This window comes from Callorhinchus milii, unplaced genomic scaffold, assembly GCF_018977255.1.
Source record: "Callorhinchus milii isolate IMCB2004 unplaced genomic scaffold, IMCB_Cmil_1.0 Scaffold22, whole genome shotgun sequence".
NCBI lineage: Eukaryota > Metazoa > Chordata > Chondrichthyes > Chimaeriformes > Callorhinchidae > Callorhinchus > Callorhinchus milii.
The window spans coordinates 903,985-974,992 of record NW_024704763.1 but is presented as its reverse complement, the minus strand read 5'-3'; the positions used below and the strand labels follow the sequence as shown (position 1 = coordinate 974,992).

The 71,008-nt window shown below is 51.2% G+C and overlaps 3 protein-coding genes across 5 annotated transcripts; all 3 read right to left on the bottom strand.

The window, feature by feature from the left end:
• Positions 1-13,243: 13,243 nt before the first annotated feature.
• On the bottom strand, positions 13,244-15,523 carry LOC103188364 (interferon-stimulated gene 20 kDa protein). Its single transcript, XM_042343132.1, has 3 exons — positions 15,153-15,523; positions 13,697-13,897; positions 13,244-13,279 (listed from the first exon to the last, which is right to left on the bottom strand). Exons 1-3 carry the CDS (start codon positions 15,381-15,383, stop codon positions 13,244-13,246), a joined length of 468 nt encoding a protein of 155 aa, XP_042199066.1. The 5' UTR covers positions 15,384-15,523.
• Positions 15,524-18,905: 3,382 nt separating this feature from the next.
• Positions 18,906-23,237, bottom strand: LOC103188365 (apoptosis-enhancing nuclease). The gene is made up of 4 exons (XM_042343032.1): positions 23,145-23,237; positions 21,423-22,168; positions 20,250-20,450; positions 18,906-19,919 (listed from the first exon to the last, which is right to left on the bottom strand). Exons 2-4 carry the CDS (start codon positions 22,128-22,130, stop codon positions 19,731-19,733), a joined length of 1,098 nt encoding a protein of 365 aa, XP_042198966.1. The 5' UTR covers positions 22,131-22,168; positions 23,145-23,237; the 3' UTR covers positions 18,906-19,730.
• A 2,359-nt stretch (positions 23,238-25,596) lies between these two features.
• Positions 25,597-63,056, bottom strand: LOC103188366 (A-kinase anchor protein 13). 3 transcript variants are annotated; one of them, XM_042343028.1, is made up of 30 exons: positions 62,997-63,056; positions 56,646-56,772; positions 53,627-54,372; positions 53,127-53,177; positions 52,013-52,075; positions 51,400-51,592; positions 51,039-51,126; positions 43,833-43,872; positions 43,521-43,656; positions 41,094-41,244; positions 37,510-37,577; positions 37,108-37,168; positions 36,512-36,641; positions 35,484-35,599; positions 35,017-35,163; positions 34,175-34,425; positions 33,683-33,808; positions 33,383-33,500; positions 32,776-33,024; positions 32,498-32,574; positions 31,842-32,023; positions 31,599-31,681; positions 31,219-31,410; positions 30,905-31,057; positions 30,258-30,328; positions 29,296-29,337; positions 28,885-28,935; positions 28,184-28,657; positions 27,398-27,692; positions 25,597-26,914 (listed from the first exon to the last, which is right to left on the bottom strand). In XM_042343028.1, exons 2-30 carry the CDS (start codon positions 56,736-56,738, stop codon positions 26,793-26,795), a joined length of 4,569 nt encoding a protein of 1,522 aa, XP_042198962.1. In that variant the 5' UTR covers positions 56,739-56,772; positions 62,997-63,056; the 3' UTR covers positions 25,597-26,792. The 3 variants fall into 3 exon arrangements, with proteins under 3 accessions (XP_042198962.1, XP_042198963.1, XP_042198964.1); XM_042343029.1 differs by lacking the exon at positions 52,013-52,075; XM_042343030.1 differs by lacking the exons at positions 52,013-52,075; positions 53,127-53,177.
• Positions 63,057-71,008: the final 7,952 nt, after the last annotated feature.

The following is a 71,008-nucleotide window of genomic DNA, read 5'->3' as shown; positions in this document are numbered from 1 at the left end:
ACTCTGCCTTTGGGAGAGAAGGAAATTTCTAACCCAACCTGCCTGAAAATGGCTTCAATGTGACAACAGCACATTAAGTGTACAGTATTTAACAATAACAGCACCGGCTCTAAGCTATGGGAACACTCACAGGGATCTGAGTCAAATGGTGTTAAATATTCAAACACAAATGTTATGATCCCAAAACCGTTTCTTCAACCCATCCAACGCCAGGAATGTTTTGACTGCATTTTAACATTGCCTTTCAGAAAGCACAGCTGTTTTTTATTTTGCTATTCAGTGACTGCGAATCAGATGTATGTAGTACATTGTCCTCAGGTTTGTTAGCTGGTAACTGAGAACAGTCTGCTTCCTCAAGTGTCCTGCATTTGCTTTGGAGCTTGTATCATTTTAAGATGATTTTCCTCCCAGATGTTCTTCCAAATTTGTATCCTTTGAAATGATTAGTTCTCCTCTCACACTCACTGCACTTTCCGCAGATGTCTCCATGCCATCCCATCCAGCCTCGTGGAATAACAGTCTGGCTCTGAGGGTGCAGTGCGTTGCTCAAATTAACCCTTCACCCGGGGACCAGGTTTGAATCACCACCTCAGGTCAATAGCTGAAACTCTTCTCTGTCTGTCTGTCTGTCTGTCTGATGGCCTTAAGGGTTTGGTTCAGTTGTGCGGGACAACACAGCCAAGCCCAGTCACATCAGATCAGATACCCCCACAGTGGCTGGAGATGTAACCAGGGATTCTCTTCGATTATATGGTTGATTTTCACTCTATCAGACGGTTTGCTGACTGACACGTCAGTCGGAGTAACCCTGAGAGTTTTATACAGTGATATCTGACCCTCAGGTAAATACCATTTGTTGTGTTGTCTATCCTCATTAGTCTCTGGCCAATGTTGTGCCACCCATATTGCTTTGAGCAAACATTATTTGTAAAGAAAATTCTAGGCTGCGCGTTATTAAAGAATAACAAATGTCTGGCAAGGAGTCTAAGACAATATTTAATCTCAACGCTTTGTTGACATTTGTAAATTGATTGAATTTCCCTGTTCCTCTGCACAATATAAGTGCAAGCAATGGACTGAATTACACACCTTGTTACTGAAGGCCAGCTATTTATTACTCTCTCTCTCTCTGTCTCATAAAAGTATATACACATAGATACATTTACACACACAAGTCCACTTCAAATCCGTTTTGCCCACAAAATATACAGTCAATTCACTTCACAGTAATATTCTGTGAAGGGCTTTGAGACAACTCAAAATCATGATAAGACTCTGTATCAAATGCAAGGATTAATATTATTAAATCAGTGCTGATAAATGCTACTGTACTTCAATCTATATCATTCATGCCTTCTGTTGGCTTGCTAATTGGATTCTACTGTAGAAGCTCAAATCGTGCTGAAGCCAGTGTCCAATTCACTCTGCAACCCAGTCAATCAGTCCAAAACAGACTAAAAGTGGATGTGTCGCTACTTCTAGAAGATTCCATTCATGTATAACCAAGAACCGATTTTGATGCATCAATTTGTGGTTCCCCATTTCTAGCCAATACAATGTCGCCACAACGTGGAGCCCTGTAGCTCAGTGGTTAGGGTACCTTCCTCGCAAGTGAGAGGACTTGGGTTTGATTCCCAGGCAGGGCAAAACATTAGGCAAGTTTCCTTACTCTACATGTCACTGTTTATCTAGCAGTAAGTGTAGACCCAGTTGTTATTCGATTGGCGCATCGCTTCTCCGGGGATAATAATCAGTTCAAAAATAATAATAATTTGGTCACATCAATCCACGGCTGTTTGTGGGTCGCTGCTGTGAGCAATTGGCTGCTGTGTTTTTCTCACAAATATACAGTCAATTCACTTTACAGCATATCCTGTGAAGCGCTTTGAGATGTCTCGAAGACGTGATAAGGTGCTGTATCAAATGCAAGGGGTTATTATTATGAGCTGAAGAAGATTATTTGGTGGTTTGCAACCCACACTCCAATGGTGAACGTTGGCTTCAGGCCCTCTGTGCAGATCAGGAATGATGTGTGTGGTGATAGACAGACTGCTTCCATTAAATACAGCTGCTGCGCAAAGTAAAGCTTTCCTCAGCCACTGAATTCTGCTTCTTGTTTCACCAAGAGGAGAGGGGCCTTCTGTTCCACCAATGGACCAAACAAAGTGCGACCAGTTCATTGCAATCTGAGAGTGGTGATGACATTCCTGGTCTCCGTGCAGATTTAGCAAAACGTCGTGTCAAGCTTTTAGAACGGATACAGTTTGTGCTTTCAGTGTGTGTGACCCTTGTCCCCGTCCCAGCCAGACATTGGCGGAATTTTAATTTTTCCTCAATGGAAATTTTGGAGCTACTATTAATTAAAGAGATATCTGGTAGTAAAGTAAAGCTACTGTTTCTCATTGTTTATGGTATTTCCCTACAAAATACAGTCATTATACTTACACTTTGCTTCGCCCACAAAATACACAGTCAATTCACTTTACAGTGTACCTTGTGAAGCTCTTTGAGACGTCTCAAAGACGTGATAAGGCGCGGTATCAAATGCAAGGATTATTATTATTATTCACAATATATCCTGTGAAGCAGTTTGAGACGTCCTCCTGACATGAAAGGCTCTACATCAAATGCAAGGATTATTATTATTATATTAGTTACCAGGTAGAGAGGATGCAAAACCCCAAAGCTATTGGGAGTGTTGATGGTTAGTTGTGGAGAGACCAGCAGAGTGAAATGTCCCAGTTTTGCCCTTATTTCCTAACCCAAATTTTTAGAATTTAATAAATAACCTCAGTCTTTATGTCGTGGTCTTCATTGCTTGTCTCAAGAACATCCTGCCTTTAACTTGGAAATAATCACTAATTTCTCCTTCTCAAGATTTTCTGCAGTTGTGACATCTAGAATATCTCAATGGATTCAAGGATCACATTGTATTTATTTCCTCTCAATTGTTTCTTTAGCTGTGTCTTTAAATCTGTTGTGTGCTGTTTGCACATCCATCTCTCCCCATTAGAGATTGCGGTGCGGTGATGACAGATTCAGGGAGCTTTCATTCTTCTACTTAGGAAAGAGGAGGTTGAGGGGAGATGTGATTCATGGGCCAAAGGGGCTTGCAGAAGTGGAAGCTGTTATGCTCTCTGTTCTTGAGCCAGAGCTCTGAATACAGGAACAAATTAAAAACTGGGAAACTGGGAACCTAAACAAAAGTGACTTTCCTCGCTGGATGCTTCATGCGAGGATTAAATCACAAGATATAACTGACTAGATTACTGAAGGAGGAGGAAAACGAGGAGGAGAAGCAGGCAGCTTGAACATAAGGTGATGGGAAGATAATCACGGCTCCAGTTGGAAAAGAAATAGAATTGAAAAATTCCATTGTCTTTTTTTGGAACGAATAAAACATAAGACAACAACAACATGCACCTACATAGCGCCCTCACACATGGCAGTGTCTCAGAGCAGACAGTTCATTTGTCGTCCCTTCCTTTCTTGACCAAAATTGACCCAATTTTGCTTCTCTTAGGGATCCAGTAGCACAGGTGCCCGGTAAAAACAGCAAGTTCATTGGAGTTTTAAAACCTCAAAAAATATTATTACTTATAAAAATGGCATTGGAACTCCGCTGGATACACTTACCAAAAGTATATAGAGGCCTGAGAGATCAGACAATCCTCTTTCAAATAGGCTTCACATTCTTAGGTGCAACACATGGTGTACATTGGGGAAATGCCAAAATAACATTGACAACACATCCATCAATGTTCTCCTGGAGGTTGGTTGGTTTCCAAGCCGCATTGTGTTTACAGTCCTCGCTCCCCCCCATTGTGTGGATCTGGAGGAAAGCCTTGGGTAGTAATTTGTGTTCTGCCAAAGGAAAATAGGCCTTATTACAAACAAGTGGAACATGAATTAACACTGTGTCTCCAACACATTCTTAAACATTACAGTGCAATTAACAAAAAAATGTTAGCAGGCGTTTCTTACAAGATTGTTATGTTAGTGTGGATTCTTCACACCACAAGATCACAAGATTTGTTTGGATGAAGAAGACTCTTTGGCCCTCCCGAGACCCATCCTTGAGGAGCTCATGGACGAAAATCATTTCCCCTTGGTCTCAGATGGTCTCAGACACAAAGCACTAACTTGTTAAGACGGACATATATTTCTGAGAGTCAGTTGCCTTTCGTAAGATGTTCTGGTAGATATTGTGCTGAAGGTGACAATCATACTCTGCCTGGTCAGGTGCAGTGTGACAGAGACAGAAGCAGAAGTTTGAAAGTTCCCACCACCTTCCTGCCCTGACAATACGGCTCAATCTCAACTTCAGAAAAAAAGACCTGTTCAGATATTTACAGTTGGTTAACTGGTTCTAAACTTTTTTCAGCTCATAATCTTTCTCATACAAGACTAACGATAATAATCCTTGCGTTTGATACAATGCCCGAACAAGTTGTCAAAATACTTTGCAGTATTTTATTGTATTTTATTGTAAAGTTTGGTGACTGTTCATTTGTGGGCAAACAGTAAAGCTACTTAAAAACCTTTTTGTTGTAAGTTTATCTGTAACTAAATATTAATTAGTAATATTAATTTTATATGGAAACAATTCCTCTGAAACGCTCTTCTTCCCCATTCTCTTTGCACTTTTATTTTAGTGAATTTTAATTGAAATTAGAAAATGATATTGTAATCCAGACTATAAGAAATGATTATATTGTAACATCCAATGTCTTGGGCCATACCATGGGGAAGAAAGGGTTAACTGGTATCCATTGCATTATATGCAGCACTAAACCCCAATGAGTTCTGAAGGAGGCAGTTGCTACACATTATATTCTGCGGAGCATTGCACTGCACTGTGGAACTAGATTTTCAACGCGAATGAGAAATCGTTTTAACCGCAAGCTTTTCTACCTGCAGCCGCGAATGGAATAAAACCTTATTTCAAAGTTGGTGAAATACGTGATATGGGAACAATAATCAGATGATCTCAGTCTCAAAGGTATTTGCTACTGTGCAAGTGCCAGAGTGGAAAGTTCGAATGGAACGGAAATCTTGACATTGGTCCAAGAGTCAATCATCACTTAACAGATACGTCTAAATACATCCATTCATCTTTTTCGACAGCCTAGTGGATAGAAAACAACTACAACTACAGCTAATGTACTTACATTTACACAGCGCCCCTCACCCAGGGTCGCGTCCCAGAGCGCTTGACAGTGGCGGAGCTGAGCCAGGGGGAGGGGGAGTTGACCGTAAGCACGGTCAAAGGGGAAGGTCTTCAGGCACGACCTGAAGATGGGGAAGGAAGGGGCGAGGCGGAGGGATAGAGGAAGAGTGTTCCAGAGTTTCGGGGCCTAGTGGCTGAAAGCGCTTCTCTGCACTTTGGGTATAATAGGCAGCAAAACAGCAATTTAAATGAGTTCCAAGTTGTAAATGTGGGTTCCTTCCCAGAGTGCGGAAAATCCAACAAACTATGCAAAAAATGACACAACTTAAGTTTGAGAATAAAAGTTGAAAACCATCCCCCAAAACATAAAGGACAGTGAATAGTGTAGTGAGGTGCCAGCTAAGTTTATAAAGAATGTTTACACAAGTCAATAAATTACCTTTGAGACATTAATAAGGAAAAATTATGGCAATTGAATTATTGGACGAGAATAAAAAGATGTATTGGAGATCTGCGAGGAGAGGAGACAATCCAAGATATGGTCCACGACACTGCACTTTGCATTTCCAAAATGCTTGATGTTTGCCTGAACAGATGTTTCATACGGATCGAGTGGACTTCTCTGTAAGCTGTGACTTGGCTTTTGTGCATCTGTGACAGTTTTTCAAGGTCAGTGAATCTTCCTAATGTGTTCATTTGGAACAGCTAAGAGACAAGAAACTTTAGTAACATCTAAAAACATCTGTTTTGATGGAAGTGCTAGGGTCAAGCAAAGTCAAATTGGATTTAGCTGAGAATGTCAGGCAAAGAAAAAGCAAAGACACTACATCAAATACTGGACCAATCTTGACCAATGGCAAGAAAAGATGTAGTGTGACCCCCAACTAAAAGGGATTGAAATGAACTTAATCCTCGTTACAATCTAATGCATTAATATTGAGGAGAATCTGTGAAGAGCTGTCACTAGGAGATCAAGGGTTGTCCATGGAAGGATAGGGCTGTGCGTAGTTGTGGAAGGAAATGGCTTGATGAGTCCTGTAGCTGAGTGATTAGAGCACTTAACTCGCGAGCAAAAGACCTGGGTTCGATTCTGGGCAGTGGGCGAAACCTTGGGCAAGTTTCCTTACTCCACACACCTGACAATAATCCCTCAAGAAAAAACCCAATAATAATTTGGTCACTTCAATCCACGACTGTTTATGGGACACTGCTGTGCGCAATTGGCTGCCATGTTTCGTCCAAAAATATATGCAGTATATATACTTTACAGTATATTCTGTGAAGCGCTTTATAATAATAATAATCCTTGCATTTGATATAGCGCTTTTCACGTCGGGAGGACGTCCCAAAGCGCTTCACAGAACACACTGTAAAGTGAATTGACTGTATATTTGTGGGCGAACGCGGCAGCCAATTGCGCACAGCAATGTCCCACAAACAGTCGTAGATTGAAAATGACCAATTTATTATTGTTTTTGGTTTTGGAGGGATTATTATTAGGCGTGTGGAGTAAGGAAACTTGCCTAAGGTTTCGCTAGAAGACGTGAAAAGCATTGTATCAAATGCAAGGATTATTATTATTTTTATTATTATTCTCATCCCCTGCTTCCTTATGTTAGCAAGTAGCAGCATTAAATAAACCAATTACAAAGGAATGGAATTAATTGTGGTGCACGGGAACTGAAGATGTGAAGTGTTGGGTTCCAAATAGCCTTACTTACTCTGCAATTTTAAGCGCCTGAAAAGTTTCCAGAAGAGAAAATATAACATTTCATTCAGGAAATGATCATTTTTGGCAGCAGGCTATTGTATGTGCAAGCTAGGGAAACAGTAAATACCACACAGAACCCCTGGAGGTGGCAAGCACATGGGTTACTGGAACATTATAGCAAAAACAGCATCAAAGCAATGAAGTCAGGCCTGTAGCACTGTTGGAAATGTCTGAACATTTCTTCAGAAATGACCTTCAAACAAAATAAGTCATAATTTCACTTTGGCTAAACAGCTCAATTCCTTTCTGCCAACTGCAGAAGGAATTGCATGTTAAAGTCACAATCATCTCACGAAGGGAACTCCAGTGGGTGGAATTGAGAGCGAGTGGAATGGTCTTAAACTTCCAATTCAGGGCATCACCGAGGCTGAAAAGAGTAGAACAAAGTGATAAAGTAAATCAGGACAAAGTAATGCCAAGCCTGGGGATTATACGTCTGTAAATTGTAGGAAGGGAAGATTCACATGCCTGAACAGGATACAAATCTGATATGCAGCCCAAAAGGTTGGACTTGGACCACCCTGGACTAACTCATTCCTTCTCAGGAACTCAAACCTGCAACCCCTCCCTCCCTGAGACTATCCTCCTCCTACACAACACACGTTAAACCCCCAAGCTAAATCAGGTACCAATCACTGGTACTTGATTTAGCTTGGTCTCTAACTGCTCCGTGTCAGTAATGTGCTGTGGGACCTTCACCTATCTTTCCCAATAACATCACTGCTTGTGTTTTCGCCACTGGACCTTCAGAGTATAGGACCATGGAGATATGTAAAGACAAGACAGGAAGTTGATTTTACTTTGAAAATATTAGTCAGAGAGCACTCCTCTTATCAGTAATGTTCACCAGTTTGTTTAGAACCATGGCTTTCTCACACAACAGCACATAGAGAAAATATTGCTCTTTCCTGCAGGCAGGAGTGATGGTGGGGTCACCTCTATTCTGAAGGGATTCTGAAGGGACGAGATAATGTAGACCATGATAAGCTGTTTTATCTTGTACTGAACAGTAAAACCAGACGACATGGCCTGTGTTTGAAGGATGGTAAATTCAGAACAAATCTGCGGAAACACTACTTCAGTGAGTGAGTAGTAAACGTATGGAACAGCTCCAGAGGGAGACAGACTGTGGAGGCAGAAAGTGTTGTTTGTTTCAAGAACAAATTAGATAGATTTCTGCTAGAAAATAATACCTGGATATACAGTATATAGTTTGGGACACGACATGTCAAGTGACGGCCAGGATGGTGGAAGACAAACTGGATGGACCTTAGTCTTCTTTCGCCAGCAAATTCTTATGTTCTGATGTTCCATATCAGGGCCTCCCAGCCTGGGGTGGTGGGCCTCGGAATTAAACTTCTGAACAGGGATCAGTCTGAGCTGGAAGTGGGATGGGTTATCAGTCCTAAGCAGGAGTGCACCCAGAGTTTTGGATAAAACTCAGTCAATGAAAAATGTCATCACCAGAGTTTATAGGGGGGTAGAGGCAGAGTGTATAAAGGACCATGGTCACAGTGTACATGGGACTGAGGTCACAGTGTACACGGTATGCTGGAATATACTCGTAGCGAGTTAGATTGCCGATAGAATTAACTGGGAAAGTATCAATTCTTAGGTTTATTTCTATACTGGTCAGGATGTATGTGTGTGTGTGTGTATGAATGTGTGTGTGTGTGTGTGTGAACGGGTGTTGTGTCCTGGTTTGGAAAGAAGGGAGAGGAGAATCTCAGCTCATTTGAGACACTGAAGTCCAGAGCCCAAATTTTTCTGATTGTTAGTGCGTAGATCACCACCTACTGGTTAGAACAATATCATGCAATTTTACCCAAATGTCAAGTCACATCAAACCATGGCCCTACTGGGAAATGTGGGCATGTTTGTGTCAATGGGTGAGATCAGGTTTGCTTGTAGTGATGCCTCGTTGTCTCATATTCAGCCTGGTTCATTTGGTAGCACTCTTACCTGTGGGTCAAACATTTGTGGGTTCAAGCCCCACATCATGAACACAGCTTATAGTTTAGCCTGACATACAACTGTTGTGTGTGTGTGTGTGGGGTGTGTGGGGTGGGGGGGGGGGGGAGAGGGAGAGGAAGAGCACTGTACTGTCACTCATTGAACTCGGGTCCTGTCTGCCTTTTCAGGTGGACATTAAAGCTCCTATGACTCTATTGAAGGCAGAATGGTAGTTCCTTTTTCCCAGTGTCCTGGACAACAATCCTCCAGATAGAATTGGTCATTCACCTCATGCTGTTTGAGGGACCTTGCGATACACACATTGGTTTCTGGGTTTGCAGATAAAAGCAGTTACTATTTGACAGTGATTACCTGTGGATCAACGTCAATGCTGCATCATTGCAAAGATTGTTCGCTCTCTGGGTTCTCACAAAATGAATGGGTGCTGGACTCGAGCACAAGTCAGCACCTTCAGGAGAGGATGGGAAGAGCAAGTGGGATAGGGAGCTAAGGAGAGACAGGCAACAACAACAACAATAAAATTACATTTGTATAGCGCCTTTGCGTCAGGAGGATGGCCCGAGCAGTATGAGTAATGCTTGCTGCTATAGTTACCTCTGGAAATATTATTTTTCTTCCCCCCCCCATGGTTGGCAGACCACACAAGAGTTATAACAAAAGAAAAAAAACTTTCCCACACAGACTTCGAAGTTTTATGAAGTTTTGTAATATATTTTGCACCAACGCAACAGAATGAGCAAAAGGCACATCCTGCAGATGACTAACAGTCTCTCGTGAAATCCTGCGGTTTTCATTCATTTGCCAGATGAATGAGCAAAATATTATACAGGTCATTCAATAACCTGGGGTTTAGGAGAGAAAAGGGAAAAAAGGGGATTAGCAGTCACAAACACTACCGTTGCTGTGTGAAGCACACATGGTCTTAGAAACAGGACAACTGCAGGTTTATCTGTAGTAAAGAGAGATTTTGCTTTCGTTCTGTTCCCTTCTTCAGTTCTTGCACCCCCCACCAACACCCCGCCCCCCACCCCCACCCCTCAATTCATCCTGGGGTATAGCTACACTAGCAACAGCTACCTTCCAGGACCTTGTTCAAACAGACAGTCTTTATGTGTGAACTCAGGCAACAAGTGTTGAAAGACCCTTTAACCTCAGTAACGTTGACTTGTTGATGGTAGAAATCAATTTTGTAAAACGCATCACTTTCTAACTATGAGATTCTTCACTTGCTTCAGTCTCCCCATCCCCCTCCCCTTCCTCGGGCTTCACTACGTCTCCATGCTGATTGTTTTCTCTCCCGGCCATTAAATGTTGGTGATGCCTTGCCTCGGTACCTGGGCTTGTCAATAAAAGAAACGTAACAAAAACAATTGGCAAAAAGTGAACACTGCAACTGCTTATCTGCTCTAACTGCTTGTGTCCAATATAGTTGAATGTTGAGTAGTTCCTGAACGGAACCTGAATGGCTCATATTGTTTTCATTGAGAGTGAGAACTGACCTTTGACCATTCCACATAATGGAAAGCTTAGCAGTTTACTGGTGAAAACATAAATGAGCCAAAACCCCCCACTGTGTCCATACTTCTGTACCATCTACTGATCTTACATCATTTGGAAAATGGTTGAATTCCTTCCCCCACCTTACACTTTCCTTTACCCACCAGGTAGGTTTAAATATTACCTTAACTTTAGTATATCTTTCTTCACATTCACACCAGAAATAGCGGCTGGGATGAGGTTCTCCCCCTCCCTGCTCTGTCAGTGGAGGTAAGAAACCCATTGTGCTACATGGAATGTTTGATCATTCTCAGCATTTGTCCCTATAAATGCAGTGCCATTCCTAGTCAGAAACGATTGATACAGTACTCACTCCAGCCTCTTTCAGGCACCCATTTCTCAGTGGGCATCTAATCCCTTGTCTCACTGGCTCTCAATCCAGGTTAACTAGCTTGTTTACATCTCCATTACATTTTAAATAACTGGATCATGTCCTTCATCCTTCCATTCAATTTCACTCTGTTGAAGTTAAGATTAGTCACACAGTCTCCTCTAACTCCCTGAACCTATAGCACTCCTCACCTCCCTCAGTCTTCCCTTCCTCCTAAACTCTACAAACCCAGTATTAGAATCACCTCTCCACTTCTTGATTTATCTTGTTGTCTTCCTAAGGTTGTGAACCTTGATTCTATCTCACATTGTGGCCTTGACTTCTTAATAAAAGACGTCCACAAATCAAGATATCCTGCTTGTTGAAGATCTCATCACGAGATGCCTGTAATGATCCACAACACTCCCATAATCAAAAATGTCCTTTTCCTATCATACTATTTTACAGAACATCTAGGTAGATTTTAGTCAAACTGCTGAATAAATAATGTGGAACAAGGTGGGGAGCTTTCAAAGTCCCTCAAAGCAGCTCCATCCCAGCCAAAAACCCGATTTGTTTCCTGTGATGTTCAACATCTGGACAGGCACTGACTTCAGACACAGAGATGAATACTCATGGCCAACAATCTTTATGTTACTCGAAGGACAGGATTTTGGCGCTGCTCAGATTGGGAGTTGAACTGAGACCACCCCTGTTGCCGCCTCTTCTCTTGTGAAGCACAAGGACAGTTTGGACCATTTTGGACCTGGTTTTATTTTTCATCTAACTGTCCGTTGAGCTCCTTCTGCAGCCACTTGAGACCTGATACCATGTTCTACCAGGGCCCAGCTCTACTGAGTGTGACTTCTTTCTGCTTTTATTGTTGCACATTAACCTTGTCAATGTCTTCAGAGACATGTGAAGAGTAATAGAGGTCGGGTGACTCTGGACCCTCCACAGTGAAGACTACGCCTTGTCCTCCCCTCGCCAACCCTCCAGTCACGTGATTATCATAGCCCACAGATAACACTGCGGTGATTAATAAAACATGTCAAGCCTCCTTTGAGAGTCAAGGCAGGTCCAGTGAAACACAGCCAGAGAAAATACCCTACAAATGTACATTTTCACAGTGCCTTTCAAAGTGTCTCACAGTGTTGGCTTGAAACTCAAACTGTGGGTGGGAGCCTAAGCAGTGCGGAGAGGAAAGATGCCCAAAATCGCAGTCAAAGAGGTGTGTGTTTGCGCACACGACATTAACTGGTTCGGGGAAGGGATTCTCACTGTACATAGTCAGCCCGGCTCAACTCTTGAGAGATACGTGTGGTGTGAGCAGCAGGTGCACTGAGACTGCACCAAATAGCTTCATACTGAGACCGGGGGAAAGATCAACAGGGTTTGAGTCCTAGGTTTTTAAGTTAACTGCGGAGCTACACAGAATGACAATCTATGAGAAGCTCAAATCAGACAGTAAAAAAGCTGAAGCAATGTACAGTAAGTACAGGTTTGAGCTAGTCTAGAACACGTGAAAAGCGCTATGTCAAATGCAAGGATTATTATTATTATTATTATTGAGCTGCCTGAAGTACCTCTTTGGCCCAGAGGGGGCGCTCTAGCATCTCTTTAGCTTCAGGTGTGATGTTCCAGTCTCCAGGTTGGGGTTCACTGCTCCACCGTCAGTGACTAAGCCTTGAGCCACAGAGGTCTCATCAGGTCTCTAGAATTCTCTTCCCAAACCGCATTTCCTTGCTCTCTCTGAGGCCTTCGAACCCATGGCCTCCATTTCTGGGGCTCGATTAACCCCAGACTCGGAGCTTTACCAACCGAGCCATGGGCGGGGTGGCGGGGGAACTGAAGCTCACATCGTCAGATATTTAATCTTCTGGTGAGGACGTTGCCTCCTGTCATTGAATAGAACATCCTGGCCGTCTTGCCTTTGCCTTGACACCGCCTGCTCCCCAAATCATGCACGTAGCATCAGGGAGGCGAGTAGATGCTGGTGTGTTTGTGCTACAAAGATTGGAGTGATGACAACACCAATTTCATCAGGAGAGACGTTTATGATCCACAAGAGCGGGACAGATTGTAAACTCATGAAGATGACAGACACGGACTTGATTTGGGACACACTTTAAACCATTACCACTGAGTGTCAGACTCCGCCACTCTCAGGCGCTCCGGGACATTAATTACCCTGCCTGAAGGGAGCCATATAAATGCAAGTTGTTGTTGTCACGCCTCAGCTCAGTCCCGTTCATTGTCTTGTTCCCCGCCTCGCTCCCGGCTTAAATAAGCCACGGTCTGATCTTCCTTCCGCCTTTCTCAGCTTTGCAGCTCGCGTAAAACTAGATTTCCTGAACATTCCCTATACTGAGCTCCGCATTTGAAATTAAGAGTTAGGCTTTTGACAGGACAGCAGGTGGGAGACCGACAACCCCAAATCCTCCAGCGTGAGCTGCTGGCGTCACCTCCTGGAGAACGCTAGTATCACCAGAGCAATCTGTTAACCAATAATACATTATAATGTGATACAGCCGGGGCAAGTGCAGCATTCTTCCCATCGGCTGGACTGTGACCCCACCCCCACCCACCCAGCGCAATAATAATAATAATAATAATAATAATAATCCTTGAATTTGATACAGCGCCTGATCGCATCTTTGCAACGTCTCAAAGCGCTTCACAGGATACACTGTAAAGTGAATTGACTGTACATTTTGTGGGCGAAACGCGGCAGCCAATTGCGCACGACAGCGTCCGTCCCACAAACGGCCCCCGGGGGATTGAAGTGACCAATTTTTTTTTGAAGGATTTAATAAACTGAGAAACACTCAAGACAAGAAATTGTATTTGTTGGGCCGACCCATCGGCCTGGCCACCCCTGTCCCTGCCTGTGGAGGAGGCGGACGCTCTTTACCTGTATCCTTCTCCCCAGCAGGTTGTGGCAGAGTCTCTTTAGTGAGGCCCGTCGATCGGTCTGTAGCCGGGCTTTGGACAGCAGCAGCCCACACGAGGACGTATCCCTCACTTCATACTGTGAGATGTCGGCTTTCAGGACGTGGAAGTCTGACCGGGGGTCGTGGCCCACGATTATCTTTCCTTCCAGAATCTTCAGGATCTGAACCGAAAACCACGAGTGTTGGTTAGTTCAACAAGAACAACAACTCGTGTTTATATAGCTCCCTTCACGCGGGGTAGAGTCCCGGGGGGCGCTTGACAGTGGCAGAGTCTGAGGCCGAGCCGGTGGTAGGGAGAGAGGGAGGAGGGGAGGTGACCGTAAACAGGATCAGAAAGGAAGGTCTTTAGGTGGGATTTGAGAGTGGGGAGGGAGGGGGTTCAGGCCGTGTGAAGGATGGCCTCAGCAGAGCTGAGAGTCAGTGGGGGCCAAAGAGGCAGACCGTCTCAGCAGGTGAGTGGCACCGCAGCCTCCTCCGTTTCCTGGTTTGCTTTGCATATGTTTTTATTTCCGCCCCTAGATACGCACTAAATCCATCATCAATAACCTGCACTGGTGTAGAATGACAGACGTAGAATCCAAACCAGGGAAACATAACCTTTATAACCAGAGCTAAGCCTCTTAAATACCAGAGCAGAGAATATTTCTTCACCCGGAGGTTTGTGAGAGTGCCTCGAGAAAGGCAGGATCAATTTGGATCTTTAAAAGGGAGATAGATAATAATAATAATCCTGGCATTTGATACAGCGCCTTATCACGTCTTCGAAACATCTCAAAGCCCTTCACAGCATATACTGTAAAGTGAATTGACCGTATATTTTGTGGGTGAAACGCGGCAGCCACTTGCGCACAGTAGCGTCCCACAATTGTGGAGTCCTGTAGCTCAGTGGTGAGAGCACTCGCCTCACAAGCAAGAGACCCGGATAGGATTCCCGGCAGGGGGTGAAACCTTGGTCAAGTTTCCTTACTCCACACGCCTGATAATAATCCCTCAAGAAAGATAATATAATAAAATATAATTAATAATTAATAATAATAATAAATTGGTCACTTCAATCCACGACTGTTTGTGGGACGCTGCTGCGCGCAATTGGCTGCCGCGTTTCGCCCACAAATATACAGTCGATTCACTTTACAGTCTATTCCGTGAAGCGCTTTGAGATGTTGAGAAGACGTGAAAAGCGCTATATCAAATGCAAGGATTATTATTATTAAACAGTCGTGGATTTTAGTGACCAAATGATTATTATTTATTTATTTATTTGTTGATTGGGGGATTATTACCCCTGGAAAAGCGATCCAGCAATCAACTAACAACTGGGTTCCTACTTACTGCTGGTAAACAGAGGCATTTGTGTGGAGTAAGGAAACTTGCCCAACGTTTCGCCCTGCCTGGGAATGACGGTAAAAGTCTTACCTCCTCCCTGGCCGTGTGATAAGGAGAGGCAGTTTCCATATTCGATGGACGAATACCACTCACGGGCGTCCTATAATCCGTTATCTTCCCATCTGGTTTAATAAATTTATCATAGACGATTCTTCCATTGTAATCGACGATGCTGCACCGAGCCAGCCCACTCTCAGTGCCTGAAGGACCCATTCCCACCATCTCACAGTCCATGGCAACGTACTTCAAAGGATTCAACATCTTCCAGTCCCGGAGCAAGAGAACTCTGTCCTTCTCGTATCAACACGGCAGATTTCCAGTCTGTATACGATTTCCTCCCCCCCACCCCTCCCCCCCCCAGTTTGCTTAGTTCGAGTGCGTCACTTGTTTCCTGCAAGTGTCCCTGTAAATAAACAGAATGCAAATTCAGCAGAGACTGAAGTCCCTTTTTTTTTGCTCTGGTTTGAAGTGGGTGTGGGTAAAGGTGGCAGGTTAGATTAGCGGTTCACGCTGACATTCGTTCGTTCACTGGAACCCCACATGCGTGTGGAGTGGCAGCTGTGCTGACCTCAGAAGCTATGAGCTGGGACTCTCCACCGCTCTGGGTCAGGTAACCAGCTCACCAGGGTGACCAAGCGAGCAGGTAAACAACTCAGGTGTTCAGTCTTGTCCCCTGTGACTCAGTAAGTACCTCCTCCCCAAAACTCTTGGCAATGAACGCATTGGGAGTCGCACCCACCATTCAGGACAGTATTTTTTGAAAGCTGCTTCCTGTTACGGTGAATGTAATAATAATATTAATAATAATAACCTTGCATTTGATACAGCGCCTTATCACATCTTTGAGACGTCTCAAAGTGCTTCACAGAATAGACTGTATAGTGAAGCGACTGTATTTTGTGGGTGAAACGCAGCAGTGGTATCGTATCTTCTTCTTTTCCCCCTAAACCGGGAGCGAATGATTCATTCCCCTGGTGTGAAACCATGCCATATAGAGCACAAAGTTTCAAGTTCAGTCCCCAGCTCCATGTTAAATCAGATGATCCCAGCCCCAGCAGCAATCAAGGCTACAGTGTTCATGATAATAATAATCCTTGCGTTTGACACAGCGCCTTATCACGCCTTTGAGACGTCTCAAAGCGCTTCACAGTATACACTGTAAAGGGAATTATAGAAGAGGCACTTGGAAAAGGAGAAGGAAGGTACATAAGAAATACTGGATAAAAAAAACCGAGGTCTATCTAGTTGGCCTTCCACCTTCCTGGCGGTCCCATGTACATATGTCCCGAACTACCTATGTATTATATCCCATAATGTTATTGCCTGAAAGAAAACTATCCAATCTGTGTTTGAAAGAATCAACATTTCCTGCTTCGACCGTCTCCCTCGGGAGCCTGTTCCACAGGTTCACTATTCGCTCACTGACGTAGCGTTTGCGTAGATTTGTTCTGAGTTTACCTGCCTTCAATCGCAGGCCGTGTCATCTGGTTTTTACTATTCTGGACAAGTTGAAACAGCCTGACATGATCTATATTGTTTGGCCCCTTTAGAATCTTAATAAAGACAGCAATCATGTCGCCTCTCAATCTTCTCTTTTCCAGTGTGAACATGCCCAATTTGTTTAGTCGCTCCTCACAGTCCAGTCCTTCCATTCCCTCAATCATTTGGTCCTTTTCATGTTCCATACATATTATTTTCTTTCCGTTGAAATAACAGTCCCTTCCAGGAATGTTTGTCCCCATGTGAAGTGCTTCACATTTCTCCACATTAAATTTCATCTGCCCCAGTTCGGTGTCTGTGGAACCATCTCTCAGCTCGAGTCAGTACCTTTGGAGGAAAAGACTTTGCTGGGCCCCAAGCACATTGACTGCTGCGCTTGGCCACAATATACAGTCACTACACTCGGCAGCAACGCCCTGCAAAGTGCTTTGTCAATTAGATTCCACACTTGTGTTGCAGACCAAATGGTGATTGACTTCCACCACTTGGTGTACAGTGTCTGGCAGGTCAGGTCAGGTCAGGACAAGACGAGGGCATTAGCTTCAGCTCCAGCCCTGGCACAATGTGAGTGGCCTCACTTAGCCAGAGACCAGGGCCACACACAGTACAGGATACCACACACGCTCTGACCTAACACCAGTAACTGGTGTCCAAAGATCCCATCTCAAACATGAGTGTGAAACGGGATCTGGTTGGTGTAAATATCACATACTTTGTGACGTTTAGGATAAACCACATTTTAAATAAAACACCCAACAAGTTCTAGAACGACATTTATTGCACAAAAACGTTCAAAATTGACCTCAACCTTGCCCTGACCTCTCTCACGAGGAACAGTAACTTACTCATTAGATCTTATAAATTCTTAATAAATTCTTAATCTTAATAGATTCTGCACTTTAGACCGGTGAATATTCTTACGCCCAGTTCAATTATTTCTGAGCAAATCAAGTGGAATTCAGCCAAAGGCTATTGAGATTAAAGCCCTCTAACTGCTCCTGTGGTTATAGCAACCTTTAGAGACATTTATACCAATGCCAACTGTGATGTCAGCCTTTTAGTTTCACATTCCTGGCATTTGAGTGTCTGGGTCAACCCATTCCTGATAGTTTTACACCTAATAGCACCTTGTTCACGTTGTTCTCTCGCTGTAAACAACTTGCATTTATATAATGTCCGTCACTTGGGGTAGCGTCCTGGAGCGCTTAAACAGCACAGTGTCAGGCACAGAACCAGATTAACAAAGGCCGAGTCTGTTTTGACGTGGGGAGTGGGGGGCATGAGATGAGAGGGTAGGAAGGGTTAGCAAAACCAGGTGCATCCGAGAGACAAAGCTCACGCTCTGGGACACTATTCTGCGTGAGGGGTGCTGTATAAATGCAAGTTGTTGTTGTTGACAAGCACTGATAGAACACAGAGAACGCAGACTTAGAACACACAGCATCAACCACCCTGACTAAGCAGTGTACATACTGAAAGACACCATTATCATACTGATGTAATAGTACAACAGTATAATTACCCTTGCATTTGATTAACAACTTACTTATCATGCTGATGAGACAGAATATATTATGAAGTGTGACTGACTGTGTATTTTGTGGGCGAAAGAGTCGTGGATTGAGTGACCAATTTTTGTTTTAGGGGGTGGGAGGGCAAGGAGGCGGAAAGGGACGGAAGATGTATTACATTGTGCACACAGCCGAGCAAACAAGTGTCTCAAACGTTGCTCTGACTGAAGAGGAATTCAGGGAAAATATCGAAGGGAAATACCTGCTGTCAAATTTCATTGTTCCTTCCTATAATACCTATAATGCGTCTGTCAAGTTTTTGTCGCTTACAGACAATAGGGGGATTGTAGTTATTTCACAGAAACCACTTCACCCACAAGAGCTGGCCGTGAATTTCCCTACGAACGCGACGCCCAGAATTAACAGTTGGAAATAACCCAAAGCTAGCATTATAAGTTACATTTTATAAACTGGGCAGCACTTTTGAACACTCACAAACTGAGAGCTTGAGGCGTCTGCGAGACTGAAATGGGAGCTATCCGCCTGCTTACCAGTGTCGTGCTCATGCCTCAATTTGCTGCTGTTCACTGCTGCTCGGAGGCAGCCACAGGCCACATCTGGAGTAGAAGATCCTCCTCCCCTCTCCCCCTCCCTGTGACATCATGAATGGGGAATCCTACCCATAACGCATGATGTCACGTGAGGGGGGAGTTGGGGGGCGGCGGGGAGGGTGGGGGGGGGTGGGGGAGTCACACACAAACTCTGGTAAGTCTAGCCTTCTCCGTAACATTGGGAATTAGACAGAAACGTAGTCAGTGTTTGACCTATTAGCACCATTATCCATCAGCGGGTATCACCAGAGGAGCGACCAATGGGTGGGAATGTGGTACGTGACAGTTATCACACCACACACCCTGTATTTTGCCTCTAACAGCGGCACACGGTTCGTCTGCAGACTGTTTGCTTTCAGGCTCTGCTTTCAGGCTCCGCGGCCTATACACACCGTCAGAATCAGCACCAAGCACTGCAAGGTCAGCGATGGCAGAGACAGACACAGAGTGAAGCTTCTTCCATTCGGCCTCAGCACCATTCCTCCCCATTCTTAGCAGTGTGTGTATTTTGTGGGCGAAACGGGACGGCCAATTGTGCACAGTGGCGCCCCCCCCACCCCCAACCGCTGGAGCTGTTTGCCATTTGTCTCTGATGACCCTCCCCCCACACCCCCACCCTCTCTTATTGACGTGATCGCACTGATTTAGTGTTGGATTCTGAGCGTTATGTGCTGGGAGCATCATGTCCACCCGCTGACAGCTGGATTGACTACAGCCTGGAACTAATTTCACAACAACAACTTGCATTTACATAGCGCCCCTCACCCCAGACCACGTCTCTGACATAGGTACTGAACACATCTGGTGGGGGGGGGGAAGGGGGAGCCCTGGGATTGGGGCTGGTCTTGCCGAGAGACAGACTATCTGTGGGCCAAGCGAGATCCTCTCCCTCCACAAAAAAAGGGACAATAACATCGCAACACACGGGGCTGTGACATCCTGTATTCCATTCCCGTTAGCATCAGCCTCTCTCTTCTGGTCTCTGCTCATTTACTGTCCTCCCTCAGATCCTTAGGCCAATAGCAGTCGTCCATATAGCGGTCAATCCCTGGGCTGGTCTCGGGAGGCAGGGCCTGCTGACCGCACACGTTCCCCTCCCACTCGACCTCCACCAATCGGTACAGCTCCATTGAGGCACCGGCATCCTCCACTGACGAGTGACCCTTTCTGCCCACCTGAGCAATCAAGACACGTGTACAACAATAGCAACAACAACAACTTGCATTTATACAGCGGCCTTCGGGCGGGGCAGCGCTTCACAGAGGAGGAGTCTGACGTCGATCCAGGGGGAGAGGGAAGGAGGAGGCGACAGGCATTTCTCACCAGCTACAGGAGGCAGAGAGAGACGGGTACAAGAGGGAGACAGAGAGAGACAGAACAAGCAGAGAGACAGACAGACAGACAGACAGACAGACAGACAGACAGACAGACAGTGGGAGAGAGGGAGAGAGAGCGCGGTACAAGCCTCAGAGCCCTGTGGGCTTCAGTGCGTAGCGGTTCCTCACCTGAATGTCTCTGTGCAGGAGCAGTTTGGTGAGCGTGCGGAGTGAGGCTGTCACGTGCCCCGTGATGCCAGTGATGCTTTTGAAATTGGTTATCTTGCTGGTGTCTCTGGTCAGAGCTCGCGGGTGGAAATACCGCAGCGCCTTGAAGTCATTGTGCAGCGCGTGGCCCACCACCACCTTCCCCTTCAGGATCTTTAGTACCTGAATCCGAAAATAATATACAACAATTCCCGTAACCACCAACAAAACCCCCAGGAACTAACGCCCTCCCAGTCATGAATGCCTCATAGCACATGGCAGGAAATTCTTGTCAAGGGCAGTGACTGTATAATGTGCAAACCGCAAAATAATAATCCTGGCATTTGATACAGCGCCTGATCACGTCGTCGAGACGTCTCAAAGCGCTTCACAGGATACGCTGTAAAGTGAATTGACTATATTTTGTGGGAGAAACGCGGCAGCCAATTGCGCACGACAGCGTCCCCACAAACAGTCGTGGATTGACGTCACCAAATTATTATAGTATTTTTTTTCTTGAGGGATTATTATCAGGCGCGTGTGTGGAGTAAGGAAACCTGCCCACGGTTTCGCTCTGCCGGGAATCAAATCCAGGTCTCTCGCTTGTGAGGCGAGCGCTCTAACCACTGAGCTACAGGACTACTACAATTGCACACAGCAGTGTACCGCAAACTGGTGTGGATTGATTGACCAAATTCTTCTTATTTTTTTGGAGGGGATTATTACCCCCAGAAAAACGATCTGCCAATCGACTAACAACTGGTTCCTACTTACTGCAAGGTGGACAGAGGTGTGTGTGTGTGGAGTAAGGAAACTTGCCCAACGTTTCGTCCTGTCCGGGAATCAAACTCAGGTCCTCTCGCTTGCGAGGCGAGCGCTCTAACCACTGAGTTACAGGGCTCCAAGTGTAGTGACTATATTTTGCAGCCAATTTGCACACTGCAAAATCCTGCAAACAGCCATGAAGGGAGCGAACAATTTATCTGGGGGTTTCTGGCCGGGACACCGGGAGAGAAACTCCCTTCTCTTCTCCAAAAACAGGCAGATGGGTTTCCCATTGATCTGAAGGACAGCACCTCTGGCAACACAGCACTGTGCTGGAGCACTAGTCTGAAGCAGACAGCTGATAAACAGCACGGATGCAGTAAGTCTCACCTCTCTGTGTGCGAGGCTGAACGGGATGGCGTTCTCCATGTGCTCCTTGCGGATACCACTCCACCGGGTCCTGTAATCCACGATGGGAAGTTGGGGTTTGACGTACTTGTCGTATATCACGTCCCCACTGTAGTTGACCACACTACATCTGGCCAGCTCCCCCAGGCGCCCGCCAGGGCCCGTGCCCACCATCTCACAGTCAATGGCCACCAGCTTGTGGGGCTCTGGACGTCCTGAGAGCGAGCTGGGGGCGCGGGTAAGGAGCTTGGTCGTTGCTGGCTCCTTAGGGACAGTGACCACGGGACTGGGGCAGACTGGGAGTCGAAAGCTTACAGTGTCAGTGGAACCTGTCCCGTTCTCGTCGGAACTCCCAGCTTTTCCTGGCTGCTCCATGCTGTCTGTCTGGCTGACACCAGCTTGATGACTAGATGCTCCCGCTCTCCCTCGGTGCTCTGTCCTCCTCAGGATCCCCTGGCGTTCCAGGTAAACCAGACGTTCCTGCACACGCGTGTGCTTCCGGCTCGTCTTCTTCCGCCTCCTGCTTCTGGTGTCCGGACCGTCGCAGGCCCGAGCCCCAGCCGCGCTGTACAGGAACTGACCCGAGTTGGTAAAGCCGTGGAAGAGGTTTCCTGACGATGCCCCACTATCGTGGTCTGGCGGCTGCTCAGACTCACTGGACATACTCTGACCACAGTCCGGATTAACCATCAGATTCACTGACTGTTAGTGAGGTAACTGCAGGTTTTCTGGGGGGGAAAAAAACCCAATATTCAAGAAAATTGCGAATTGTCAAGACTGAGGTGGATCGATGTCTGTCAGGTCTGGTCAGAGTGGCCCATGAACAGCTTTTCTGAATGCAATTACTGTCCCCTGTACCTGAGTGTGTTCCACAGGTGTCCTCTGGTGCTCACTCTCTGTCTGTCACTCTCTCTCTCTCTCACACTGTCTGTCACTCTCTCTCTCACACTGTCTGTCACTCTCTCTCTCTCTCTCTCACTGTCTGTCACTCTCTCTCTCTCACACTGTCTGTCACTCTCTCTCTCTCTCATTGTCTGTCACTCTCTCATTTGCTGCCACGTGTATCCCACCACAGCCCCGGGGCCGTCTCTCTCACTCCCTCTCTCTCTCTCCCTCTCTCTCACTCCCTCTCCCTCTCTCCCTCTCTCTCACTCCCTCTCTCTCTCACTCCCTCTCTCTCACTCTCTCTCTCTCTCTCTCCCTCACTCCCTCTCTCCCTCTCTCTCACTCCCTCTCCCTCTCTCTCTCACTCCCTCTCTCTCTCACTCCCTCTCTCTCACTCTCTCTCTCTCCCTCACTCCCTCTCCCTCTCTCCCTCTCTCTCACTCCCTCTCTCTCTCACTCCCTCTCTCTCACTCTCTCTCTCTCCCTCTCTCCCTCTCCCTCTCTCCCTCTCTCTCACTCCCTCTCTCTCTCACTCTCTCTCTCTCAGTCTCTCTCTCTCCGTCACTCTCTCCGTCACTCCCTCTCCCTCTCTCTCCCTCTCTCTCACTCTCTCTCTCGTTCCCTCTCTCTCACTCTCTCTCTCTCCCTCTCTCCCTCACTCCCTCTCCCTCTCTCCCTCTCTCTCACTCCCTCTCTCTCTCACTCCCTCTCTCTCTCTCACTCCCTCTCTCTCACTCCCTCTCTCTCACTCCCTCTCTCACTCACTCCCTCTCCCTCTCTCTCACTCCCTCTCTCTCTCTCTCCCTCTCTCACACTCACCCTCTCCTCCGGTAACATTGAAGCAGACACGCGGCCACCGACCAGAGCAAAGCGCGGACAAGAGCAGCCCCGACGGCCTTCTGCCCCCACAGCGCCCCCAGCGGCCCCTCACAGCCACAGCGCCCCTCACAGCCACAGCGCCCCTCACAGCCACAGCGCCCCCAGCGGCCCCTCACAGCCACAGCGCCCCTCACAGCCACAGCGCCCCTCACAGCCACAGCGCCCCCCACACCCACAGCGCCCCCAGTGGCCCCTCACACCCACAGCGCCCCCAGTGGCCCCTCACACCCACAGCGCCCCCAGTGGCCCTCACAGCCACAGCGCCCCCAGTGGCCCCTCACACCCACAGCGCCCCCAGTGGCCCTCACAGCCACAGCGCCCCCAGTGGCCCCTCACACCCACAGCGCCCCCAGTGGCCCTCACAGCCACAGCGCCCCCAGTGGCCCTCACAGCCACAGCGCCCCCAGTGGCCCCTCACAGCCACAGCGCCCCCAGTGGCCCCTCACACCCACAGCGCCCCCAGTGGCCCCTCACACCCACAGCGCCCCCAGTGGCCCCCACACCCACAGAGTATTCAGGTCCTCTTGTATTTCATTCCCTTCATTACCGCAAAGTAATCCCTACCATCAACCAATCAATACATCAATCATCAATACAATCATCAATACAATCATCAATACAATCATCAATACAATCATCAATACAATCATCAATACAATCATCAATACAATCATCAATACAATCATCAATACAATCATCAATACAATCATCAATCCGTCCGTCCGTCAGTCAATACATCCATCAATCAATCAGTCAATCAATCAGTCAATCAATACATCAATCAATCCATCAATCAATCAGTCAATACATCATTCAATCGATCAACCAATCAGTTAAGATCACAAGCGGCACCGTGTTCCCTGTGGCCGGTGCCGGTGCCGGTGCCGGAGCCTTTGCTGTGGTCTCGGTCTCGGTTCACTGAGTGGCTGATGGCGGTTGTCAGGACGCGGCACAGACCCTCAGGGGATCACTGGCCCCAACACACCACCAAATCCGGGGAAGCGCTTTTGAGACGTTGGATGTTTTCGGCACTGAAACCGAACTCAAGGATCGATAACAATTACAATAATCTTAATAATCGCGGCGTTCGACCCGGCGCCTGATCCCGTCGTCGCGACGCCTCAAAGCGCTTCACAGGACATACTGTACAGTGTAGTGACTGTTTCGTCTTGCGGGCGAAACGCGGCAGCCCCATTGCGCCCGGCGACGTGCCCGCAAGGCAGTCGCGGGTTGGAGCGACCAAATGTTTCTGATCGCCTGATAAAAAGAATGAAGGAACAGCACAAACTCCGGCGATTTCTCTAATGTGTAAATGTTTATTGCCTGAAATCAACAGAGGTTAACGGATGATAAATAAAAATTTACTTACAAAAAAAAAACACCCCAATACCCGGGCCGGTCTGGGAAACGCTCTCCCTCCCCGCAAGGCTTTACGCTTTGCGGCTCGCTTTTTTTTATACATTAATTACACCATAGATATTTAAAATAATTTTTTTTTTGTTTGGTTTATAGTTTTTTTTTACAGAATTTCAGCAAAATACAACTTGCGTTTCTCGAAGCAGTTCATTTTCAAAAAAAAAATAAAAAAATAATATATTCCCGGAGATCGGATCTGATCTCTGATGTGGGGGTCCCAGGGAGAGGATAGTGTGAAATCAGTCCCATCGGCTGTTGTCAGAACAGAAACCAAACTTGTCACCGTCCGTCCGTCCGTCTGTCTCTCTGTCTGTGTGTCTGTCTGTCTGTCTGTCTCTCTGTGTGTCTGTCTGTCTCTCTGTCTGTCTGTCTGTCTCTCTGTCTGTAGGGTTATATGAAGTGTCCCTGGTCTCAGGTATTGGTTGACGAGTGAGGTACAGATGGAATGGCTTCGCTATCCTGTACTAAGGGGGTTAGCACAGACTAACGGTCTTGGGGCATCTTAACACCAAACGCTTCCAAATTTGTCCACAGGTTTGTGTGCGTACGTGTGTGTGTGTGTGTGTGGGGGGGGGGGGGGGGGGGGGGGAGGCATCCTGGGGGGAAGGGGAGGCAAGAACATCAAATTGTTTCCCCTCCCCCACCCCTCCCCCTGAAAAAAGTTCTTTCCCATTGAGTCACCATTAATTTGAGATTTTAACCAAGAAAAAACAATTCCAACCCTTCCATTCCCCCCCCCCCCCCCCAGTGGTAACGTGGTAACATGTACATTAGTATATCATTGGTAACCGAAAGAGCTTGACTTACAGAAACCTTGTGCAACTGTGTTTTTGGACTATTTGGACCCGGCTTTAACAATCAACACAAAGTGACCACAAACAATTGAGTGCAAACGGTGCGAATGACCCTTGGAAACAGTAACTAAGAGGCTGCAGAGATCAGGGAAACCGACTGCTGAGGTTATCTTCTCTGGGGCAGTGAAGTGATAGGGAGGGCGAGTGGGGGTGGGGAGTGAGCTCCGAGGCTTGTGCTGATGGCTCCCCCAGTTTGCGCGGTTCCTGTTCATCCGTCCGTCACCGTGACTGACCTGCTCACTGGTGAGGGGCACCGGCTGAACTGGCCTGTGGGATGGGGCAGGGGGGTGGAGGGGTGGCATTGGGGTAATAGACATATATCCACCCCCTCCGCCTGATATTACAAATGAGATGATTTTTTTCTTATTTAAGATTTTTAAAAATATTGTTCCCAATTCACAACCAATAAAAATCCTCACCGGGTTCAGACCAGTCGTGCCTGGATCCGTGGATCCTTCAAAACCTTTTAACGTTTGAATGTAAGTTGTTAAAAGGACAAAATGCCTCCTATTCCCAAAGCAGGTGACCCTCCCTGCCTCCCTCTCCTTCTCCCCCCCACTCCCCACCCCCCCAGGGAATGAGATACACCCCCCTCCCCACATTTATTATTAACATTCAATTCATTCTATTTACACCTCAGATCGCGAGCGGGATTCTGTTCACAATTCATCGCCAAACACGACCTGCTGAAGCCAGGAATCCTCGCCCCCGCCATCATCACAGACATGCAACCCTTCAGGTTGGGTTTGGCGATCCAAGTCGCTAGAGAGTCGTGAAGGGGTTAATTATCGTGTCGCGGGGAGGGAGTGACCGGTTTGCAGCCGTGACACGCACGCACACACTGCCCAATAACAAAATACGTTGGCCGCTCAGTTTGTGTCGCGAGCCGACCTGACTTTACACCAAACAATGTCCAATCCACCCCAATCCCATCAAACCCATCAGCCTTTCAACCAAAACGTCCTCTCAGAGAGCTCTCTGCTGACCCAGAGACACTCAAACCAGGACTTTCATCCGTCTGACAGCTGGGTTTCCAATCCCTCGCTCTCCGAAGCTGATTGCTCACTGCGTCCACTCAATTCACACAGGTTCCTTGATTCCAATTTCTCAATATTAGTGTGAAAGAGAGAGAGAGCGCGGTGAGGACACACAGCGCTCAGTGTGGGTGCCCTGACCCCCTCGTTTCTTTCCCCCCCACCCACCCAGAGACAAACGGTCACTGGTCGCTACCTACACAACCCCTCTTTCAAGGACTTCCCCTCTGCTCCCCAGTTTGTGCTGGAGTCTGACAGTCCGACACAGTCTGACACGTTGCTGCTCAGCAGTAGAAAACCTCTTCGCTGCTCAGTGAATCGGTGGCCGGTGAAGCTGATGAATTCGGTCCTTTGATCAGTGCCGTGCCGTCCGGTGTCACTGGTGAGTGTTGGCTGCCGGGGGCCTCTGGAGAGGAGAGAGAGCGAGCGGTCAGTGTCTCAGCTGGTGAGGGCATCGGTGGCCTGGTTCCCGCTCCCCCACGGATACGCGAGAGCGCGGAGGACAATAAGAGCAGGTACACTGCAGGTAGACTGGGACACGGAAATGCCCACCCGTCCACCAGAGAGCGCAATCCACAGCAGCTTTAAATAGGCAATTACAGCAAATAGAATAAAATAGCGTATGCGTGTTTGTGGTGTGTGCGTGTGTGTGTAGTGTGGGTGGTGGGGGGGACTGAACGGATTGCTCTCCCAGAGGCCAGGTGAGGCTTAATAGGCCAAGTGGCCTCCATCTGGTGCTATGGTTATCAAACAAACGCTCACTTTCAGTCACAGGCCGGCCTGGGCTGTGCCCCCCCCACACACACCTCTCCCCCCCGGGTGTCACTGACACACGAGCCCCCGCCCCAGCCGCCCACGGCCCACATTAAACTCTCCTCTCCTCACCCACCTGGATTCAGCTCGGAGGGTGAGTTCCCGGGGCGATGCCCTTTGCCTTTCCGGTGTTTGGATTTCTTAGACTTGGCCAGTTTGAGTAACCGCGGGGGGATGGGGTTTGCCGGGCTCTGGCAGCCGCTCTTCCCTTTGCCCTGTGCCGTGTCCATCTCCTTCTGTGCGAGCGGCGGCTCCGACCCCTTGGCTTTGGGAACGCCGGCAGGGAGGGGGGAAGCTGAGGGAAACGTCACTGGACACGCGTTGCCCTGTGTGGGAGATTCTCCTGAGCTGTCACTCTGCAGGTCTGAGGCCTAGAGAGGCACGAGAGCAAAGATCACACAACAGCATAATAAATGGTAATAACAACAACAACAATAATGCCCACTGTATTCCCACACGGAGCCTGACACGTCAAAGCACATCAAAGCTCCTTGCAGGGAATCCCTTGTGAAGATGGCTTATGGGCTGAAGCTGCAGCCGGTTCGCCCACAGCAACGTACGTGCCTCACAGAAGCAGAGACTGAACGACCGAGTCTATCTGGGGCATCGTCGGCTGGGCATCGGGAAAGGGAAACTCCCTTATCTTTCCCAATAATAATAATAATAATCTTCGCGTTTGATACAACGCCTCATCACGCCGTTGAGATGTCTCAAAACGCTCCTCAGGATACACTGTGGAGTGTGGTGACTGTATATATTTGTGGGCAAAAAGTAGCAGCCAATTGCGCCCATCGGCGTCCCATTATGTGGGAGACATCGCCGGGGTGTAACAGGCGGACACATTGCTGCCTGTGCCGTGTACCTGTGACGTGATGGAGTCGGTGTGTGACAGGCTGCCGGGCCTCTGCTCCCTCGCTTGCTCTTGCTCCCTCCTGAGCTGCTCTCTCTCCCTCTCCAACTGCCTCTGTGCGGCCCTGAGCCTCTCCAGGTCCTGCTGATACTCCTCCTTCCTCAGCTGGAGCTCGGTCTTCTCCCGCTCAGCCTCCCTGTGTAGTCGAGTCGCCTCACTCTCCCTGCCGGCCACGACGGTCTCCCTGTCGGCCAGCTCCTGCTGCCGCACGTCCCACTCCCTCTCCCAGCGTCGCCGCTCCTCCTGGTGCTGTGTCTGCTGTCTGCGTAGGCTGGCCTGCTCCTGACGCTGCTTCTCCAGGCTCCGCTGTTTCTCCTGCTCCACCAGAGAACTGGGCCGGCCTGGGAGCCGGGCACCACGTTCAGCCCGCTCGCTCACAGCCTGGCGCTGGTCCTCAATATACGTGTCTTGCTGCACAACCACAGCCTGAGAGAGAGAGAGAGGGAGAGAGAGAGAAAGGGAGTCAGACAGAGAGTGAGAGAGAACGGGTAATTGGAGTTGAAGTACAGATCAGCGATGATCTTATAGAATGGCGGAACAGGTTTGAGGGACTGAATGGCCTCCCCCTGTTCCTATGTTTCTAGATCGAGAGACAAGACAGATCGAGGTCAACACCCAACATTAAGCCCGAGAACCTGGCAGCCATGACGTACCTGTAATCTGTGCAGCAGCTGATTCAGACTCAGCACCTTGTGTAGCACCAACTGTACAACGAAGAGCAGGTGTCAGACAGTAACAAACAGTCACAGCGAAGAGAGGGTGTGAGAGAGAGAGACAGAGACAGTACGTGCAAGTGTGTGTTTGCGTGTGAGTGTGTGTGAGAGAGTGTGTGTGTAAGAGCGAGTGAGTGTGCGCATGTGAGTGAGCGATTATGTGTACGAGAAAGCGCGAGCGAGAGGGTGAAGGTGCAGGAGTGAGAGCGAGTGTGAGAGAGTGCACGGGTGTCTGAGTGTGTACAAGTAAGTGTGCGTGGGTGTACGTGTATGTACGTTGGAGGGGGGAGGGAGGGGAGCGGCTACCTGCTCCCCCCACTCCCTCTGCCCCCCTCGTGGGGGTAACTTTACCTCGTTTTTCCGGAGCGGCAGTAATACAGTCGTGTTCCCTCCCTGCGAAAAATCAAACACGTTCAGACGTGTCACACGCACGGCTAAGCACGCTCCCGCAACCCTGGCAACACACGCGCTGTCCCTCCGGATGTGACCGGCTCAGCATTTCCATCTCCGAGGTGACGAGAAACTACATTAAACATCTTTGTATTTTTAAACCGAGAGACAGAGAGAGAGAGAGAGAGAGAGAGACAGAGACACACACACCATCAATCAGGTTACTCTGTGTGTGAACAGTGGGAACCAGGTAACTGCAGATACCGGCCACTGGCGGGCGCAGTGTGTCAGGTCAGACCCAGAGCAATCAGCTCAACCAAACATAACATGGAGGAGCAGGAGGAGGCCATTCGGCCCTTCGAGCCTCTGCCCCGCCATTCAATCATGACTGATCTGCTAATCTAACTCCAGCTAATAACCGGACACCGCCTTCTCCTCATATCCCTTAACCCCTTTCGCAATAAGAAATCTCTCTCTCTCAGTCTTGAATGTCCAAGGACGGAGCGTCAACAGCCCTTTGGGGCAGTGAGTTCCAAACATTCACTGCCCTTTGAGTGAAGAAGTTCTTCCTCAACTCAGTGCGAAAGGGCTGCCTCTGATTTTAAGGTTGTGACCCCTGGTTTTAGTTTCTCCAATCTCCCGCTATCTACTCTATCATTGCCCTTTGATGATCTTATAGGTTTCTATAAGATCCCCTCTAATTCTTCTACACTCAAGGTTTCTCAAGGGTGGGGGGGAAAGATTGTGGGCGTTGGGGGGGAAACAGGTACCTCGGAACTCTACATTGTTCCCAAAGATTTCCCCCCCACCTATTCATGTCATCTGAGGGGGTTACCCTGCCTGAGGGGTGCTATATAAATGCAAGCTGTTTGTCGCTGCCCACACCCCCTCCCCCCCACCCCGCCCCACCCTCGGCCTCTCACCTTCTTTAAGACACTGTCCGACTCTGTCCTGCGCAGATCCTGCCCATCCTCCACTTCCTCCTTCTCTCCATCTGTCGAAAACAAGAGACGTCTGCTCAGCAATGAACTCCACACATGCAGCTCCCTCCCCTCCCCACAGGGGATGCCCTTTAATAATAATAATAATCCTTGCATTTGATATAGCGCTTTTCACGTCGGGAGGACGTCCCAAAGCGCTTCACAGAACACACTGTAAAGTGAATTGACTGTATATTTGTGGGCGAACGCGGCAGCCAATTGCGCACAGCAATGTCCCACAAACAGTCGTGGATTGAAAATGACCAATTTATTATTATTCTGTTTTGGAGGGATTATTATTAGGCTCTGTGTGGAGTTAGGAAACTTGCCCAAGGTTTCGCCCTCTGCCTGGAATTGAACTCAGGTCTCTCACTTGTAAAGCGAGTGCTCTAACACTGAGCTACAGGACTCCACATATCCCATCCTCAGCACCATTCCCCCTTCAGATAGCTTCTTCTCTCAAATTCCCATTGTAGCGGTTAGTGGGAACGCCGAAGGGTTAGTGGGAAGGCCGAGGAGTTAGTGGGAACGCTGGGGGGTTAGTGGGAACGCCAGGGTTTAGTGGGAACGCCGTGCGGTTTGAAGCTTACTCTTGGCCGCACTCATCTGGTGGCTGTCGAACCCCCCGAAGGTCTCCGCTCGCCGGGGTAGGGACACGTGGCCAGTGCCCGTCTCCGTCTCCGCCAGCGGCTGGCTGATCGCTCCGGCAAAGCCCATGGATAGCAGGTTCTGTAGCGTCTCCACTGGGGGAAGAGAGAGGTGGGGGGGTGGGAAGACATCCGTGAATACAGGTAAGCTCAGTGTATCCTCTTATCTACATGCACAACCTCCTCAACCACACAGGGCTCAGGGTGAGGGAAGGGAGAGAAGAGGGAGAGATGGAGAGCAAAGTGACCAGACTGACCTTCTTTGAGAGCGTCGCTCATTAGTGCATCTCCCCTGGGCACGGCCTCAGGGTTAGCCCTGAAGTAGACGCTGTTGTTGTTGAGGACACGAGTGGCCTCCTCGTGCCCGCTGCTATCTAATATCTCCCCAAAAATCCTCAGCTTCTCCTCCAGCAGCGACACGATCTGCTGATCCCGCTCCTGCAGCTTCTCTGTGGGACAGTGAGTGAATCCCGTCAGAACATGCTGGCGAGAGAAGACCAAGGTCCATCCAATTCCCCTCCCACCATCCTGGCTGTTGCTTGACATGTTACCAATCAACACAGGCACACATAGGGTTGATACAGATAACACACCCCTGGAGTCCCACCCCCCAGAGCCCCCCCACCCAGTGCAGTACCTCTCAGCTCTCGGGCTTTGGTCTCCAGTTGCCTTTTGTCTTCCTCAGACTCGCTGGGGATGCCTTCGTCCTCGTCCTGGCCCCTGTGATAATAACAGCTCCGGTAAATACAACTCCCAGCAGAAAGCCCCCGCTTTTCTCCCCACCAAGCACAACCCAACCCCCTGCCAACCCCATCACCCCCCCAGCCCCCACCCTCGCGAGTGCCCGGGCTGGGGCAGTGTGGTATGCTCGGAGACTCACATGTTGCTGGCTGTCTGCTGGATGATGTGTATCCAGGTGGTTCTCTCCTCCTTGGAGCTGGCGTGGAGCTCGTACATCTCGGGCTCCTTGGTGGCGGCGCTGATCAGAAACAGCCCCTTCCCCTCGTGAGCCACCTCCCGCACCAGCAGCTTCTGCAGAGGCACCACCGTGGCCTTCTGGTCCTGCCAACACACAGCGGCACACGCAGACGTCAACTCCAGTCACCATTAACCCTAACCCTGCCTGTGCAGTCTTGCCTCGCAAAGCGAGAGGACCTGGGTTCGATTCCCAGGCAGGGAGAAGCCTCATGTAAGTTTCCTTACTCCACACGCATGTTTACCCAGCAGTAAGCAGGAACCCGATTGTCAGTCAATTGGCAGAGCGCTTTTTTGGGGGTAATAACCTCCCCCCCCCACCCACCACCACCCAAAAAAAAATGGCCACTCAATCCTCGGCTGTTTGTGGGACGCTGCTGTGCGCAATCGGCTGCTGCCCACAAAATACAGTCAATCCACTTTCCAGTATATTCTGTGGAGCGCTTCGAGACATGATAAGGCTCTATATCAAACGCAAGTATTATTATTATAATACCCCCACCTTCACACACAGGCACAAGCGCAGGCTTCCCCGAGCGCAGGAGAGGAATCGGGGCTCACCAGTGAAGCGAAGGTGTATTTCTGATCTTTTTCCTGAAGAAACAGTAGAACATCAGACAGCAGCACAGCCTGGACCTCTGTCAGTGAGAAACAAGAGCGTTAGAGAGGACACAACACACAGAGGCCATTCACCCATCGTGTCTGTGCTGGTGCTCGCTCCCCCACTGGAGCCAGGTGTGATCAGCCGACAGCAGGGTTTGGGGCCTGAACTCAGGACAGTGGCATCTCCTTTATTCTTTAATCCGGTGATTGCTGTAAAGAGCCGCTGGTATAAACACCTTTTAACCTTCCCGTTGCAGCTTTGAGTGTAACTGGGCCGTCATGCACCAGCTTCCTGCGTTTGATGTCCTCTTTGGCAAACATCTGGCCACTCTTCATCCTCATGATGGCTTTGGTCTCCGTCCGGCTGTATATCTCGTTCAGCCTGGACTTCTTCTCATACTCGCTGACCTTGTTGTCCACAGCAGCGATCACCTCCTTGATCAAGGTCAGGGCTCGGGTCAAGTCTGGGTGATCCTCCTCGCTCTCTGTGATGGGGAGTGGAGATCAGGGCTCAACCCCCAAACACAGCGGGAATCTCCTTCCCGCCCCCCCACCCCCCCCACCTTCCCCCAGCCTCGGCTCCACATTGCATATTGTTTCGCCCACAAAATACATAGTCACTCCACTTTATAGTGTATCCTGTGAAGTGCTTTGAGACGTCTCAATGATGTGGTAAGGCGCTGTGTCAAATGCCAGGATTATTATTATTAAAATGATTGAAAGTTACTGCACAGGACTGAGCGCACAGGGACAGAGGAAACCGCGAACTCTCGCTTGGGAGCATTGGGGAGGATGGAGAAAGCCAGAGAGCAGGCAGTGTGAGGGCCGGGCCGGCTAACTTACCTCTGGTGTGCTGCAATATTCTCTGCACGATGACGGGGTACTTGGTGATGCGCTGTGTGACCAACAGGATACACTCCTGGATGCCCAGCCGCCTGACCACTGCGCTGCTCATCTTCTTCTGCAAAACACCGAAGAGAGAAGACACACAGCGGCAGTCAGCAAGGGCTCAACATGGGGGCACACACACACGTTTACACAGTGTAACACACACACACGTTTACAACACATTTACACACACACACAGTTTAACACACACACTAACACATGTCGTGTGAGGGGGCTGAGGGGAGGGATACCCACCCTGATGAAGGTCTGGAAGCGCTTGTCTCGGTTCAGCAGGTCCTTGTACAGGTTGACGGCCTCATTGTGTCGGCCGCAGAACTTGCCGTAAGTTTTCTTCATCCGCTCGGCGCTGGGACCAGAGAACTGTGGGAGGAGCGGACACCAGGGTCAGCGGGAAATAACACAGCGCACAACAACAACAACAACAAGATTCCATTTATAAAGCGCCTTTCACGTCAGGAGGACGTCCCAACAACAACAAGGTACATTTACACGACGCCTTTCATGTCGGGGGGATGTCCCACGGCGTTAAGGCAGTCAGGGATTTCGACCTGAGCTGGGGGTTGGGATCATCTGGGAGGTGGGTGCTCTCCCTCCCCTCGTTCAGCATTCACCACCACCCCCCCCACCCACCTTGCTCGTCACCCTACCTCACTCAGCGTTTGCACCCCTCACTTGGTGCCCCTCCCTCACTCGGCTCCCCCCTCCCTCTTGCTGCTCCCCCCCCACCTGAGCGAGGAGGATGTCTCCGATCCTGTCGATGAGGAAGTTGCGGGTACTGGGGGCAGCCAGGCTGTCTCTCCTCCTCTCCAGGATGCGGTAGAAGAAGTGGCTGTGGATGTCGATGAGATCCTCCAGGCAGGGGAACAGCCTCTCCAGGGTGGGGGCGTCCAACTGCAGCTCAGTGCTCAGCCCCTTCACGTACACGTCACACATGATCTTCAGTGTCCGCAAGTGGTGCATCTCCGTCTGCATCAGCTCTGCGGAGACACAATCACTATCAGTCAGTGCCTCGCGCCCACAGGGAGAGAGAGAGGGAACCACAGCCCTTCACCGGAGTGGGTCAGAGTCCTAACACCCCATCGAGTCTTCACTCCGAAGAGCATTCCCAGGCCAGCTATTTAAACACATCCCGCTGACAAATTCACACTGCGTTTAAGACCTTTTCCACAGTTCATGGTCAGATGGGTAACTCAGTCTAAGAATGAAAGACTCTCTGGCTCATCACAAAGGGTTAAGACCAACACCACCAATAACAAGTTATATTTACACGGCGCTTTTCACGTCGGGAGGACGCCCCAAGGTGCTGGATAGTCAGGGATTTGGACCCAAGCTGGGGATTGTGATGAGGAGTGATGGAGGGCAGGATGTAGGAGGATGATTGAAAGCGCGATCAAGGAAGGTCTTGAGACGGGCCTTGACGGAGACGAGGGAGGGGGCGAGGCGAAGGGGCTGTGTCCCTGGAGGAGGCAGGTTTGTCAAGTGGGTGTGTAAACAACCAAACAAGCAACCAATCAGGAAAACCCCGACAATCCCCCTCCCCACCCCACGTCGGCCACCAGCGATCTCACCGTAAATGACGTCCTGCCGCTTGATGACTTCCTTTTTGTGCTGATGAACAAACTTGCTCTCGACCACCAAACTCCAGGAGTCGGCCTCCATCTCTTTGGCGTCCGGCTCGAACTCTCCCATGAGCTGCCCGTCCATCACATCTGTACCTGCGACGGGGGGAAGAGGTCAGCTCCCATTGAAATACAACCTCCCCTTGATCTGGATCTACATTCTCTCTACCAGAGGGAAGACTCATTCCCCCCCACCCCAGCACTCAGCCTTTCAATTCCCTTCGTTATCCCTAAACAGCTTGATCTCCTCAGCTCCAGGGGGTGGGGGTAATGCTATCACATGTCCTCAGCCACTGCTCATGGCTGAACCCTCTCCCCGCCCAAGGGTCAACTCCTTTCCCCCATCACTGCAGGGAGCCTGCCCTCCTCCACTCCCTATGCACTCCATCCCCCCCCATCCCCTCCATCACTCTCACCTTCATCCGTGAGGGACTCAGTTGATTCCGTGGCTTGCTTTGTGTGGTGGGTCAGGGATTCTGTTGACTGAGAGAAAGCTCTCCATTCGGCAAATGGTATCTCCTCCGCCGCCGGTCTGCAACCGAACACACACCAGAGGGCAGGTTGTTATAATAATCCTTGCATTTGATATCGCACCTTATCATGTCTTCAAGACGACTCAAAGCGCTTCACAGAATATACTGTAAAGCATTTTGACTGCATATTTTGTGGACGAAACGCAGTATCCCACAAACAGTCGTGGATTAAGTGACCAATTTATTTTTATTTTTTTTCTTGAGGGATTATTATTAGACGATTGGAGTAAGGAAATTTACCAAAGGTTTCGCCCTGCCGGGAATCAAAAGGCTTGCGAGCTGAGTGCTCTAACCACTGAGCTGTAGGACTCCAGCAATAATAATAACAATAATCCTCGCATTTGACACATCGTTGAGACGTCTCAAAGCGCTTCACAGGATACACTGTAAAGTTAGTGACTGTGCGTTTTGTGGATTTGTCACCGGGGCCCGTAAAAGATGTACAATTGTTTCTTTTTTTTAAATTGGATGAAAACACTGGACTTTATTTACAAGCCTCACTTTTGTTGCCTCCCTAACTCTTGTCAATTTGGCTTTGTTTTCGGCCGACGTTGACAGAGTTCTATCCCAGTCAGCCACTGCTATCCTCCTGTGTTCTCTCTGAGGTCAGTTACAAGGGGCGGGGGGTGGGGGGAGACATCACTGACCCACTTCAGAGTTAACTGGTTTGGCAGTGCAGTACCACATGCCCCCTCCCACGAAAAATGTTGGTGTCCCAGGTCACTCCGGACATCACTCCCCAGTCGAGATCCCAAAGGTCAACGGTGAATCCCCAGCGTGGTGTGGGGGAGCCAGGCACTGGACGCTGGGAGTTAATGTCCGGTTAGCGATGGCCACAGTAAAGCCACGGACCCCGGGATCTGCTGCCACGCGGCAGGCCTGAGCGGGCGGCTGGCCAGCCGGGCACTCACCCTGCGATGTTGGCTATGGACATACTCTTGGACATCGATCGGTACGTCGGCAGCTTGCGGCTGGGGGCCGGCAACGAGCTGTCGTCCTGCAGGATTATCGCCGAGCGCGGCCGCTCTTTGGGTTGGAAAGCTACACGTGAGGAACACAACAGAGGGAGAAAATCACCAACAAAAAAGGTCTGGCCGTTAGTTAACAAACCCGTTGAGAACTCCCACAAATCTCTCTCAAGTCACCGCAGCATGACAGTGGTAAGGACAGGGAGAATTCACGGGCGGCAAGATTACTGCAGCGATCTCAAACCAAGCCCCATTCCCAAACCAAGCCCCATTCCCAACTCCATCCCAAGGGTTCAAACGATTGGTAAACAGCTCAATCTCATTTGAAACCTTGAACAACATGATTATCATTCCCCTACTGACATTCACTGTTGTTCACACCAGCAACTCTAACCTCTCAATGTGTTTATTATCTTATCCCTCCATCACTTGTCACACATCTATAAATAACCCCACCGAAGCTCTCAATTAGACTGCAGTGTATCAGCCATCAATTCTGTGTAGGCCGTGTAGGACAATCACAAACCAGCTGCACTCACTCTTGGTTCTCATGATGACGGGCAATGTGGAGATATCGTTTGCTTGAAGGTTTTTCTGCGGCTGAAATAAAGTTGCAATAAGTAAAGAACTTGCACTTTCACAGGCTGAAGCCGCAACTCTCCGACTGAGAGGAGAGAATGCCACCCTTTGCGCCACACTCGCTCACCCGCTCGCTCACTCCCTGTTATGCACCACAAACCCCGTCCTCAGACCAGTCGTGAGAGTCACACGTGCAGGCCTGGCTCACACCAGAGAGAGCGAGACGCACACAGATACACACACAAGCGCGCGCGGACCCACTCCGCCCCGACACGTGCGCGAGCAGAAACATACACCCCCACCAACATGCAGGCGCGCATACACACAGACACACACGCACAAGCAGAGTGCAGGATGCTCACCCTCTGTTTGATCTTGCTGCAGGGAGCCGCACTGTCCCGGCAGCTCTTGTGAACCTGTACATTACAGTCTGCGGAGAGAAAACAATTCAAACGTTGGTCAGCCGGTATTCTGCCCCCCGTCAGAGAACGGCCATCAACCGCAGCCCGTCGCCAGCGAGAGAGCGCGGCTGCGTGTGTGCAGCCGAGAGCGTGGGTGGCACACTCGCGCATAGACACACACGTGCATGCACGCGCACACACACACATTATTCACTCACTTACCCTCACGTACTCATGCTATCACATGCACGCCTACATTATATATATGTGCACGTTTCAGCAGGAGGTCACTGGGCAGTAGCGGGAGGGACGCTGGCCGGCTGGCCGGCTGATGTTCGCTCGCCCCAGACCAGTGAGGTGATACTCAGCACAGCCCCAGTGTGGTGGGTGCTGTTATTGGAGGTCGTCGGCCCCCGAGAGCTAACGAGATCACACGCTTGTGTAAGAGAGCCGCCTCACACACCTCATCACAAAGGCAGTGGGTTAGATACCCGGCTGTAATGTAATCACAGAGTTGAGAGGATTTCTAAGAGAATAATGCATTTAATAACGCCAAGGTTACAACAAAGTCATGTAATCAGTGGCTCGGACGATGTTAAAAGTCACCGGGAATGAGAACGATTTATTGATAGTAATCGTCAACAATCAGTTGCTTTTGTGCAGCATCTCGGAGCGCTCCATAAAAGGGGCGGGGGGGGGCGGGGCGGTGGATGTTAAGCTATTGGGGAGGGATGGGGGTGGGGGGGTCCCACAAACAGCTGGTTTTGGAAAAAGGGTTGGTTTGGGAATAAGGGTTTGGTTTGGGAAATGGATTGAGGATTGAGTGACCATATTATTATTATTATATATTTTTATTCTGGAAGTTGCTGTAGAGGTGATGGGTGCAGCACTCTGTATAATAGGGGAAGGAGGGGGTGCAGGAAGTGCTGTGGCATTTGACCAAATGGAGGATGTGAAGCATTGCCCCCCCCACCCTCCACATCGTGGGGTTTCCTTTTCACTATGATTCTCGTTCGGGGTTGAGAGGTGCCGACTAGTTTCTACCCCCTTCCTCCCTCCCCTCCCCCCGGGGCAGAATATCATGAGTCAGAATGGATTGAAACCACAAATAAACATTTCCTGTTGTGAATTCTCAACCGAGACATCTCTCCCTCTCTCTCTCTCTCTCTCTCTAACTCTCTAGTCTACCACAGATTTACAAGCCAATAACAACCACATCACTAGATCACTAGATCATCTGGAGAAATGTGTATGTGCACACGTACAGATGTGCACAGTGTGTGCATTTATGTGTGCACAGTGCTTGTGTGTGCGTATGTTTGTAGTAGTGTGCACTGTGTAGTGACACTCAATTACGCACAGCAGTGTCCCACAAACAGTTGTGGATTGAACAACCAAATTATTATTATGTTTAATTTATATATTAATTGAAGGGATTATTACCCCCAGAAAAGCGATCCCCCAATCGACTATCAACCGAGTTCTTACTCACTGCTCGGTAAACAGAGGCGTGTGGAGTAAGGAAACTTGCCCAACGATTCTCCCCGACCAGGAATCAAACCCAGGTCCTTTTGTTTGCGAGGAGAGTGCGCTAACCAGTGAGCTACAGGACTCCACGTTGAAGCGAATCTTTATAATGACAAGGTTTAAAGATTCGTTGCCTGGTGCAAAACCCTGACATTATTGCCAACCAGGAAAGCTGTGACTTCTGCTTTTTGCGGTGTGAGCAGTACTCTTCTGTGTTGCTCGCTGCAGGCGAGTCCAACAGGCTCTGGCCTCTGGGCACAACTCCCTATCTGGGCGGACGGCAGTGAGAAACCAGCGATAACATCAAACACCGTCATCACGATTTTCAAACACCTCTTCCCTGACCACAGGATCTGTTCATAACAATAATAATCCTAGCGCTTGATACGGTGCCTGTCAAGTGGGGAGGGCAGCACAAAGCGCGGGGTGGCGTTTTACTGAGTTCTGAAGTGTAGTGACTGAGTAGGTGAATCCGGCAGCCAAACTGCCCACTGCAACATCCCACAAACAGCCACGACTCATCATCTGGGGGATTGTTGGCCAGAACCCCAGGGGGGAGAGAGGGGGGAACTCCCTTCTCTTTCCAATAGCTCTGCGGGAACCTTAACATTCACCTGAACAGGCAGACGGGACCTTAGTTTAATGTTACACACAAAGTCTCCTCCAAGCCTCAGACTGAAGTGAACGAGGAGAAATGGACACATCACAAAATGAGGAAATCAGTCTCACTCGTTCCACATTTGACAATCAGCCGCCCAGAGAGAGTGAGAGCCATAACAGGCACCATCAGGACAGGCGACACGAGGGGCACCATCAGGACAGGCGACACGAGGGGCACCATCAGGACAGGCGACACGAGGGGCACCATCAGGACAGGCGACACGAGGGGCACCATCAGGACAGGCGACACGAGGGGCACCATCAGGACAGGCGACACGAGGGCACCATCAGGACAGGCGACATGAGGGGCACCATCAGGACAGGCGACACGAGGGGCACCATCAGGACAGGCGACACGAGGGTACATCAAGACAGGCGACACGAGGGTACATCAGGACAGGCGACACGAGGGTACGTCAGGACAGGCAAGACCATCAATGTTGCCATCACTTTCACTAAAGTTGTGCAGTGGGGAGAAAGCGGCTGACAGGGCCCGAGAGAGGAGTTGGATGAGGAGACAGACTGCCCGACAGCGCACACGTCAGTAATGTGAACCTCAGCTTCACACAAGCAGATTACTGACAGGTGGAGTACAATGTTTCTAAGTAACATTGTATTCCAGACACGTCACATCAACCCGCGTGTGAGCGTACGTGTAATAAGAATGTAATTTAGCCAGATTTACACCAACGCCCAGTATCAGACTGATCACTATTTGCGTTGACCATCTAACAACCCCGACCCTTTGGAAGGAAGAGCTTTCTGAGTCACGTAAAGGTCTGTGTGCGTGTGTATGGCCCAGTGAGGCCATGTGAATCACACATACGTCAGGTCTGGTCTCTAATTCTGAGGAAACCAACCCTCACCCCCAGCCACTCTCACATGCATGTGACTGTCGCACACATCTCTCTCTCTCTCACTCACACAAGACTGAGTGGAGTGTGAGGGGAGGGGAGCGCAGTTGTGTGGTTCCAGCTGTTCCTAGCTTTAATTTTGTTGCCTCATTTGGTTTCTCTCTTTCTCTTGCATTGCACCGTGTTCCTCTGTCACACAGTGTCGGCACTTACTTCCTATCGGTCTTGCGTCAACCAACCTGCGCCTAATACTTTCTGGAAGTAGGTAAGCAGGATGCATCCCTCCAGGGAGGGAGGGAGGGAGGAGAGAGAGAGAGAGAGAGAGAGAGAGAGAGCGCATTCCATTCCAACAATCTATCTCTGGGATTTCCATGGGTAGGTGGGATGCAGGGAATTCTCAGCTTGGTTTGGATCCTCTTAAGCAATGGTGATGGGTTTCCACATGTGTCAGACATGAGGATGCCCCCCCCCACACCCCCCCAAAAAAAACCCATAGCTACTCACTGGTACAGAGATAGGCCTCTCTGCTGGAGATCACTTTATTGCACTGGTGACACTGCTGTGAACCGTAGACCAAGATGGCACAAAACGCGTGATGTATCAACACCTTCTTGTCCTTTTCTTTCGCCTCTTTCTCTTTCACTCTCTCCTTCTCCTGGAAGTTCAAAGGAAAACACCTTTTATTAGAATAATAATAACCCTTACATTTGATACAGCGCCTGATCACGTCTTCGAGACGTCTCAAAGCGCTTCACAGGATATACTGTAAAGTGGAGCGTGGTGTTCTGTGGGCGAAACGCGGCAGCCAATTGGGCACAGGGACGTCCCGTAAACATTGAGTGACCATTTTTATTTGTGAGGAAAACGGCTTTTCATCTCTGTTTATTTGTGAGGAAAACTCCGGCCCCCATCATAGACGTGACAGTGTGTACCAGTGAAAGCTCACACAGCAGCACTGTCCCCAACCCATCCAACACACTCACACACACACACACACACAGACACACACACAGACACACACACACGGCACGTCAGCCATAACTTCTGACCGCAGATTTCCTTTAAAAGTGCTTTGGAAGCCAAACACCTCGGTCAGTGTCGAGAGAGATAAAAGATGATGAGGTTTTAGCTTCAGCTCAGCTCATCTCAAAGGCAATGACGTAATTCCAGCCACTGAGAATATACCCAAGTGTTTTGCCCCCGACCAGCAGCTTTGTAGTTTGTATCCCAGTTTAACTCTCTCACCAGCCCCCGCCAACACCCCCAACCCACTTTATTCTTACTCACTGACTCGCTCACTCACACTCTGCTGTCATTTATAGCCACACAAAAAAAGGGCCTCTGCTCCAGTTACACTCGATCGGCACATCCAAGAGTTTTCATAATAAAACGTAGTGAGATCCAAGCAATTCCGCGGCCCCCCACCCGCCCCTCCCCCCGCTCTCTCTCCCTCCCCCACCCACCCATACGAGCTTCAACTTTTTACACAAGACATGATTGCATTCAGCACAGAGTCAAAGCATCTCCACTCCCTCCACTCTCTTCTGTAGCACTTCAAATTAAGAAATCAGCATTTTTTTTTATGCACACACACAATAAACAGCGGCTGAGCAGAACAGATGTAACCCATTTGCTGGGGAGAAACAGCCGCCAGGGTTCGAGAGGGCCTGAAATGTCACAGAGAGTTTCAGGAGAGGGAGAGGGGGGCTGTTGCGAAAGCCTATAAACAGGAAGCGAGAGCAGAGAGAGAGGGAAAGAGAGAGAGAGAGAACGAGATGTGAAACCGTTCGATTCACTTGAGTAACGACCTCCTGGAAACCCAACCAGCCTGCACCTCACTCTCTCCCTCTTTCTCTCGCTCTCTCTGTCTCCCCCCCTCCCTCGCTCCCCAGGTCTGCACGCTCACCAGTTTCCGTGGACTTGTGATGTGAAACTTAATCCACGACATAGCTCCCGAATCGGAATGAACCCGGCGGCTAACTTTCCATGCTGGGGTAGACAGGAGTGTGGACTTGTCTGTTCTCAGGGCTGATGTGACGTAGACCTGATTAGTCAGAGCTGAGAGGAAGCCGGAGCCCAGAGGGCGGGCAGTGCTTCAATCACTTCACAGCTGGTGTACAATCCCCTTTAATCGCTTGTAAGTTTTAGACTGTGCGGAGTGGAGAGTTGCCTCCCCTCCCCACGCCCCCACCCCTCCGCTTTCCGACCCCCACCTCCCTCCCCCTCCAACCCTGAAATAATCCACTCCTCCTCGTAAATCCAGGTCTCGATTTGTATTGAAGTAAAACCTTCTCCGGCATTTCACATTTGACACTCTGATACAGACAGACACACAGACACACACAGACAAACACAGAGATACAGACACACACACCCCAAGACACAGACACACACACACCACAAGACACAGACAGATAAACACAGAGACACGGACAGACAGACAGAGTACCAGAGGAGCTGATCCCAGCCCCACTAACATACAAACGCTTGACACTGTTAACTCCCTTCCCCTTCAGGCCCTGGTGTACGGTCAGAGCTGAGGATGTGGCTGTGTGTGGGGCGGCCACACCACAGACTGCCTGAGCTGTCAGACGCTCGCTCCATGTTACCAGACGGCGCCCAGTGACTGGCCACGGGGCGAGGGGACACGGCCTGAGATGATACCCAGAATCAACACCCACACCCACCACTCCCCCCCAGCGCACACACATACACGCACACACATACACGCACACACAACACACGCACGCACACACCCATGCACGGGCACACCCATGCACGCACACCCATGCACGCGCACACCCATGCACGCGCACACCCATGCACGCATACACACCCATGCACGCACACACACAAGCGTACAGACATGGACACCTGCATTGGGACACCCACACGGGGCCGGGGCAAGGGGGAGAGCTCCCACTCACTCACTTTGTGTTTCTGTTTGCCGCTGGACATTTTGTTCCTGAGGTAACTGAAGGTGCGGCTGACCTTCGTCCCTCCTCTGCCTTCCAGATCCTTCCGAGTGGGACTCAACTGCGCTTCACTGCAGCACTCCTCAGATATACTGTGTGATTAAATACAAAAGGTCTGGTCAGGGCGTCGGGGAGCAGCGGCGGTGGGGGGGGGGGGGGAGTTTGGGGGGTGGGAGACTGGTGGGAAGTGGGGTGGGGGCTGCGGGGAGGGGCAGAAACATTACGAGAGGGAATGTAAGGTGTCACTGAGAGCAGACGGAGGGCTTACCTGTGTCCGAGTGCACTGCTGCTGCTTGACCACCGTGTACCTGCAAAACACCAAGTGAACATACATGTGACAGAGGAGTGGGGCGAGGGCTGCACGCGTGACCCAAAACCGAACAACACGGCAGGGCTGAGACCTCTCACTCAACACCGCAGTCCCCTCCACCACACCACCATAGACTTGTCACAACAGACGTCCATGAAACACACACACAGAACCTCTCGAAAACCTGTTGCGCACAACAGCATCCCCACAAACAGCCGTGGAATGAGTGACCAAACTATAATTGTTTTTTTGGAAGGGATTATTGCGCCCGGAAAAGCAAATCGCCGATCGACTAACAACCGGGTTCCTACTGACTGCTGGTAAACAGAGGCGTGTGTGTGTGTGTGTGTGTGTGTGTGGAGTAAGGAAACTTGGCCAATGTTTCGCCCTGACCCGCCCGGGAATCAAACCCAGGTCCTCTCGCTTGCGAGGCCAGTGCTCTAACCACTGAGCTACAGGACTCTTGTCTACAGCATTCAAATTCGGCTGCGTATTCTCGTGCAATACTGCATGAAACCCTTGCACACACTGCATTGCTGCACGAAGATCTGACTCAGAAGATAGGTATTTGTGGATTGAATCTGCAGTTATGTGCGGGCAGTGACTTTGGGCTAAGACGCTATATGCTGACCACTGAGCAGAGTTTCAGCCGCAGGGAAATCGGTGTTCACGGATAAGGAGGAAATACCAGGAAAAGTCATGGTGGGGATGTGATAAACCGGCAGGCCAGGCTCCACCGGCTGAATAATAAATATAATCATAATAATAATAAAGCAGCACTTTCGCAAGGAATGGGGGAGTGGGACTAGTTGGAAGCTCTTTTCAAAGAGTCGGCACAGGCACGATGGGCCGAATGGCCTCCTTCTGTGGTGTAAGATTCTACGATTCTCGAGACGTCTCAAAGCACATCACAGGATGTGCTGTAAAGTGGTATTTGTGGGCGACTGGTCCCCTCTGGTCTATAAGGCTCAACAACAAAACAAAGTCCCCCCCAACAGCCAGCTGATTTTCATTGCTCAGCCTCTCTCTCTCTCTCTGCAGAGTTGACTGTCCCAATGGTTGTCTTGTTGCCCATCCTCCATTCCCAGGTATTGGGCAGCGATTACTGAGCATGTGTTAACACATAAAGACCTGCCCTTGAACAGCGCTGAGAGGACGAGGGGCCCTCTATCTCTCTCTCTCTCTGTGTGACTTCCCATTTCCTAACTCCAGCCGTTCACACTGCAATCGACCAATCTACCATCGAGTGTGGTTAGAGCCCCCCCCAAACTGCGGATGCGCTGCAGACTGGGACAGTGTCAAATACATCGCACCGTGGTTTCAGTGAAAACAGTTTAAAACGTTTTCTTGATTGAAACACTGACCGAGTTGACAGCCGGTTGTTGGCTGGGGAAGCGCTGGGGAATATACCGTAAGGTCACCATTTAGGTGGGGGTCACTGCCAACTTATTGGAGGAAGAAAGGCGGGTAACAGCACCCCCCACCCCAACCCAAGACTACTCCCCCACCCTTAGAGATCTCTATCCCCCACCAGAGAATAACTACCGCCCTCCCACCCCAGAGACCAACCTCCCCCTCGCCCCCATTTAGAGATCGCTCCCATCCAGATACGGCCCAGTCCCCTCCCACCAGAGACCACCCCACCCACCTGACTGCCCAGCCCCCACAGTCCCCCCCCCCCACCCCTGGAGGTTTGACTCACATTTAACGTCTGCGAAACAGAGGCTGAAGCAACAGGAGGTTTGCGCAAGACGCAAACCCACAGCGAAGCCAAAGTTCCCAAACACAGTCAACATTGCTCTCAGGGCTGCAGGCTGTGTAAGGCCAGCGTACAGCAATAACACCTCCCCTACACACACACACACACACAACCCCCTACACACACACACACACAACCCCGACACACACACACAGCTAACACACAACCCCCTACACACACACACACACACACACAACCCCCTACACACACACAACCCCCTACACACACACACACACAGCTAACACACAACCCCCTACACACACACACACAGCTAACACACAACCCCCTACACACACACACACACAACCCCCTACACACACACACACACAACCCCCTACACACACACACACAACCCCCTACACACACACACACAACCCCCTACACACACACACACACAACCCCGACACACACACACACACACACAACCCCGACACACACACACACACACACAACCCCCTACACACACACAGCTAACACACAACCCCGACACACACACACAGCTAACACACAACCCCCTACACACACACAAAAACACATATCTCTCCCCCCAGCAGCCAATGTATGATAACCCCCTCAACAGCTAACATACAACAGACCGCCCCCCCACCCCCACACACACACAGGATAATCTGCAATAAGAGAGCCACTCATCTGAACTGAGCTTTGACGTTGTGAATGGGGAGGGATTTTGGGAGGAAGATGGGAATTTAGAATCTGACCTGGAAGAACCCAGAGACCGAGCCAACTCTGCAAACACGAGCGAGATCACAACGGGCGAGACATGGGCCTGGAGTTAACAGGCTCCCCAGACCCCAGAGCCCGTTCATTAGAATAACCTATACAGCAATACACAGGCCTAACTCACCACTCCTGATAACGTGTCGCTGAGCCCCTTTCCCTGGGAGTGACGAGTTATCAGGAGCTTACTGTATAACAGCAGCAGACCCTGCGGTTATTGTTGGCCCTGCGCGTGACAGGACAAGGACAGCCCCCAGCGGGCAGGCAATTCATTCAAAACGTTACTTACTAGCTGACGCGTCGTCGCTTAAAAAGACGAGCCGAGAGAAACAAGAGTTTTCGGCTTAGAGAGCAGCGGAGAGATGTGCAGGGAAAAGGAGATGCGTCTGCTGTGGCGTGTCCGTGCCTGGTCTGGTAAAGGTGTTAGCAGCACAGTTAGAGCACGCATGGCCGGTCTGTGCTCAAGCCCAGCTCTCAGGTCAAGTGAGGCACTGATCGCAATCCTCACGCGCCCCACTCCTCATAAACAAGCTCAAGATTTCTCCTCAACAGAAGCACGAACCGTTGATCACCAACTGTCGCTACAAGTGGTTCTGTTACCAGTGAAATGACAAAATGAATTGAAAACAAGTGAGCGATGCGATGCGATGCGAGGGGTTGGGGTGGGGAGATGAAGCATTCAAATCACCGGCAACGATTAAAGATTAGCTTTGCAGACAGTCATTGTGAGAGTACATTCAGCCTAGAGACCAACCTAAAGACATTGTGGAGGACGGGCTCTGATAACACTGTGTTATAGAAAAGAGCTGGGGATTGTTTCATGTGTCTGATTGTTGGCAGCTGTAGCTTGGCGAGAATCTTGCGAGGCTTTTCAAACAGCTCATTCCTCCCCAATTGACTGTCTATTTATCCTCAAAATAATCCTGGCACACAGATGTTGATACAGCCCCTTATCACGTCTTTGAGACGTCCCAAAGTGCTTCACAGAATATACTGTAAAGTGAATTGACTGTGTATTCTGTGGGCGACACTTGGCAGCCAATTGCACACAGCAGCGTTCCCCAGAACCAGCCACGGATCGAGTGATCAATTTATTATTATTATTTATTTTTGAAGGGATTATTATTCCCGGAAAGCGATCCGCCAATCGACCAACAACCAGGTTCCTATTTACTGCTGGTAAACAGAGGCGTGTGGAGTAAAGAAACTTTCCTAACGTTTTGCCTTGCCGGGGAATCGAACCCAGGTTCTCTCGCTTGCGGCACGAGGGCTGTAACCACTGAGCTACAGGACTCCACCATTTCCCGTCAAGTTTGTCAACGCTCAACTTGCTTTTCTCAGCGAACATTTAACCCGTCTCCTCTCCCCCAGCCCTGGCCACGCCCCTCGCCACCCCCTCACTCACTCGCCAGCTCGAGCTCCTCAGGTTACAGAATGCTAACAGGACGCGGGCAGACGGGGAGGCGAGCCAGCAATCTGCTCCCCACCCCCCCCCACCCCGGGGATAGGCCTGTACGGCTTCAGCTTGGCCTTTGCCTGGTTGCTCTCACAGTGAGTGTACGTACAGGAATGCTACAGCACGTTCTCACTTCCACACCTGCCTGAGGGGTGGGGGGGGGTGGGAGGGAGGGAGGGAGGGAGTGACGCTAACATGTTAGAAGCACAGAGGTCACAAAGTGCAGAGTATTAGAGAAATGCCATCACACGTATTTGTGTGCGTGTGTGTTTAGGGGTGTGTGTGTTTAGGGGTGCGCGTGTTTGGGGGTGTGCGTGTTTGGGGGTGTGCGTGTTTGGGGGTGCGCGTGTTTGGGGGTGTGCGCGTGTGTGTGTGTGTGCGTGTGTGTGTGTGAGTGGTGTGTGTGCGTACGAGTGGTGTGTGTGTGTAGGTCGGTGTCTGTGGCTAAAGATTGGAAACTTCAGGAGTTTATTTCTCAGAATCAACGTTGGCCAATAAACCCGAACCGTGGGCTAATTTTCCGTTAACCAGCTCACACCCAACAAACCCCAACACGAACAACAAACACACACGTGCTACACCGGTGAGGAGTATTTAAGGCACCAGCTACAAAACAAAAGGGAATGAAACAGTGAGTGTGCAGAGCTGTGTCACTGAGTCGGGTCACCTTTAGTGATCAGCGTCTCCGTGGCACGTGTCTGCCTGCGCTTTCCGGCTGCTCAGCCCCATCCGCCGCTGTTCAGCACTCGCCCCCCCACCGCCCCCACACCCCTCCCTCGATCAATCAGTGACTTGTGGTTTCACGTCCTGTCTCATGTGTTACTCATGGGGATTGGGAAATCCCCAGTGAGGGCCTGGGGCCAGTTATTTTGCCGGATTAATGGAAAGTCACTAAGAATCTGTCCAGGATGAGTGATTAGAGCCTTAAAGAGACAGACAGACATTGCTCCCAGTCACTACGGCGCAGGAACCCTCACTGTAATGGCAGTAACTTGTTCATGTTTCCTACAGTGCTGTGTTTATACATTGCATCATGTCTGACAATTACTCGGTCACTTTGGTGGGTTATTGGATTCATTTCTATCAACTTATTTGACGATAAACAACCAATAGTTATTCACAACAACAACCAATTGCATTTATATAGTAAAGTGCCTTTAAAAATAATAATCCTTGCATTTGATATAGCGCTTTTCACGCCTTCTCGACGTCTCAAAGCGCTTCACAGAATATACTGTACAGTGAATTGACTGTATATTTGTGGGCAAATTTCATTTCAGGAGGATGTCCCAAGGTGTTGGGACAGTCGAGGGTTTGCACCCAAGCTGGAGGTTGGATTCAGGGGGAGGGGGTGGGCAACGGGGAGTGGGAAGATGACCGAAGGCACTGTTAAAGAGGTGGGGGGGGGGGGGGGGCGAGGTAGAGGGGCTCCGGGATGGAGTTCCAGAGAGTGGGGGCAGAAACACTGAAGGCCTGACTGCTGATGTTGGAGGCCAGTGCCTGCCGAGCAGATGGAGCGGATGGGCAGGTCGGCGGGCTTTTAGGGGGTCACTGAGGTGGGGGGGGCGTGAGGTGGGGGAGGGGGGGAGTAACTGGTTCACTCTGAAGTTGAGGGCTGTGCGAGCAGCAGCCAGTGAGGTCTGACTCAAGATTCTCAACATTGTGCAAGCAGAACTACTGCTGCATTTCAGACACTGGGAGACAGGAGATTGCGTTGGTTTGAGTGACTGTACCCCGGACGGTTTAACCTCACTTTTTAAACCTTCAAATGGCTGATCCCTGTAACACAGGGAGATGGCTGCTGTATGGAGGGATTGGAGGGTGGGGGGGGGGTGGGGGCTGAGAGCCATGTGTAGAAAACAAGAGACACTTTTCAGGCTTCAGTGGGAAGGAAAAGCAGAAGAGCTGGCACTCAAGTCACTGACTGGATCTGAGCAGCTGGAGTCTGTCCTAAAGCCCTGCAAAGGCCCCAAACAGTACAGACAGAGAGAGAGCGAGAGAGAGAGGAAAATAAACAAGGAACCAAAAAGCGGTTACATCATTGCCAAGGAATAGGAAACAAGGCCAATTAAACCCAAAAGAGTCAGAGAAATGGAGGACAAAGAGGGAGGATTATCGCTCAGCGAGTGACGAGTTATGAGCGAGTCACAGTCGTCTCAGGACCAGGACAAACCCCAGAAGCTGGTTTAACCCAGGCCAGTCACCCGTGTCGATCTGACGTCTCACCGCGGCTCGAGGCACACGGGACCTTTCACGTGGGCCAAGACACAGGCCTCCCCCCTGCGTCCGAACACGTCAAACCCAACTCAGCTCCACTGTTCCTGCGGCAGTAAATCTGACTGGTGCACCTCAGGCACAGCTCAGTGTGAGACAGGACAGGACCAGCCAGCGAGGGGTCTATTACCTCAGCCTCAACCACGGTCCTCAGCCGTACAACGACAACGACACATCACATTTACACATCGGGAGGACGGCCCGAGGCGCTGGACAGTGAAGAGTTTGCACCCGAGCAATTGGGATAGGCTAAGGGTATTGTGGGCCCAGAGGTACAAGCTTAACACCCACCATCTCTACCCCCAACCACACACACACACACACACACACTTTACAAAGCAAACACTCGTTCCCCCCCACACCCCCAACTCAGGTGCTGTGAATGGGCTTTCGGTTGCTGTGGTGATGTCAAAAGCCCCGTGTGTCAATGTAAACTGTGTTGTAAATCAGAGTCAAAACCACAGGTTAATTACTGAGATAGTGACACCGGCCAAGCTCTCTCCTCCACTACACACACCAGCTCGTGACAGCCCCAGGCTCTACAGCGTCCAGAGAGAGAGAGAGAGCCCTCCACCCCAGTCCACACGCAACGCCGAGGGGAGGGGGAGCAACCAGAGAACGTCACACACACGCACACACCGTGAAACCCCTCAGACGCCAGCACCAGCCCCACACTGAGCCCCGCTCGCACCAGCCCTCGCCCCACACTGAGCCCCGCTCACACCAGCCCTCGCCCCACACTGAGCCCCACTCACACCAGCCCTCGCCCCACACTGAGCCCCGCTCACACCAGCCCTCGCCCCACACTGAGCCCCGCTCACACCAGCCCTCGCCCCACACTGAGCCCCACTCACACCAGCCCTCGCCCCACACTGAGCCCCGCTCACACCAGCCTCGGGTGAGCCTGTTCCTGGACAGGAATGCTCTCTGTACTCACCATCTATGCTCGATGGGCTGATAGCGAGCAGTGAAATTGACTTGGTCAGCGGGGGGTTGGAGCGTTTCTGTGCTGCTCGCGGTGATTTCTGTAAGGGAAACACGAGGGCCTTTCATTTCCTCGCCGGCACCCGCACTCGCCGACACGACACACAGTCACCACACTGCACATCCCGCACAAAGCTCTGACAACTGCTCTCCGTGTGAAAGCTGCTACACCACACATAAGGAAAAAGGACGCTCACAGCCTCCACTGCGCCCATTAACAGACCTCAGAACACAGCCGCAACAGGAGAGAGAGGATGGTGTGGGGAGGCAGGGGGTCGACGAATGGAGAACTGGAGTCTGTGAGAGCCACATACCAGGTCGTGGAACACGCTACTGTCGATCTGGTCCGACTCCATCTCCTCCTCGGTCAGCGAGACCAGGGACCCCCCATCCGTGCTCACCAGGGGAACTCGGCGAGGGTCTCGGCTCGGCTGGAATATCATCTCCGTGGGCTGCATCTGCTCCTTCGTCACCACGTTCTCACGTACCAGACCTTCCAGGCTGTAACTGAGCACACGCACCCATACACACACGTTATTCACAGGCACACTGCAACTCACTAACACACACACAGACCAGGTTACAGGCTCCAGAAACACACACGCAGACACAAAGACACACACACACACACGCAGACAGTCAGACAAACACACACATACACACACACATCACCTCTCAGCACACAAGAGCAGCAGATGGAAGTTTATACACCCTCACACTCTTACACAGGATTTACCCAAGAAACTAGCAACGCTCCAGCTGAACTGGCAACTGAATCGTGCAGAGTTTCTCGGAGGTGGGTGGGGGGAGGGCACTTTGGTGGCAATCGATCGTCGTGGATGTGGTGGAGCATGGCTCTGACCAAACCACCCCCCAACTCCCCCACACGCACACACACACCCACACGTTGCGTGCGCTGTACCGTACCTTCTGTAACTAAACTCAGCCTCTGTGGCCGACTGCTGCTCCCCAGAGGGACACCAACTCAGGCTAGGAACAAGGGGAGAGAGGGTCAGCCCGGGGGGGGCGAGGGTGGCAAGGAATCGGACGTGTTTGAACCGATGTTCCCGGCACGGGAGGGGGTTTCAAGGCAACGAGCTCCCCCTCTCCACTTGGTAAGCTTAGCTCACAAAGACACAGCACCCCTTTCAGTTAACTCGAGTGCAGCAACAGGACTGTGTTAAAGGTTACCCTGTGAATGTGATCGCGGGGAGTGGACAGACAGACACACACACACACGCCATGGCCTAGCACAGGGTCATGCCTCACACACACACACAGCAACCCCCACCACCCCGCCCCGCACCAACCCCCCTTCTCCCCCCCCCACCCCCCCTCTCCCCCCCCCACCCCGGTCAAACAATTCAGCCTCAAAGCGTTAGGAAAGCAGCTAACAGCCGTTCTCAATAGTGGCGCATTCTAGTGAAAGCGTTAACGAAATAATAGCAATAATCCTCGCATTCGATGCAAAGTTTTATCGCGTCGTGGGGACGTCTCAAAGCGCTTCACACAATATACCGTAAAGTGCAGTAACTGTGTATTTTGTGGGTGAAATGCGGCAGCCAATTGCACATCGCAGCGTCCCACAAACAGTGGTGGATTGAGTGACCACGTTTTGGGGGGGGGGGGAATAATTCTACCCCCACCTCTACCCCAGGGGGATATTTCATTAACCCTCGAGTCAAGGAATCCAGTCAGAATTCCTGCAAATTCCGCTTGGGGAGCACAGGGTGCCGGAGCGATGTTCCCTCGGGTAGGAGAGAACTTCTTCCGGTCAGCAGGAGTTGTCTCCCACCCCCCCACCACCACCCCTACACACACGCAATCTATTCCGATTCCTCATTCAGGAATCCCGTTAAGAAATTCCCCCCCGGGATTGGACACAGTCCCCGACAGGGTTCACGGTCACACCCGATGCTCCGAAATGTTACACAGAAACAAGGTGCTGAGCTGCCGGAGAACATCATGCCGCGCTGTACCGGAGAGCGAGAGACAAGCAGCAGCTCCAGGTGTACAAGCGGGTATTATCATCACGTTTTACCTTCTCCTATGTATTGGTGGCTTCTTTACGTCACCAAGTAACCTCCCTGAACTGGAAGCAAAGCACGGAGACCGTCAGTCAGTGGGGAAAAGATCAGGTGAACAGGGAGGCAGGGAGTGGGGAGAGGAGGAGAGTGGGGGGAGGAAGAGAGGGAGGGAGGGAGGGAGGGAGGGGAAGAGAAGACGACGGGGGAGGAAGAGAGGAAGAGAGGGAGGGAGGGAAAAAAGAGAGGAGAACCCATTAGTACTGGGATGGATGGGATCTGCTGAAGACATTGGTGAGATCTGAGCGGAGGCTGAGAGCACGTCACCCCACCGTGGGGGAGCGTACAGTGACCCGCAGTGTTCCTCTGGCCACCAATGGCGGAGAGCTTGTTTCCCCACTCGTGGGTATCAACACGTGTCACCGGTGCCCCTTCTATAGGGAGTTTTATTTGGAAAGTGTCAAATCGCTGCCCCCACCCCCTCCCCACCCAGACCTCCCTCCGGCTGATATCTTACCTGCGGTGATTCATCTCGGCCTCGCTGCCGGAGTTCTTGCCGGGCCCCCAGCTGTGCCTCCTGAACGGTGAGAGTGACCGGATGGAAGGCCGGAAGGCAGGGGAGCGGACGGGCACGTCCGACACTCTGTCCTTCTCCTCCTCCGCCTCGCAGACTAGAGCAGCCCCATCACCGTCACCGGCAGCCTGTGTCCCCGGCTCCTCCACACTCCGAGACCTCGGCACATCCTTCTTCCCCTTCACCCCCAGGGCGGGGCTCACAGGCTCCTCCTCCTCCTTCACTCCCAGGGCGGGGCTAACATCCACAGGCTCCTCCCCCTTTGTCCCTGAGGCGGAGCTCACAGGTACAGGCTCCTCCTCCTTTGGTGCGGGGTTCACAGACACAGGCTCCTCCTCCTCCTTCACCCCTGGGGCGGGGCTAACATCCACAGGCTCCTCCTCCTTCACCCCTGGGGCAGGGCTATCATCCACAGGCTCCTCCCCCTTCACCCCTGGGGCAGGGCTATCATCCACAGGCTCCTCCCCCTTTACCCCTGGGGCAGGGCTATCATCCACAGGCTCCTCCTCCTTCACCCCTGGGGTGGGGCTATCATCCACAGGCTCCTCCTCCTTCACCCCTGGGGTGGGGCTAACAGACACAGGCTCCGCCTTGCCCTGGCCAGGGGTCGTGAGGGGCTCGGTATCAGCGGACGATGAGGTTGTGGTTACACCATCAATAGTATACGTCACACTCAGGCCTGGCTCCACCTGCACCAAACACACACGCACTCAATTCACCAGCCCCGACTCCCCCCGGCAACAACAACAACAACAACAAATTAAATTTACCCCGCGGCTTTCACGTCAGGGGGACGTCCCAAGGCCCTGGACAGTGAAGGGTTTGCCCCCCGAGCTGGGGGTTGGGATCAACAAGTGTGGACGGCAGGAAGGCTGAGGGTGGGAGCGTGGCCAAAGTACCGTCAAACAGGAAGGTCTTGAGATGGTCTTGGGAACACGCACACGTCAGGGAGGGAGGGAGGAAGGGAGGGAGTAGGGCGTAGACGCAGCCCAGAGAGAGCCCTGAGAGAGAAACAACTGCACATTCAGTAAGTGGTGATATCTAAATTATTATTATTATACATATTTCATATACAAGCAGAACAGGCTTGATGGGCTGAATGGCCTCCTCTGGTTCCTGCTACTGACATTTGTGTATTTGTAGCTCCCTCCAACACCCCATGATTAGCACGTGTGTGATAGCACGGTCCCGTGTGTATGCTTATACAGCACCCATCACACTCGGGTGGTGGTGGGGGGTGGGGGTTGTTGAATGTTGAGAGGGTGGGGGGAGGTGGGGGGGGGGGGCGGAGGATTGGTGTCACAAACAAACCTTGGTATTTAAACGGCAGCTGTTTAATGAATTCCGCCCAGTGTTTGCTTACAGCAGCTCCACACACAACACACACAGTGAGTGCCGTTGCCGTTGTGATATGGGGGGGGTGGGGGAGAGCCTGGATTTGCTGGTCTATGCAGTGGATTCGGCGGGGCTGGGGGGGGGGGGGGGGGAAACTTGTGCCAAAGCCTCAGCCATACATACATACATACGCTGCCCAGATGGGGAGCAGACACACACTGCAGCCCTTGTGTCCGCTCGCTGCTGGTTTCGAAGGGAAAACAAAACTCGTTATTAAAAATTTCCGTCCATTTAAATGGTACTGGTGAACCCGCAGCCAGTCCGGGGGCGTGTGACGCAGTGAGCTCCGCAAACACCATCAGAGAAACATTCACAAGAAGCCTCCTCACGGGGAAGACAGCCCCCAGTCACCTCCCACCACCAGCACCGCGCGAAAGACCATCCTCATCGGGCAAATGTTACATAGTGCAGGTGAGCCATTTCCTTAAACACAATACATGCATGTGCACACACACACACACACACACGCGCTCCTGCAAACACACGCGCGCGCACACACACATTCCCGCAAACACGCGCGCGCGCACACACACTCCCACAAACACTCGCGCGCGCACACACACACTCCCGCAAACACACGCGCGCGCACACACTCCTGCAAACACACGTGTGCACGCACACACACACTCCCACAAACACACGCGCGCGCGCACACACACTCCCACAAACACTCGCGCGCGCACACACTCCCGCAAACACACGCGCGCGCACACACACACTCCTGCAAACACTCTCACGCGCACACACTCCCGCAAACACACGCGCGCGCACACACACACTCCCGCAAACACACGTGCGCGCACACACACACACCTGCAAACACATGCGTGCGCACACACACTCCCGCAAGCGCATGCGCACACCACATACGCACACACAAGCCCGCAGACACGCACAGTGACTGGCATCAGGGAGCAGGAAGCTGACTGCACAGTGACAGCTGCTGAGGAGTTGGGGTGAGAGCTCAGCTCCCCGTCTCCCCGTCTCCCCGTCTCCCCGTGTGTGAGGAGGTTACACAAGTTGCTGTCCTCAGCTGGTGAGGTTACCAGGAAGGGCGGTCGCACCAGGACACTGGCTCCATTTAGGAAACAGCCCGATGCAGTCATGGGAAGAGAGCAGGCGGGGGGAGGGGGCGGGGGGAGGGGGCGGGGAGGGGGGAATGAGATTAAATGAAGTCCCAAGGGCTGTTTTTTGTTTTTTTTTGTTTCCCATCCAGAGCGTCTTGTGATCTCGTGAAGTGACCATTTATTCCTTCAGCTCACGGTCTGTGGCGAGACTGACCGACACACGGCTGTGCACAGCCACAGAGATCACACACACACACACACAGACACAGACGCACACACACAGACGCACACACACAGACCTCAGGCTGGGAGTCTGGCCTGTGCCACGGGCAAAACTGACCCCATGTGTGAGTGTTGGGAGGGTGTGGGGTGAGAGATGGGGGGGAAGGGGTGAGAGAGGGAAGGAACGTGGGAAGGAGGAAGGGAAGGTGGGAGGGGATTTAGAAATGAAGTCGCACAGGGCTGCCCGAGCGGGTAGTGAGTGACAGACCGAGACCTACCTGTGAGAGCTTGTTAACGGGGTCCTCTTTGTCATGGCTCAGCCGTCCCGGTGGGCACACAGCGTCTCCGGCCTCAGGCACGGCTGGGGGCATCCAGCCAAGCGCTCGGCCACCAGCCGGTCACACTCTGGTAACACAGAGAGAGAGGTCAGCCACGCCAACCCGCCGTATAGAGAGGAGCAATGAAATGGCCAACTTGCCACCTGTGTGTGTGTGTGTGTGTGGGGGGGGCACAAGACAAGCCCAGGTGATGTGCCATCAAATTGTCAAAATAACCCCCAAAGCCCTGAGCTGGTAATCGAGGGCCACCCATAGGCACGAAGCATTGGGAGCAGGTGTTTTGGAGAAGAGTTAACGGGTTAATAATAATCCTTGTGTTTGATACAGGCCTCATCTCGACTTCGAGACGTCTCAAAGCTCTTCACAGAATATATGCAAAGTATAATCACGGTATAGCTTGTGGACGAAACACAGCAGCCAATCGTGCACAGCAGCGGCCCACAATCAGCCGTGGATTGAGTGACCGGATGATTATTATTAGCATCATTTTTGAAGGGATTATTACCCCTGGAAAAGTGATCTGCCAATCAACTAACCACCGTGTGAATGAGTAAGGAAACTTGCCTAAAGTTGTTCCCCGCTTGGGAATCGATCGCTTGCAAAGCGAGTGCTCTAACCACTGAGCTGCAGGATATGACTCCCGAGCAGTAAATGACTGCACACACTGGTCCGAGAGAGTCAAACGTGCAGTTTGCATCCATCGACTGAAACACCACCAGCTGTGACTTCCCTCCCTGCCTCTGCCACCGAGCGGTAACAATCTGTACTGTTTTGCTAACCACAGGATAATAACATTTTTTAATGGCTTATTACCCCCGGAAAAGCGATCTGCCTATTGACTAAGAACCGGATTCCTACTGACTGCTGGTAAACAGAGGCGTGTGTGCGGAGTAAGGGAACTTGCCCAACGTCTCTCCCTGCCCAGGAATCGAACCCGGGTCCTCTCGCTTGCGAGGCGAGTGCTGTAACCACTGAGCTACAGGACTCCACCTAAAGGACATTACCCATTGACAGAGAGTCTGTGTCTCGATCTACACCTGTCCAAGCTGTGGATACACAGAGCTTCACTTCACCTCCCCCCCACCACCATTAACTATAAGATTCCTCACTGCGATGAGTCAGAACAGACGGACGTCCCACACCCAATTTCTAGGGGGTGCGGTGCCACAGGAAAAGCTTGCCCAGAATACGTCTCCATGTCTGCACAACTACACAGTGAGTGACAGAGAGAGTGGGAGAGTGTGACAGAGAGAGTGAGACATCGACAGAGAGACGCATACAGTGAAAGTGAGAGTAAGAGAGTGGCAGAGAGAGGGCCTGACAATTCACTGCTGGGGGGGTGGTGGGGAGGTTGCTCTGTACACTGTCCGCTAGCAAAACGGTCAAGGCTGATGCTGGAACCTGATAACTAACACACACACAAGCTCCGAGCCGGGGGCACAGGCTGCACCTCGCACTCTGGGGGGGTCTGAGGGCCAACTCACAATGGGATTGTCTAACGGTGATTCAGAGCTGAGCTGTGTGTGTGTGTGACTATCTGTGTGTGTGTCTGTATGTGCATGTGTGTGTGGGTGTCTGTATGTGTGCATGTGTGTGTGTGTATATAGGTGTGCGTGTATGTAGGTGTGCATGTGTGTAGGTCTGCATGCGTGTGGTCCCATCCAGACTATCAATGCTCTCCCTCCCTCTATTACTGACTGAATTAAAGAGCATGGACCAGCAGAAAATGTAACATCAAATGGCAAGTTGTTAAAGAAAAAGAGAAGTTAGGGGAGAAAAGAGGAGAAGTGGGTGGGGGGGGGGGGGGGGGGGGGGGGGAAGGGGGGGAAGGAGAGGAGAAGGGGAGGGGGGTGGGAGGAGAGGGGGAGAAGACGAGGGGAGGAATGTTGCTTGAACAGGTCGGTGCTGCCACTAACCAGGGAGTCTGTGTTCATGTTGTGCCCGTCTCCACACACTGAACAGTTTTATTCTCGCTCCCTGGTCCAAACAATATTTATATTCTGCTGAGTACACAACGCTTTAGAATTGAGGGTCACGAGTCTCTGTGATAAGCGATCCTCCCATTCAACCTGACAGCCTGCTTTTAATGTCTCACCCCAATGACGGTGTCTCTGATGATACAATGCCCATTCCCCACCCCACCCCCCCATTTTGTTTCACCTGCAAAATAGTCAGTTCACTTTACAGTGTATCCTGTGAAGCATTTTGAGACGTCTCAAAGACCGTGATAAGGCGCTGTGTCAAATGCAAGGATTATTATTATTATTTCTGCCACTGTCATAGCCCTGAACACAATTTAAGGACAATATAGTTTCACTTTAACCACATGAAAGATCTCAGCCATCGTGTCTGCTCGTCTTGCTCTGTCTAGGAAGTATCTCAGGAAACCTACCTCCCTGTTCGTCTTCTCCCAGGACCAGCCTGTGTGAAAGACTGAGTTACAACCAGTAACACAGCCTTTAAATACAAAGCCTCTCACATCAAATCTCAGACTGAAGCCAAGTGTGTGTGTTTACACACACACACACACCTATACACACACACACACTTATACACACACACCTATATACACACACACACTGACACCTATATACATACACACACTGACACCTATACACACACACACCTATATGCACACACACACACCTATACACACACACAGACACCTATATGCACACACACACACACACACACCTGTACACACACACACATCTATACACACACACACCTACACACCCAAACATCCAGACACAAATCCCCACACAGGAATGTCAGAGCAGTGCTACATATTTTTACTGCAGGAGAAAATTATAAGCCAGGACGCCAGCCACAGTGGGAGAGAAAAGAAACACATAAATTACTCGGGCAAAACAGCCCGCACACACGTGTAACGTGCTGTCCTGACATGTCAGCCACCGCATGGGGTGGTGATGGAGCTTTAATGGCATGTTTCGTACAAGTAATTAGGAGAGGCGCTCCATTAGGAGTCCGCTACCTGTCTCAACACAGGGTTAGTGGTGATTAAATGGTAGGTTGTTTAGTGTTTGTATGTGTTGTAAAGGGAGGGGTGGTGGTGGTGTGGGGGATCATTAACCTGAACATTAAACAGGAATTATATCACCAGGTGCCTCTCAGCTCACGATGCCGACTTAGGTTTGGCTGCTGAGCTCCTTGAGCAGATGGATTTCTGAACAACAGTGAGATGTGACCTCTAACATCGCAATCCTTGCAATCCTTCATGTCAATGCGTCAATGGATTGGGTGACCAAAATATTTTTCTTGGAGGGATTATTACCCTCCGGAAAGCGATCCTCCAATCAACTAACAATCGGGTTCCTACTTACTGCTGGGTAAACCGGGGGTGTGGAGTAAGGAAACTTGCCAAAGGTTTTGTACTGGCTGGGAATCGATCCCGGGTCCCCTCTAATAGTAATAATAATCCTTGCATTTGGTATAGCGCTTTTCACGTCTTCTCGACGCCTCAAAGCGTTTCACAGAATAGACTGTAAAGTGAATCGACTGTATATTTGTGGGCGAAACGCGACATCCAATTGCGCACAGAACTAGCCACTGCACTGCGGGACTCCTTAGCGTATTTTCATTACATGGTGATTATTTTATCCCCGGTGAGGTCTAATCAGCAGGAGCGACGTGGGAATGGGGGGCAAGGCTGGAGCTAACCTGGGCACAGCACAGGCTGGGGGAGCGGAGGAGGATGGAATGACTGAGAGCTGGGCTGAGAGCCAGGTTGGCTCACGTACCCAGCAACAGCCACTAATAAATACACTGTTCCATTTCCCCATCAGGAAATAATCACTTTTCCCTCCCTTGTAATTTTGCTTTCTATTACCTCATACAAACAGATTCAAATTAGAATCCTCTGCGTGTAACGTCCCACGTAGACACACCCTGACAGCAAAGTCTGCACCAACTCAATACCAACTCTGTATCCATCCCAGACCAGATATCAATCCTCTCTGTGATATTAATGCTTAATACTTTGTAATAATATTTCATAATAAACTCTGGCGACTCGATCAAATCTACTCTTAATTTAGAATTTTTTAAAAAATATATATTTTAATAAGAACTACAGGAAGATCGGCTTCCAAATAAACTGTGGCCATGTTTGGTCGGTCGAATGTCTGACACATGTGGAAACCCGTCACCATGATTAAGAGTCTCCAAACCAAACAGTCAGTGGTGTAGAGGATCGGGGAGGGGGGGGGGGGGGAGGGGATTATCTTAAATTCTGTGACTGAAATTGTTCACGCTCACCTACACCATAACTTGTGTTCATTGTCTGTCCAGTGCCTTGGGACGTCCTCCCGACGTGAAAGGCACTATACAAATGTAATTTTGTTGTTGTTGATGAATCATTGCACACAAGCTTCCGAATCACAAGGAATCCATGTTGAAGGCATTCTCACCACAATGGCTCCTGCTATGTTAAAAGCTCTCTCACCGATTAAGGAGTGGAATCTAATCTAAAAATAAGTTGCCTTTTTTTTATTATTTGGGTTTCTCCAACTGAGCCGTAAACACTGGCGATGATCCAGGCATCACACAGTGCTTCCAACCCCACAGAACACTCTCACTGTCCAGACCCCCCACATACACACACACACAAACACACACACACACACACAAATACAGAAACGCACAAAGACATACACACTGACACACACACACATGGACACGTACACGTAAATACACACAAACACACACAGACAAACACTTGGACACACACACACATTAAACCACCTGGAGTGGCCGGGGTGTCTTTACACAGTTGGACTGAGAACAGTTGCTGTAATGAAACGCTGGGGGCTAGGGCAGATTTTTTTTTCCTTTTCCACATTCTCCTCAGATCAGATCATACGTTTTCAGCAGCTCCATCTCCAGTGCGGAGCAGGGCTGAGAGCTCAGAGCCGAGAGCCAGCCAGAGAGGGAGGGAAAGAGAGGCGGACGGACGGAATTTTCAATTGCTGGAGGAACTGAGCAATAGGTTTGCAAATCAAGGGCTCAGTCACATCCCCACACGTGGCTAGTGTGGTTTATACACACGTCACCTCGAGTGGAAACACAGCCCGTCGCCAACATGCGGTGTCATCTCACTGGGAAACATGGAGTGATTCCACATTAAGACTGACCTCCTCAACCTCACCTATAGTCACCTTCCCCCCTACACCACCCCCCCACCCCACCCTCCCCATGCAGGAAGGCTTATTTTATGCGCACAGTAAACCATGTATTGTACACCCGCATACTACAACAACAATAGCAACAACAGCAACAACAACACAATCAGGAACAACAGCAGCAACTACTACAACAACAAAAACAGCCACTACAACAACAGCCGCTGCTTGCATTTACACAGCGCCCTTCACATAGCATAAGTCTTTACGGTGTTGGATGCTGAGCATGGAGGAGGGGGGTGATTGTCATAGTCGAGAGAGAGAGAGAGTGAGTCAGAGAGCTAGAGGGAGGGAGTGAGACTCTGGGGTAGGGAGGAGTGAGACGGAGAGGTAGAGAGAGGGAGTGAGACGGAGGGGTAGAAAGAGGGAGTGAGACAGAGAGGTAGAGAGAGGGAGTGAGACAGAGCGGTAAAGGGAGGGTGCGAGAGAGACAGAGGGATAGAGTGAAGGAGGTGCAGTGGTTAGGGGCGCAGTGACTGACGGTTTGCATCTCACACAGCACTGGACAGAAGGAAAAAGCTGAAAGAAGCAAGACGGCCATTTTACGCCAATCACACAATCCTTCTCACAGCAACGTGTCTCGTGAGCGATTACCATCGAGTGCAGTGACTGTTGTTTTAGGCAAACCTTGTGGTGGTGTGTGCCAGCGAGGTTCACAGGCAGCTGTGAGGTGAACAAGTAATTAATGTGCGGGATAGTTGGCCAGGACACTAGGGAGGGAAACTCCCTTCTCTTTGTGCCAAGGGCAGCTTCAACATCCGTAACAACAGGCACAGACAGGACCTGAGTTTAACATCTCACTGGAGGGAAAGGTACCTCTAACAATGCAGCGCTGTGTTGCAGTGTCAGCCTGGACTGCCAGCTCACAAGCCCTTAAATGAGGCTTCAACCGGTGGTTGCCTCTGGTTGCCGGTGGGAGCCAGGCTGTGAGTGACCCTGGTGTGGTACAGAGACAGACCTTGGCTGGATTTTAACGCTCTTCAGTTGAACATTAATCAGACAGTCACTGTGCAGTGAGCACTGACTCGGTCTACAATAAGCCCCACTCCCTCCACTGCTCACGTTCACCCTCAGCAAAGCCTCCACTTACCTGCTGGCTGGGCGCTGTGTTCAGGGGGCAGTAGCCTGGGCTCTGGACACCAGTCCTCTCGGATGATCTGTAAAGGCAAAGGCAGAGCACGTCAGTGTTACTGGGAGCTGAGATCACACACAGACTCACACACACTCACACACAATGACACACAAACAAAAACATCTCAAAGCGCTTCACAGAATATTCCGCAAAGCAAATTGACTGTGTATTTTGTGGGAGAAACACGGCAGCCAATAGCGTACAGCAGCGTTCCCACAAACAGTCGTGGATTGAGTGACCAAATTGCATTTACAGTCAGGGATTTGGACCCGAGCTGGGGTTCGGGATCGAGGGTGTGGAGGGCAGGGAGGGTGGAAGAAGGTAGGAGGGTGATCGAAGGTGCGGTCGAAGAGGAGGGTACTGAGATGCTCCTCGAAGGAGGCGAGGGAGGGAGCGAGGCAAAGGGAATGTGGGATGGAGCTCCAGAGGGTGGGGCAGAGAGCCTGAAGGCCCGGCCGCCGACAATGGTCACACATAGGCTCACATACACAACACCAACAAATTACACACACGGCTGCCAGCCCCTTCCTTATAAGCCGTTAGTGATGGAATCGCTCAAACCCAGGCCCCAGAGGTCGCTCTCCGGAACGGCCTCTGTTTAAGAGGAAAACAAATCATTTCACAAGTAATACTTTCACAGCGAGGTATAAATAGGCCGGCTGCAATCCCAGGCACATACGTTGCTGATAAGCAAGCGGTCTCTGTGGATCGACTGAGCATCATAGTGAACAGGCTGACACAGTGCGGCACCTCACTGCCTCCGCACACGGCAAAGGCAACCTTTACCCCGTGCCATTGTTCAACGCGACTCAGGAAATGCCAACCCTGGGAGTAAATACAGACCATCCTCTGGGACGCTGCCCTGCACGAGGGGCGCTATATAAATGCAAGTTGCTGTTGTTGTCTTCTCCCCCAACCCCATGCAACCCACCCCAACCCCCCGTCAAAGAACAAACCATGTGGCTGTGATTCTCTCTCTCTCTCTTTCCCCCTCCCCCCCCTCATCCGACTTCAAAAAGGAACGGATAAAAGCTTTTTTTGCTTTGCTTTTCCTGCCTGACAAAGGACAAAACATCTGTGTGATTTCAGAGCCAGTTCTCTGGCACAGACCAGCCGCACTGGGAAACATATCTGATTGAACACAGACACGCTCACTTTTCCCAGGCTTCGTTTCACTCTCTCTCTCTCTCTCCCCCACTCCCCCTGCCACCCCCCCGAATGTCCAGGGATCATTGAGGAGGCGGGAGGGTGAGGGGGGGGTGGGGGGGGGGGGGAAGGGGTTTGGGAATGCCCAAGGGGAGCTCCACAATGAACAAAGTCCTATTCATGACATTTAGTTCCCTCCCCCCACATCCCGCAGTGTATCCGTGTATCTACTGGACATTCGGAGCCGCAGTTAGAGTCAATGCTCCATGACGGGAATGATCTCCCGCTCCCCACAGGTCTCCCTCCCTCCCACTCTCCCTCCCTCCTTCCCTTTCTCTCCACAGTCTCACTCTTTTGTGAAACTCTATTAGCAGAGCAAAGCTGTGTAATTGCAGTCACTGCTCTCTCTGCGCTCCTCAGGAACTTGGCCAAATTCATCCAGTAAAAAGTTCAGGATAAGATTCCCAGACTGAACTCCAGACTTTCTCTTATTCAACAGCTCATTACACACATACATACTGACACGCACACACACACACACACAAGCGCTCACTTTCACTCACTCACACAAACACACGTTCAGACAACACACACACACACACACTGACAAACATCACACTGACACACACCCAAGCACAGACACACCCACAAAGGCTAGCGATATTTTTATTACAGAAATCACTGCGCAAATGAACGTACGTACCTTCAGCAGCACCACATCCCCCGCCCGGCTGCCGCGCTTGGAAACTCCGGACAGACTGTAACGTCTCTTGTGCCTTTCGTACATTTTGACGGAGAGATGGAGAGCGTGGCAAATCCCTCACCACGGGCTCCAGCGGGTAATTCCTGACACATAGAGAGCGCAGCTGCCCTCACACACCCACACACTGAATCCCTCTCTCTGAATCACAGGAGCTGACTTGCGTCCCGAACGAACGTCAACCACAAATAAAACCCTTCACTCGGAGCTGAGCTCAGCAACGACAGTCACAGCCACAGTCTCCCTCACTTCCAAACGTCTCGCACGTGGCCAAAAAAGCAAAACAAAACGCAGTCCCCACAGACGTGCATTAATTCCAGAAAATACAGTCTGCAGATTGTTTTAAAACCGGAAAAAAAAACAACACAGACACACGCACAGTCAGTTTGTGCAGGACAGACAGCGTGTGTGTGTGTGTGTGAGCTGCCGGAGTGAGTGCACAGTGCTGTCAATGGCCCTATTCACATCAGCTGAGCTCTTACGCACAGCACAGCGCCACTCCCTGCGCCTGGTGTGTCCGTGTGTCTCCCCGGCTTAGAACTTCCCTCCTTCCTCTTTCCCTGGCACTGCTTCATCCAGTGTAACAGCCACTGTATTCAGATGCACATAACATCACGCTGCAGCTCACCCCCACCTCCCCCTCACCCCCAACCCCTCGCTCGCCCATTCCTTCTCCTTCCCCCCGGGATCTTTATTGCAGCAACAAGCAGAGACAGGCTCCGTGTGAAGCTGATGCAGGGAGCGAGTGAGCAAACGAGCGGTTAGTTACTGCTCTAAAACGGGTCTTAAAATATACGGTACAGAATCTGAGTTGCTCATCAAGGACAGCCATTGTATTCTGCTGGAATATTGCTGAGATTTCCGCCCTCCACTACCGCGCTTACGCCACTAACGCCCACGAAGCTTTGGAACCTCAATCCCTCCCTCCCTCCCTCCCTCCCTCATTCCCCTCCTTTCATTCACAATCATGAAAGACTCTCCTCTTCGACCGTGTGCTAATGTTCACCTCCTCCCTCCCTCCCCCGGCTCGGCATCAGGCTCCGGTATTGTTAAGCGCTCAGAGACGCTGTGTAAAATGCAAGTTGCTGTTGTTGCTGCTGCAGTCACTGGCGTCTCCATTATAGTCCCGCTTCCAGCCTGCACCCCCACCCCACTTGCCTGCCCCCCACCACATGCCTGCTCCCCGCCCCCCACCCCCCCAGCACAGCTGAAGCACTTGGACGAGAGGGGAATGTATATTAGCAGTGTCTTAGTCCCTAATCCTCGCTCTGCCTGACTCCCAGCCCGGCTGAAGCTGTGTTGACGTCACAGGATTATCGTTCCCAGATGTTTCCCGGTTTCCAGCCCGAAACCAAGTAATGGATCCCGCTCGGAAAATAGCCGTCCACGAACAGTCACATGGCTCCCACACTGTGAACCAACCAGCCAACCCGCCTGGGGGGGGGGGGGGAGGGGGGGGCATCGAAGCATCAACAAGAAGGCGAGAGGGAGACCACAGAGACTGTTAAAAATTGGAATGGGATTATTCCATTGAGTCGACAGTCAACAAATCTGGTTACCACGGCAACAACGCACACACGTCTGTAAAGATTCCAGCTAACTATGTGTTGCTCATGCGTGTGGGCAGCTTGTGCTGCCAGCTGCCACCACACCTAGCGACCCATCACCCGTCCCTGAGAGCCATCTGGTTAGTCCGATCCCCGTACACATCATCACACACACACTCACTGAGACAGGCACATACATACACACACACACACACACACGCCCCGACAGGCAGACACACACAGAGACGCACAGACAGACGGACGCACACAGACAGACACACGCGCGCTCACAGACAGACACGCACGCGCGCACTCACACACACAAGGGCACGCAGACACACGCACACAAGGATACACAGACACACACGGACACAGATCTGCACACACAGACAGATATGTATACACACATACCACACACATACAGGCGTGCACACACACAAGGACACGCAGATGCACACGGACACAGACCTGCACACTGCACACACACAGACACATTTACGTCTCTCCTGTGTGCAATTCCCCTGTAAAAGCTTTTCCAGATACTCAATATGAGAGGCAGAAGTGAGTGGAAGGAAATCTGAGGAGCAGGAAGTGGTGTGGCCTCGACCAACTTTCCATTTCATCCCAGTGCTCGGTCTGTGCCGCCAGCCCTGCCCTGCCCTGCCCAGCCCTGCCCTGCCCAGCCCTGCCCAGCCCTGCCCTGCCCAGCCCAGCCCAGCCCAGCCCTGACCTGCCCAGCCCCAGCCCTGCCCCAGCCCAGCCCTGCCCAGCCACTGCCCAGCCCTAGCCCTAGCCCTGCCCAGCCCTAGCCCTGCCCTGCCCAGCCCTGCCAGCCCTAGCCCTAGCCCTGCCCAGCCCTAGCCCTGCCCCAGCCCAGCCACTGCCCAGCCCTAGCCCTAGCCCAGCCCAGCCCTAGCCCTGCCCTGCCCAGCCCTGCCCTGCCCCAGCCCTGCCCCAGCCCAGCCCTGCCCCAGCCCAGCCCTGCCCCAGCCCAGCCCAGCCCTGCCCCAGCCCTGCCCAGCCCTGCCCTGCCCTGCCCCTGCCCTGCCCCTGCCCTGCCCTGCCCCAGCCCAGCCCCAGCCCAGCCCTGCCCTGCCCTGCCCTGCCCTGCCCCAGCCCAGCCCCAGCCCAGCCCTGCCCCTGCCCCTGCCCAGCCCTGCCCTGCCCTGCCCTGCCCAGCCCTGCGCTGCGCAGCCCAACCCAGCCCTGCCCAGCCCCAGCCATGCCCAGCCCTGCCCAGCCCTTGCCCTGACCAGCCCTGACCAGCCCAGCCCAGCCCTGCCCTGCCCCAGCCCTGCCCAGCCCTGCCCTGCCCAGCCCTGCCCAGCCCCAGCCCCAGCCCTGCCCAGCCCAGCCCTGCCCTGCCCTGCCCAGCCCCAGCCCCAGCCCAGCCCCAGCCCAGCCCCGGCCCAGCCCTGCCCAGCCCAGCCCCTGCCCAGCCTGCCAGCCCTGCCCAGCCCTGCCCCTGCCCTGCCCCTGCCCCTGCCCTGCCCAGCCCCAGCCCCAGCCTGCGCTGCCCAACCCAGCCCTGCCCAGCCCCAGCCATGCCCAGCCCTTGCCCTGACCAGCCCTGACCAGCCCAGCCCAGCCCTGCCCTGCCCCAGCCCTGCCAGCCCTGCCCTGCCCAGCCCCAGCCCTGCCCTGCCCAGCCCTGCCCAGCGCCAGCCCCTGCCCAGCGCCAGCCCCTGCCCAGCGCCAGCCCCTGCCCAGCGCCAGCCAAGCGCCAGCCCCTGCCCAGCGCCAGCCCTGCCCCAGCCCCGCCAGCCACGAAAACCAGCAGTTCCCCCAGTCCCCACCCCGGCCCAGGGAGGCAGCTCTGTCTCGGGGTAAGACAGACAGCCAGTGTGCTCCTCAGGCTTCCTGCACAACAAAGCTCCTTTGTATCAGGGCCTCAGCGTCCTGGCCTGTGCCCCCCCACCCCACCCCCACCTCGCACCCCAAAACATGGTATTAAACTGAAGGCTGAATATTATAAACATAAGTTTTTTTTAATTTTGGCCACTCAACCCACGGCTGTTTGTGGGACAGACGTTGCTGTGTGCAATTGGCTGCCGCGTTTCGCCCAAAAATACACAGTCAATTCATTTTACAGTGTATCCTGTGAAGCGCTCTGAGACATCGCGAAGACGCGATCAGGCGCTATATCAAATGCAAGGATTATTATTATGATGATAATTATTAACGAGCGTTTCCTTGTAACAGGTCGCAATCTCCAGGGGTGCGTTGCTGAGCCTCTGGCTGGGGCTAGGCACGGACAGAACTACTGGGGCGAGGCGCTGTTATAACTACAGTTGCTAATGCTGTACCTTATCTCCTCGTTGGTATTTACCACTGGCTGAGGCCCAGTGACTACAACACAAGCCATTCTCTAGATGACTATGAAACAAACAGCCCAAAGCCACTCAGACCTATGTAACCTGCCCAACCACATCTCAGGGTCACACAGGGCAGAGTGACGTATTATAATAATAATAATCATAATAATAATCCTTGCATTTGAGATCGTGCCTTATCACGTTGATGAGACAGCAAAAACAATCCCACCAAATAATAATAATTTTATCCCTCAGTCCACGAATGTTTGTGGGGACGCTGCTGTGTTTCACCCACAAAACATACAGTCAATCCACTATACAGTGTATTCCGTGAAGCGCTTTGAGAGGTCTCAATGACGTGATGCGGCGCGATATCAAAAGCAAAGATTATTGTTATTATTATTTCTGTAACACGTAATAACCGAGCCCAGAGGAGATCACATCTCACCCTAACAGCACCAGCTCTGCCTCTGCTGTTCATCACAGGAACTGACCGCATTGTAATCCAATTAAGATGATATACAGGCAGACGAGGTACAGGGAGAACAGCACTGTGTGAAGTATTTCTGCACATTATCACTCCTGCTCAATGATCTGATAGTAATAACACTTGCATTTGATATAGCGCTTTTCACGTCTTCGAGACGTCTCAAAGCGCTTCACAGAATACACTGTAAAGTGAACTGACCGTATATATTTGTGGGCGAAACGCGGCAGCCAATTGCGCACAGCAGTGAGTGTCCCACAAACAGTCGTGGATTGAAGCGACCAATTTATTATTGTTTTTTTTCTTGAGGGATCATTATCAGGAGTGTGGAGTAAGGAAACTTTCCCAAGGTTTCACCCCCTGCCGTGAATCAAGCACAGGTCTCTCGCTTGCATCTGATGTGGGGAGCTGGGACACGGCATGAAGTTCAATCGCGCCCCCCACCCCCCAACCCCCACCCACATGACAACACGACAGACACGCTGAAATACCGGACAGGCGAAGAGACACTCACCACGGACTGGGGTCCGAGCTCGCTCCGGCCCTTGTCTCGATTCCCAACGCAGTCTCTCCCCTTATCCCGGTTTCCACCGCTGTCTCTCTCCTCGTCTGTAGGGAAGGAAACGAGAGGTCCACGACTGAGCTCCGTCACGGGCCAGTGAGCGAGCCGCAGCCTGCACTACCCGCCCCGGCCACGGGGCGGCACCGCACCGAGTCGCTGCTCCATTGTCAGCTGTGAATCTCACGGCAGCTGATGGCTGAGGCGCTCCACACCACCACCACCAGTGCCAACCTCACACCTGTCCTCATCCCTGACCCTCACCTCGCACCCCGGGGCAGGTCACCAGGGCATTTGGCCCAAACACAAACCCGACAGTGAGAGTGTTTCACAGCAGCCCCCCCCTCCCACCCCCCTGCGCACATCTGGCCACAAAATCCAGCCCAGATTCCTGTCCTCTGGAGTGCTGTTGCGTCCTCCAGCTGCTTGTGGAACATCTGCACCGCAGACGGCCTTTGTGGGCAATCGGCAAGTCCCCAGCCCCTCGCCGGCCGGCACCAGCCAGGCCAGCTGGCACAGCGCGCCCAGCGGGGGTGGGGGGTTGGGAGGCGGGCGGGGTCGGGGGGGGGGGGGGGCAACCACGGAAACACACCAAAGCCCTCGCTCCTCGCCATTTCCCTTCTCAGGGCTGTGGAAGCTCAGTGCGGATCTGCGCCCGTCCTGTGTTTGTGTAACGAGAAGGTCCCGACCTTAAACAAAAACAAGCACTGCACGGCAGCGGCCACTGTGTCGCTCAACTTGTTTATTGATCAACTCTGAATTCCCACCGGCTCCAGCCAAGGCCTGTCCGGCAAACACACACCAGGAGCCGGGCGGCACTTAGTCCAGTGCCTTACAACGTCTCAAAGCGCTTCACAGGATTTACTGTGAAATGGAGTGACTGTTTGCACACGGCATTGTCCCAGAAAGCCAGTGACAAATTTTTACTTTGGGGGAATTGTTGGCCGGGATGTTAACATTAACGTTAACGAGATGTGAAAGGTACAATAATAATAATAATCCTTGCATTTGACACAGCGCCTGATCACGTCTTCGAGACGTCTCAAAGCGCTTCACAGGATACACTGTAAAGTGAATTGACATCCAAGGCGCTGGACAGTCAGGGATTTGGACCCGAGCTGGGGGTTGGGATCAGGAGGGGTGGAGAGCAGGGGTA

Excerpts from the sequence above, each read along its gene's own strand:
- LOC103188364 (XM_042343132.1), bottom strand. The coding sequence starts at position 15,383 with ATGTTGAATCCTTTGAAGTACGTTGCCATGGACTGTGAGATGGTGGGA. Across the intron at positions 13,898-15,152 it reads ATCACACGGCCAGGGAGGAG|ATCCTGAAGATTCTGGAAGG; the intron begins GTAAGACTTTTA and ends TTTTCGGTTCAG. Across the intron at positions 13,280-13,696 it reads TGCTGGGGAGAAGGATACAG|ATTGCTCTGGTGATACTAGC; the intron begins GTAAAGAGCGTC and ends ATTGGTTAACAG.
- LOC103188365 (XM_042343032.1), bottom strand. The coding sequence starts at position 22,130 with ATGGTTAATCCGGACTGTGGTCAGAGTATGTCCAGTGAGTCTGAGCAG. Across the intron at positions 20,451-21,422 it reads TCAGCCTCGCACACAGAGAG|GTACTAAAGATCCTGAAGGG; the intron begins GTGAGACTTACT and ends TTTCGGATTCAG. Across the intron at positions 19,920-20,249 it reads TCCTGCACAGAGACATTCAG|GTGGGCAGAAAGGGTCACTC; the intron begins GTGAGGAACCGC and ends TTGATTGCTCAG.
- LOC103188366 (XM_042343028.1), bottom strand. The coding sequence starts at position 56,738 with ATGCCCCCAGCCGTGCCTGAGGCCGGAGACGCTGTGTGCCCACCGGGA. Across the intron at positions 53,178-53,626 it reads GCCGAGATGAATCACCGCAG|TTCAGGGAGGTTACTTGGTG; the intron begins GTAAGATATCAG and ends CTTTGCTTCCAG. Across the intron at positions 28,658-28,884 it reads AGCTGCTGCACAGATTACAG|GCTGTGGTTGTGCAGCAAGA; the intron begins GTACGTCATGGC and ends TCTCTCTCTCAG.